General features: G+C 36.5%; 6 protein-coding genes across 6 annotated transcripts; all 6 read right to left on the bottom strand.

Moving 5' to 3' along the window:
* Positions 1-8,875: 8,875 nt before the first annotated feature.
* LOC113773788 (cytochrome P450 93A3-like) lies at positions 8,876-10,680 on the bottom strand. The gene is made up of 2 exons (XM_027318400.1): positions 9,769-10,680; positions 8,876-9,625 (listed from the first exon to the last, which is right to left on the bottom strand). Exons 1-2 carry the CDS (start codon positions 10,678-10,680, stop codon positions 8,972-8,974), a joined length of 1,566 nt encoding a protein of 521 aa, XP_027174201.1. The 3' UTR covers positions 8,876-8,971.
* Positions 10,681-29,024: 18,344 nt separating this feature from the next.
* On the bottom strand, positions 29,025-30,739 carry LOC113773787 (cytochrome P450 93A3-like). Its single transcript, XM_027318399.1, has 2 exons — positions 29,828-30,739; positions 29,025-29,675 (listed from the first exon to the last, which is right to left on the bottom strand). The coding sequence occupies exons 1-2, from the start codon at positions 30,737-30,739 to the stop codon at positions 29,025-29,027; spliced, it is 1,563 nt and encodes a 520-aa protein (XP_027174200.1).
* Positions 30,740-38,601: 7,862 nt separating this feature from the next.
* On the bottom strand, positions 38,602-41,926 carry LOC113775950 (protein POLYCHOME-like). The gene is made up of 3 exons (XM_027321010.1): positions 41,820-41,926; positions 40,984-41,447; positions 38,602-39,461 (listed from the first exon to the last, which is right to left on the bottom strand). The coding sequence occupies exons 2-3, from the start codon at positions 41,434-41,436 to the stop codon at positions 39,075-39,077; spliced, it is 840 nt and encodes a 279-aa protein (XP_027176811.1). The 5' UTR covers positions 41,437-41,447; positions 41,820-41,926; the 3' UTR covers positions 38,602-39,074.
* Positions 41,927-47,436: 5,510 nt separating this feature from the next.
* On the bottom strand, positions 47,437-50,502 carry LOC113776017 (ras-related protein RABA4d). The gene is made up of 2 exons (XM_027321082.1): positions 50,273-50,502; positions 47,437-48,072 (listed from the first exon to the last, which is right to left on the bottom strand). Exons 1-2 carry the CDS (start codon positions 50,500-50,502, stop codon positions 47,625-47,627), a joined length of 678 nt encoding a protein of 225 aa, XP_027176883.1. The 3' UTR covers positions 47,437-47,624.
* Positions 50,503-53,446: 2,944 nt separating this feature from the next.
* On the bottom strand, positions 53,447-56,285 carry LOC113775799 (transcription factor bHLH130). The gene is made up of 6 exons (XM_027320814.1): positions 55,522-56,285; positions 54,652-54,989; positions 54,400-54,567; positions 54,097-54,162; positions 53,945-54,013; positions 53,447-53,839 (listed from the first exon to the last, which is right to left on the bottom strand). Exons 1-6 carry the CDS (start codon positions 56,072-56,074, stop codon positions 53,768-53,770), a joined length of 1,266 nt encoding a protein of 421 aa, XP_027176615.1. The 5' UTR covers positions 56,075-56,285; the 3' UTR covers positions 53,447-53,767.
* Positions 56,286-67,069: 10,784 nt separating this feature from the next.
* On the bottom strand, positions 67,070-71,722 carry LOC113774864 (receptor protein kinase-like protein ZAR1). The gene is made up of 2 exons (XM_027319511.1): positions 70,182-71,722; positions 67,070-67,851 (listed from the first exon to the last, which is right to left on the bottom strand). The coding sequence occupies exons 1-2, from the start codon at positions 71,608-71,610 to the stop codon at positions 67,220-67,222; spliced, it is 2,061 nt and encodes a 686-aa protein (XP_027175312.1). The 5' UTR covers positions 71,611-71,722; the 3' UTR covers positions 67,070-67,219.
* Positions 71,723-72,089: the final 367 nt, after the last annotated feature.

Raw genomic sequence — 72,089 nt, 5'->3', positions numbered from 1 at the left:
GAGGGACTCTGTGGTGCCCACGTCGGCTTCAGGATGCTCGTAAAGAAAGCTTTGCTTCTCGGGTACTTTTGGCCCACCATGAGGGTGGATGCCCAGGTCAAGGTTCTTTGTTGTCCTTCTTGTCAACACCATGCCCCTGAGCACCACCAACCAACTAATCTTATGATTCCCATCACCTCACCATGGCCGTTCGAGCAGTGGGGGACGGACATAATCGGTCCATTCCCCAGAGCCCCAGGCAACTATGCCTACGTGGTGGTGGCAGTAGACTATTTCACTAAGTGGGTCGAGCAGAACCCCTGAGAAGCATCACCGGAATGGCTGTTCAAAAATTTTTCTGGAAAAACGTGGTCTGTCGCTTCGGACTACCTCGAGTTGTGATCTCGGATAATGGAAGGCAGTTCGCTGATAACCCTTTCAAGGCGTGGTGCGAGAACTTGGGGATTAAGCAACACTTCACCTCGGTGGGGCACCCCCAGGCGAATGGACAAGCCGAAAACTTCAACCGAACTCTCCTCCATGGCCTCAAGACCAGACTTCACCGGGCTGGATCATCGTGGATGGAAGAGCTCCCCAGCGTGCTGTGGTCCTATCGGACTACGCCGAGGTCGGCGACTCAAGAAACACCATTTTCCCTAACTTATGGGTCCGAGGCTGTCGTTCCATCCGAGTTCATCACGCCTAGTCCACGGATGGCTGCGTATGCTGCCGAAGTCAATGAAGAGAAGCGACGAGTTGACCTCGACCTCGCCGAGGAGAGGCGTGATATGGCCGCGGTCAAAGTGGCGATCTACAAAAATATCCTAGCTGGCTATTACAATGCTCGGGTCAAGAATTTAAGATTCAGTCCGGGAGACCTTGTGCTCCGGAAGAACTCGGTAAGCCGAGCTGAGCCTCAGGGAAAACTCAACCCAAAGTGGGAAGGACCATATCGTGTTGTTGAGTCCAGCCAAAACGGATATTGTAAACTAGCCTACCGAGATGGTTCGCGGGTGCCCCGAACTTGGCATGCTGGGAACCTTAAGTTGTATTACCCTTGAGGGGTACGTATTTTTATATCTTACTTCTTTAAGTTATTTCTCACTTATTCTCATTTTATCCTAAGTGAAAAATAAGGGGACAAAGCAGTAGTCAAAAAGAAAAACTGAACTCAATCAAAAAGAAGGCAAAAATATGCAAGACTAAAAAAGGCAACTTTATTAAAGTTCATGAAGCCGAGGTCATTCATAACCTCGACTCCCGATTACAAGAGCTAATGACCGAGGTTATCTACGACCTCGGCCCACCTATTGCAAAAATAGATGCTTATCCGGGGTTCTGGCCCCCCATGGTCTCGCCGCCTGCCTCGGCATCCTGTTGTCCTTCCTCTCCTCCACCAGCCTGACCCTCTTCGGCACTGTCATCATCCGGCTCGAACTCCTGGAGCCACTTATTGAACTCAGCATGGACTTCGGCCAGGTCCCTTCCAGCCTGGATGCCCTCACCCACGCGGTCGCATAATTCCTTGGCATTCTCGTTGTAGTGCGAGGCATTCTGAAGGGACTCCAGTTGCTCAGGGGAAAGGAAGGAGGCCGCGTCATTGATGGCCGAAATGTAGCCGAGCATGAAGCTCGGCCGAGTTAACTCGCCGAGATCACGGATGAAGGACTCTGACTTCCGGAACGCTTCCACGGTGGTGGCCCCGGCTGTGTCTATGGCCACCTTGGATGATTGTTCTTCCTGAGCTCTCTTCTCCCTCTCCTCATCAAGAGCAGTTATGAGGGAGTTATTCGAGACCTCGGCTTTCTTCTTCGCTGCCTCGGCCTTGTCACGTGCCAGCTCGGCGGCCTTTAGTTTCCCTTCCAGATCGGTGATTTTCTTCTGGAGCTCGGCTGGTGACTCGTAAGTTTCTATAAAGTCCCCGAAGCGCTGATGCATCTCTGCAAAGAACGCCGTGGTGAAGGCCCAGGAAACCGCGGTGCCCTGCATCAGCTCGGCTGGATTGAGTTTCCTGGTGTAAGTATTGTCCCGTGGCAGGACCGAATTCACCAGGAGCTCGTGTGCAACTCGGGGGTCCTTGCAGCGGTCATTGACGTTGACATCCCACTCCGGGCAAAATTGTGCCCCGGAGTACCTCTTGTCCTCCCCGGCTGCTAGAGAGGGCACGTGGTGGAGGTTGAACAACGAGTTCCCCGAGATGGAGTCGCCCTGGACCACGGTTGCACCTCGACCCCGGCCCCGAGGTTGAGAGGCTATGGTTACTGCATGGGATGGAACTCCCACTGGAATGGACGCTTTGGATCTTCCCGGCGTGCCCGAGGTATGCGACCCCTCTCCTATAATCACCACGGCTGGTTCGTGAGTGCCTGCCGCGGCAGTAGTCTTCTTGACCTGCCTGGAAGAGGACTCACCAGCGTCCTTGCGCTTTTTTGCTGGCCTCTTCGCTACCTCGACCTCTCCCGAGGTAATCAGGTCGGAAACCTTCACCACTGCAAAGAATGAAATAGAGTCAGTTAGAATTCAAGAAGAATAAACAAAGGAGGGGAATGGAAAATTACAATGTATTTTTAGCCTAGTAGAAATGAGGATGGTGTGATCCGAGCTGATCAAGGCTCGGCTGAGCTCGCCCTCCACGAGCACCCTTTCAGGGAAGTCCCAACAATTAATCTTCAGGTCCGACCCCGTCAACTTTCGGAAGTTGCGTTCTTCCAATTTGCCCGGGGAGGTTTCTTTAACCGAAGTGGAAGGTCTCCACCAGAATCCCCTGGGGAAGTCCTCAGCCGGGACGAAGAAGAAGTTCCTCTTCCACTCCTTTATTGAGCTCGGGGCATCATATACCAACTTTGGGACCTTGTTCCCAAAGTAGAACCACCCCTTCTCGCTCCCGCTGTTCTTAAGTGAGTAACAACGGCGGAAGAGATTGACGTTCGGCTCTATCTCCTGATGTCGGCAGAGTAGCTGGAAGCCGACGAGGATGCGAATTGCATTTGGGGTGAGTTGAGTAATCCTCACCCTCCAGTACCGCAGGCAGTCCCGAAGAAACCTTGTAGTTGGCACCCTGAGCCCGGCCTCCAGCTGCTCTACGTAGATGGCTACCCTACCCTTCGGAGGCAGAGCGGCGGACTGATGTGGGCGCGGCAGGTAGACACTGTAATCCCTCCTCCACGGGTACTTGCGGATCACCTCGGCTATGGAATCTTGGTCCATCGCACTGATGAAGGCCGGCATCTGACCATAGTTTAGCGTGGCCACGTGTGGAGGAGTGGATGGCTCTTGTACACCCACGTCGATTGGAACTTCATTCCCGAGGTCATCATTGTACAAGACCTCGGGCTCGACCTCAATCTCTTCGGCCTGTTCCTCCGGAGACTCGGCTCGGCGAGATGTCTCCGCACCTCCTCCCCGGGCTTGGTAAGAAGCTTCCGCACCTCCTTCCTCGGCGTCGGATGCGGTTTTCTCCTCGGAAGGGCCGGGCCTCTCCGCCTCGGTGAAGTCTGGCCTCACCGTCTCTTTGTGTGTGCGAGCTGTTCTAGCCATTAATACAGAAAGAAGAAGTGAACTTACTTAGAAGATGCGAAGTGAAGAAGTTGCTGAGGAAGATGTAGGTTGGAAAGATTGCCGAAGTGAAGAAGCAAATAGACAGAGCTCTGAGGTGATTTCAAATTTTGGTAAAGAATGGAACGGTGAAAAGAAACCCCTATTTATAGGCAGCAGGGGAGGGAACCGAAGAGACGCGATCTTTGGGATTCCCTAAGGCTCTCTCTCCCCTCATTAATGAAGGTGCTGTTCACCTGACAACCGATTGTATTGATCCGACGTTAAAGCTGCCAGCCTCCGTTTCACCTTCCCTCAGTCACATCTACACAGTCGTGACGTGTTCTTGCCATGTTCCGTGTTTCACACGCGCGTCAGCCTCGGGAAGCAATGACTTCGGGTAACCACGACCTCGCCCCTCCCAAGGCTGGGGGGCTTACTGAGGAGGGTATTTCCAGCTCGGCTAGAGCTGTTCCGACTGCTTCGGCCTCCCACCATCGGCCTCGACTTCGGCACAGTTATTGCCTCGGCCAAGGCTCTCACTCAGCAAGCCGAAGCCAAGGATAATGACCTCTGACACCTCTGACACCTCTGGCACTTCTGATAAAGCTGCTCTGACCTGCGCCGCCTGACACAACTATTTCGGCGCACCTTTCGGCAGAGTCCATTATGTCTCCTTGATACACTGGCCCTGCCGGATCTCTAGGGACCTGTGCAAGCAGTCCCTCTCTCCTATCCGACTCCTATAAATACTCAACACCTCCACTGAGGAGGGGGATGACCAAAATTCTGGTAAAGGCATATTAGTCTTCTCTACTCATTACTCTTTTATTCCCGAACTAACTTAAGCTTCGGAGTTACACCAGGGACTCTAGTCCCTCCTACAATTTAAGCAGGTGACCTCGTCTGAGATAACCACCCAGTATAAGAGGCCTTCTCCAGCTCGGGTGACTCACTCCAGCAGGACAAAAACGACCTCTTCACTTACTGCATTATTGAAGACTGGGTCTGAATTTAATTAATTAAAAAGTCAACTTTTAACCACCTATCGGATACAGTATTGGAAACTTGATCAATTTGTGAATTATTATATGAGTTTGATGAGGCCTGCAAATGTTAGTCGAGCACCCTTTTCCATGGATGTTCCCAATCTTTGGCCGATGACTGAGCATGAAAGACGACAATCACAATCAAGCATCTTTGTAGCAAAGACAGCCCAGATTCTTGATTACCACAAAAATCTGCATTATGGCCTAAAGAAGGATTTAGATACCTTCTTGTCTTCATCCCTTGGTACAGTAGAATTTTGTCTGGACCCTGATAAAAGAATTATACTGCACCACACTTGCTAGATTATTGTTAATCACATGATCCATAAACTATATGTTACTGGCATTTTTAATGGCTTGTTTTCAATTGCTGTGGATTTTACAAAAATTCATGTCTCCTGATAGAAAAGAAACTAAACATAAAGAATAATCAAAATTAGCTAAAGTTAGTATTTGGCTGATTTTGGTTTTCATTTTTTTTTTTTGGACTGAAAATTAAAACAAAATGACTTTTGTCTGTTTTTTTTAAAAAAAGATTGATTATCTAAAATCAGAATCTATAATTAGGTGAAATGATTGAACAAAAACAGGGTTCTTTTTATTTTGTTTTGGGCCAACAAATTCGGGATTTCCAAATGCGAATGCAGTTGGGCCTCAGCCATCCTAGATGGAGTGGAGTAAAAGCTCGTGAAGAATTCTAATAAAAAAGGATACTGGTAATATTGTTGGACCGTCCTAAAACAAAACAGAACCCAACCCAGAATAGATTTGGGCCAATCGCCTCGTTTTGGTGTTGGACGCACAGCATTAATCCTTGCCACCCATGTTTGGGACCTCACCAACTCTTATACTGAACATGGCGGCAGTGTTAGTATTCTTCCACAGTTGATTCACAAAATGTTTGATTTGCCTAAATAAAAATTGAAAAGGGCAAAAAAAATAGATCTGGAAAATGAATCTCTAAGAAAAAAAAAAGTCCAAATAATTGGTGTGAGAAATTTTCCACTCATGGTCAGTGATTGTAAAGTTCGAGATATCCTTTAGTAAAGAAGCAAGCTGTTTCATAACTTTCCCTTCTAATTCAAAGTCCAAAAGTCAATTAGGAATTACACCCCAAAAAAAAAAAAATTAGTCCCGAAATTAATTTTCAGCTTTAACATATTGAATAGAAAACTAACAATATTGATCTCCCTTTTAATTACTCGAAAAATATCATAAGGTTAGCAACAGTCTTTGACTTTTTTAAATCATCTTGGTCTCCCTTCAAGTTTCGTGGGACAAGTGTTCAGTGCAATTGTATTTTATGCGGTTCCATCCGGTCGTTGACAAAGTAAGAGGAGAATCTTGACACAAACTTTAGGCCGTCGCCACTTGTACCGTTTTCATTTGGTCAAATTAGATACCCTAGTCAGCTCTTTTTGTTTTTGTTTTTTTCCAATTCGGGTGGTTGTTAACTCACTTTCGAAACTTCCATTTTTTTCTTGTTAGCGGAAAGAAAAAGCTAAAGGAGCTCTTCTTCTGGCCATCCATGTAAGACTTTTAGGTCTATTGTCAAGGTAAACTGTCTATTATTTTCAAAGTTATTTTCTTTGCTCTCCACTTGTCCTTGAAAACATATATTTGAAAAAAATCATGTCTGTGTTTTGATAGCAAATTATTTACACAAATTTATCTGTTTAAATCATAGATATATTTTTTAAACATATTTTTATCTCGCATATATTACATCAAAAAAACGTTACAGTATTTTTTCAAAAAATCATCTCAAATAATCTCTTATCCAAGTACGCTCTGATATCACATCTTGTTAAGTGGCAAACTAGGAGTTATTTTTTTTCTTTTCTTTTTCCTTTTGCTATTTTCGGAAACCTTAAGAGGTGTTCATAAAACTTTTCTATGATGGCAAAAGATCTTTAGAAACTAAAAGTTTTAATAGAAATTTGGATTGTGAAAAATGTATTATTGACTATAAATAACAAAAAAAAAAAATTTGGATCGACCACATATGCGCCTTTTTAAGTTTCCACTCCTCCAAAACCCAAAGTTGATATTAGTCTTGAACAAAATTAACATTCTCTTTTCGACCATATTTGACTTTCCTTATATATTGCTGGCAGAAAATTTAAGCATATGTGTTGAACTAGAAAATAACCCAAACCACATTAACTATTCAAATAACCAACCCAAATTTTTACTCCCTCCGTCCCACTTTGATAGTTCTATTTTCCTTTTTCGTCTGTCCTAAATTGTAGTGTACTTTCCAATTGAAGAATGTAATTGTATTTTAATTTTCTTAAAATACCCTTATTCAATGTAAGTTGTCGTTACTATAAACCTACCACATTTAATGCATTTAAATTTCCCAAGCTTATTTATATCAGGAGGGAAACAAACTATGTCATCATTGGCTACAAACCATGAGTGAAAATTTTCAAAACCATCCATATTCCACAATTTTTCTAATGAAACTCCAACAAAAGAATATGATTTCAAGTTCCTATAAAGTTGTATTCTAATTAATGTGAGGGTATTTAAGAAAAATAGCTACCTAAATTGATTGTTCTAACAAAATTAACTATTTTTTCTTAAACTGTGTAAAAAAAAAAAATCAGGACTATCAAAGTGGGACGGATGAGTAAAAAAAAAATGGTGTAGAACAGAATACACAAACCCATGACCAATACCAAGTTGTGAAAATGATAGCCAAGAATAAACCCTATCCAGACAGAAACACAACAATCAAGTACTTAATTGCTCACAGAAGTCACGACCAGAGGCAAATACATACACAGACTATAGAGACCGGAACCCTTCACAATTAATGCCAACTAAGAATTAAACAGCACTCACAGATCAAAAGAAAATTCTAAACAGCACTGATAGTGATAAATGGCAGAATAACTACGCTTCATTAGACTCAAAAAATCAACTTTGATGTTCAACGATATTGATACACAATCAATGCCACACAAGATGTACAAAAAGCGACTGAGTTGGCGACGTCCTAACCTTTTGTAATTGTAGCACTAATTATTTGTTTTTCCCTCTATAGAAGAAATTTCATTTCTAAGAGAGTGAAGTTGACGAATAATTGAGCTTGAGCTTTATCTTCTTTCATAGACGGAATGTATTTTTTGGGTTTTGATTTGTTTTTGCTATAAGATTTCAATAACATGATAGACGTTATAACTCTTAAAATTACAAACATGTATGAAATTCGTTCAATCGTTATTTCTCTCATTTGAGATTTTAAATACTTATAAAAGCGTCTAAAATTAAAAAAAAAATAAAGAGATAGAATAATGATATATTTTAAAAAATCAATAACTAAACATGGTCTGCAGTTTTAAGAGTTACAAAGTCTGTCACATTTTTTTTTTTTTTGGCTATAATTTGAAAATTACCTTTGAAACGATACATCAAATGAAAATGAAGAAGACAAACTACCCATTAAACATAACTTTAGAGGCTATCATATCTGAAATTATTCGCAATTGGCTGCCAAAGTTTCCCTGATCATACTAAGGAGACTTGACTCTCACACTGCTGTACAAAATTGAAAGCAAAAATGTTTGGAGACCATTTCTTGTAGATGAAAAATTTCTCGACTGCATTAAAAGTTCCTTTGAAGCACATACGTTTAAATGATGCAGCAAAAAGGAAGAAGCACCTACATTAAAAGAGGCAGAAACTCCTGAAGATGACATCTCGACACAAGTCTCACGTCTTCTCCAATGTCATTATACATTTGCCTTGACTCATATTAAGTTAACATGGCGATCGATGTCAAGTATTAACGTGAAACGTTTAAGATTTTTTTCCCCCTCTTGCATCGACCATATTGATTTGCCTTCCTTACTGAAAGTGTTTGGATTGCTACTTTTAAGAGATTTTGTAAAAAAATTAATATAACGATTTAATGTACGTAGAATAAAAAGTGACTAAAAACATATGTTTACAGAAAATGAAAGAATTTTTTCGTAAAAGATGGCAATCCAAATAAAATATCAAAGCTAGTACGAGAATAACACTTCATGGAGTTGGTGCCCACTCTGGACAAAGCATTTTTGTCAACATTTCCATCAATGCTAAAAAGAGGGTATGGAAATTCCATTAAATTGTCGGGTAACCACGACAAGAATTTTTGCCAATGTTAAGGTTTTACTAAAGGATTAACCTTTTCTACACTGTCAGTACTAACGGGGTTGGATAAATACCATATCATTTGAATTTAAATTTAAACGTCAAATTTTGTATATATCGTATGCATAGAGACATTCAAGTAAACAAACAAAATGTCATAATAACACACAATTCTTTATTTATAAAAAGAGAAATTTAAGCATTACGGGAATTAGTAACATGAACAGCTTCTAGCTGCAATAAAAAACAAGATTCTAATTCTCTAGTTATTTGGCCTCGTTAACAACTATTTCCAAAGGATTAAGATGCGGAGTAACATAGCACATGAGTGGATGAGCCAAGCCAGCAGATAACCCTGGCCCTTCTTCAATGTTTATCTTTTCTCCTCCCTGCACTCTAAAATCAAAGCACTGAACAAGCAGGGCAACTGCTGAATGAACCACTGCTAAGGCAAGTGATGCACCAGGGCACCCTCTTCTTCCACTCCCAAATGGAAAAATATTGAAATTTTGTCCCTTAATATCCATCTGGTAATCATCATAAGCGTCTCGAGATCCCACCATGAACCTTTCCGGTAGAAATTCGAGCGGATTGTCCCATGAACTCGGGTCCTTCATAATAGCAAAGACATTGAATGCTATCCTCTCATTAGCCAAGATATCATAGCCGTTGATTTTGCAATCTTCACCACATCTACGAAATATCAAGGGTGCAGGAGCATGTAGCCTTAGGCTTTCTTTAACAACTGCTTGCAGGTAAGGAAGCTTTGGAACATCAGATTCTTGGAATAGTCTTTTTGATCCCACAACAGTAGTGATTTCATCTCTAAGCTGCTGGCACACCTTTGGATGATTTATGAGCTCTGCTAGCGTCCAAGTCAGTGCCACACTCACTGTTTCAGTGCCTGCCATGAAAAGTTCCTGTCCATTTTTTCGATGAAGCTAGATCTAAATTAATCTCATACTATAAACTTAAGCAATAAAAATTTGACAATTATTTTATGCTCCAACTCATTGACAAACAAAGGTATATATGTATACTGCAGAAGGAGAGAAAGACTTACCATAAGAAATGATTTGATGTCAGTTCTACTCAGCTTGACTTCAGCAGTTTTATCCCTGTGAATCTCCAAGAGAATATCCATCATGTCCTTCCTTTCCTTACTAGAGGAGTTCAACTCGTTCTCATGTTCCACCATTATCTTCTCCACCAATGAATCAAACTTCGAGATCAAGGCCTTCACCCTCTTCCCATATCCAAACAAATCAAATTTGCCTATAGGACCAAATAATTCTCCCAAAGCAAACTTGGGCGCAAGCTCAAGAATCTCCTTCACAAACTCCCACAGGAGCTTACTTTCATCAAGAGCAGGCGTGCATCTGGTGCTCATGGCCATCCTGCTAACCACATTATTAGTCATGGTCATAAGTTCCACTCCCAAATTACAAGCCTTCCCTTCTTCTGAAAAACTGACAAGAATCTCCAACAACTTCATCATCTCTTGCCTCCTGATGTCAACAAACCGGTTGACCTGTGGCACGGAAAGAAGCTCAGTCATGCAAAGTTTCTTCATGAAACGCCAATAGGGGCCGTATTCCGCGTTAACAAATTCAGAGCCAGCATAGATATTAAAATCTGCGGCCCCAAATTGTGGCCTGGACACAAAATTCATCTCATTATTCTTCAAGAACTCTTTGGCAACGGCAGCGTTGGAGACAACAACAACTGTGGATGAAACAATACGGAGCCGAATGAGCGGCCCGTATTGGTTGGCTAAGGTTTGGAAACTCTTGGATGCTATGGAGCCAAGCAGGTGAAGATGGCCGATGATGGGCAGTGATGGAGGGCTTGGAGGGTGTCGAACTGGTTTAGAACCATTTTTTCGTTTCTTTAGAACATAACGGAAGAAGGTGGTGGCAGCGAACCAGATGAAGAACAAAAGGCCATAGAAAAGAGCATTTGAGAAATTGGCCATGGTTGACTGCTGTAAATTGTTCAATTTCTGTTACGTATTTATAGACAAACTATAAGGCCTAAAGAACTTTTGAGCGAAATCCACATGTACAAAATGGTTAACCCAAATCATTAATGGCAATAACGGAGCCAGAATTTTTTTTCCTAGGAGGGCCAAGATTTTTCCTAACAAAATTATTTTAATATGCTACATTCAAAGTAATTTCCATCTATTTAAATATATGACATCTAAAAATATCAAATATTAACTTTAATTATAAAGGTATATTTATTCCATAAATATATAGCATAGTCATAACGAAAATTAAAACAAAAAATAACCTTTAATTAAATATCTTATAATATCACAAACCATCCAAGTTACACATTATGAAAAGGTGCTCCAATATGTTGCCTATGCAAAATATATATATAACTATGCAATATAAATATAACTATTTTTAATTAAAAAAGATAAAAGTTATGTTAACATACTGAAATTTCAACCTTTTTTCTTAAAAGTAAATTGAACTTTACGTTCTTTTTAGATGTAAATTTATCTGTGATTGAATCAGTGCTCAATTTTTCAACAACTTTCTTTTCTATGTATGCAATTAGACAATCATTCAAGAAATTATCTTCCATCTTGTTTCGGAACTTTGTCTTGATTATCTTCATAATTGAAAATGCCCATTCTGTAGTTATAGTTGATACAAGAAGAGTGAGAATGAGTCTAATCAATTGGACTAAGTTGTATGTATGTATGTGAGCCAATAAAGTAATTACTTTTGTTTTACCCCCATTGATAATTATGAATTGGGTCTTTTATTATAATATATCAAATTGGGTCAATTTACTATGGATTATTGATTATATGTTTACTTTTTGAAAGTTAAATAACTAGCACAATAAAAATAAATAACTTTTCTTTGAAGAAAAAATTAATTCAAAAGTGGCTAATTCATATATACATATAAACTCTAATAATATAAACTAAAATTGTGAAAAATTAGGAGGGCTAACTTCATTTTACGTGCATATTTACACACTATGAATTAAAATTTTCAAAACTTAGGGAGAGAGGGGAGCCATGGCCCCCCTTAGTCCACCCCCTTGGCTCCGACATCAGATGTGGCATTTAATCCCACACAACACTTTAACTTCTTGCACTCACTTCCACTTAAGGACTTTGTATCCTTGTAAAGTCCACCATAATCAGATTCTAGAGGTGGCTCGTATAAGGACGTAAAGCTTGTCACAATCCAAATTGTCCACTTGATCATACTCGAAGTTTAGAAGTTGCTTATATGAGCCATAGAGGTGATCCAATCCAATGTGACATTTGATCTTATAGGTTCTACATGTGAGTCTTATCGAACGTGGTAATATAAGTCAACCTTGCACAACATTTAGCTCGTTGCAATCCCTTAGCGGTGGCCCTGTCGAAAGAGCTAAGAATGTGGCACTTAGCCTCTTGCACTCCCTTGTTCTAATTGTACAATGAAGGTAATTAATTATGATATATAATAAAATGAAAACCAAAATTGAATTATTGTCCACCTTTGGACTATTGAATCCCCCGAGAGTTCTCTGTGGAATACGCAATTTTATGCATTCCACCGCGCAGACAACATTGATTTCTGGTCTTTAGTTATCATCGAGGATGATATTACCCGATTCAGATTCTCCATGTTCAGCAATTGATGATGCAAGGGTGAAAAGGCTCTTGTTGAATTGTCAAGCATTGCGGCTTGACTTGTGTGGCAAACATTTCCATCCCACATCGATGGCAGCCAAGGAAAGCCTTCCGTTGTTTTCCTATAAATAGGGAAGCGTATGAAGGTTTAAGGTGCACCACTCAAGAGAGTTATATGGGCTATTAGCTTCTTGAGTCATCTAGCCCATTTAGTCAAATATTTTAGGCTCTCTTGATTTGAGTTTAGGAATATTTTCTAAACTCTTTTGTAAGTGCCTATTGGCCTAGGAACCACTTTCCTACGGTCTTTTGTATTTCTTCTTCATAGTAGAAATATTGCTCCTCTCTCGCCCGTGGAAGTAGGTCAATTTGACCGAACCACGTAAATCTTCTGTGTCTTTTATTTGCTTTGTTATCCGTCTTTATATGGTCGGTTTTACCGCCTAATTATTATATGGCTGGTATCTACCGCCTATCTATTATATGGTCGGTTATACCGCCTAATTTGTGCTAACTTGAGTTTGTCTATTTCCTGGCCCGGTCCTAACAAACTGGTATCAGAGCTGGTTGTTATATTTTGCAAGACAGGTTCATCTGGTGGGGCCCGTTCATCTGGTGGGGTCCGTCCATCCTGTGGGGCCCACTCATCCTGTGGGGTCCGTTTATCCGTGGGGCCCGCTCACCTTGTGGGGTCCTTTCATCCCGTGGGGCCCGCTTATCTCGTGGGGTCCGCTCACCCTGTGGGGCCCGCTCACGAGACTTGCATATTTGTTTGGCCAGTTTTTTGAGACAAACTTCACGTTACAGATTTTGTGGCAACAATGACGATAACAAAGACGGTTGTCGAGAAATTCGACAGGAATGTCAACTTCGGAATGTGGCAGCTCAAGATGGAGGCCATTCTTGTTCAAGACGGAGTTGATCTAGCGATTCACGGAATCGAGAACAAACCAGAAGATGTAAAGGATGCGGATTTCGCTGATATGGATAAGAAGGCCAGATCCAGTATAATCTTAAATCTCTCCGATGAGGTATTGCGTGAGGTAGCAACGGAGACTTCAGCCAAGGTTATGTGGGATAAATTGAAAGCCTTGTATATGAAGAAGACAGTCGAGAATCGGCTATATTTGAAGCAGAGTTTGTACATGCTTCGGATGTCTGAAGGTACATCTATACTCTCCCATCTTGATAAATTTGATTCCATTATTATGGATTTGGGGAATATAGATTCAAAAATTGATGATGAAGATCAAGCCCTATTACTTTTGTGTTCCCTTCCCCAATCTTTTAAGCATTTCCGCGATACTATGATTTATGGAAAGGAAACAATTTCGTATCGGGAAATTAAATCTGCATTAAAATCTAAAGAGCAGATAGATAGGGACATTACTGGGGAAACTAGTGGGAGTCAAGCCGATGGCTTGTTTGTTCGGGGTAGATCTGAAAAGAGAAACACAGAAAATAGAAGTAGATCCAAATCCAGACATAAAAATGTGGTGTGCAATTATTGTAAAAAGAAGGGCCATGTTATCTCTGATTGCTTTAAATTGAAAAATAAAGAAAAGCAAAAAGGGAAATTTGTTGAGAAAAATACTGAATCCGCTGAAGCTAGTATAGCAGCTGATGAGAATGATGGAACCATTTTCTGTGCAACGGAAAATATTTTTAGGTCTAACAATGAGTGGATTTTAGATTCGGGTTGTTCATATCATATGTGTCCCAATAGGGACTGGTTTTCAACATATGAATCAACTGAAGGTGGAGTTGTCTTAATGGGCAACAACGCTGTTTGTAAAGTTGTTGGCAAAGGCACAATCCGGATTAAAATGTACGATGGTATTGTGAGGACGCTCACAGATGTTAGACATGTTCCAGATTTGAAGAAAAATCTCATCTCTTTAGGCACTCTTGAGTCTATTGGGTGCAGGTATTCAGGTGGAGATGGAGTTCTCAAAATCAGTCGAGGAGCCCTTGTTGTTATGAAGGCACACAGATCTGGTACTTTATATATTTTGCAGGGATCTACTGTTACAGGTGCTGCTGCTGTTTCTACATCAACTTTGTCTGATTCTGATTTTACCAAATTATGGCACATGAGATTGGGGCACATGAGCGAGAAGGGCTTATCTATTTTATGCAAACGAGGTCTTCTTGGTAGTCAAAGTATTGGAAAGATGGGACTCTGTGAACATTGCATTTTTGGAAAGCAGAAGAGAGTTAGCTTCCAGTTGCCGGCAGTTCACAGGACAAAAGGAACTTTGGACTACATTCATTCAGACCTCTGGGGGCCTTCTCGTGCTTCTTCTAAAGGTGGTGCCAGGTACATGTTGACTTTCATTGATGATTATTCAAGGAAAGTTTGGGTCTATTTTCTTAAGCATAAAAATGATGTTTTCCTAACTTTCAAGCAATGGAAAGTTTTGATTGAGAAACAAACAGGAAAGCATATTAAGCGGTTGAGAACAGATAATGGCATGAAATTTTGTGGAGGTGAATTTAATGAATTCTGCAAGAATGAAGGAATTGTTCGGCATCACACTGTCAGGATGACGCCTCAACAAAATGGTGTGGCCGAACGTATGAACAGAACTCTTTTGGAGAGAGCAAGGTGTATGATCTCTAATGCAGGGTTGACAAACGACTTTTGGGCAGAGGCGATCAATATGGCCTGTTATATTGTCAACCGTTCTACTTCTGCATCTCTTGATTTCAAAACTCCTGAGGAAGTTTGGTCAGGTACTCCTGCTGATTACTCTAATTTAAAAGTTTTTGGGTGTCCAGCATACATGCACGTGAATGATGGAAAATTGGAGCCTAGGGCTAAAAGGTGCATTTTTCTTGGATATGCTTCTGGAGTGAAAGGATACAGATTATGGTGTCCTGATCCCAAATCCCCAAAATTTGTAATCAGTAGAGATGTTACTTTTGATGAATTGTCTATGTTATCTTCTAAGAAGGAGTCTTCTAGTCCTTGTACTACTGATAGTACACAGAAGCAGGTGGAGCTTGATATTGGCAGTTCTGGTCTTTTTCAGACCAAATCTTCTATTCAACAAATGCCAGTAGATGCACCTGAGTCTACTGTGGAAGATAGTTCAGAAGAAGAGGAATATTCCATTGCCAGAGATAGACAAAGGAGAGACATTCGACCACCACAAAAATATGCAAATTTAGTTGCATATGCTTTGTCTATTGCAGAAGAAACTGATGCAGTTGGTGAGCCTTCCACCTATTCAGAAGCAGTTTCTTGTGATGATTCTGCAAAGTGGTTGATTGCGATGAATGAAGAAATTGAATCTCTTCATCGTAATGAAACTTGGGTTCTTGTAAAGCCGCCGTCAGCTAAGAAAATTGTCGGTTGCAAGTGGGTCTTCAAGAAAAAGGAAGGTATTCCAGGGGTTGAAGATGCAAGGTATAAAGCACGATTAGTTGCAAAGGGCTATAGTCAGGTACAAGGTGTTGATTTTAATGATATATTCTCACCTGTTGTTAAACATAGCTCTATTCGTGTTTTGCTTGCTTTAGTAGCCATGTATAATTTGGAGTTAGAGCAGCTTGATGTTAAGACAGCTTTCTTACATGGCGAACTTGAAGAACAAATTTATATAAAGCAACCCCAGGGTTTTGAAATTGAAGGTAAGGAAGACCATGTTTACTTATTGAAGAAATCCTTATATGGATTGAAGCAGTCTCCAAGACAATGGTATAAAAGGTTTGATTCCTTTATGATGGGTCATGGTTATTTGAGGAGCATGTATGATAGTTGTGTTTACTTTCGGAAGTTAAATGATGATTCTTTCATTTATTTGCTGCTTTATGTTGATGACATGCTCATTGCTGCCAAGAATTTGTCAGAAATTCACACTTTGAAACTGCAGTTAAATAGTGAATTTGAAATGAAAGATTTGGGAGCAGCTAAGAAAATTCTTGGCATGGATATCAAGCGAGATCGAGGAGTAGGGAAGTTGTTCTTGACCCAGAAAAATTACCTTGAGAAAGTTTTGGAGCGTTTTGGCATGAAAGATGCTAAACCAGTATCTACTCCTCTTGCTAGCCATTTTCGGCTATCTGCTGCTCAATCACCAAAATCAGATGAAGAGGAAGATTATATGGCACGGGTTCCTTATTCCAGTGCAGTCGGCAGTATTATGTATGCAATGGTTTGTACTCGTCCAGATATTGCACAAGCAGTCAGTGTTGTTAGCAGATATATGTCTTGCCCTGGTAAAGCACATTGGCAGGCTGTGAAGTGGATTCTCAGATACTTGCGAGGTACTTCAAATGCATGTTTGGAGTTTGGAAGAAATAATAACACTTTGGTTGGTTTTGTAGACTCAGACTACGCTGGGGATCTTGACAGGAGAAGATCACTTTCAGGCTATGTATTTTGCATTGGCGGTTGTGCTGTTAGTTGGAAAGCTACTCTACAACCTGTCGTAGCTTTGTCTACTACAGAAGCAGAATATATGGCTGTGACCGAGGCAATCAAAGAAGTCTTGTGGTTGAAGAGTTTATTTAGCGAGCTAAGTCTATATCAAGGTGTTACTGATATTCACTGTGATAGTCAAAGTGCCATACACTTGACTAAAGATCAGATGTATCATGAGAGGACGAAACATATTGATGTGAAATATCACTTCATTCGGGATATCGTTGCTGAGGGAAAAGTCCTTATTCAGAAAATCAATACTAAGGACAATCCAGCCGATATGTTTACGAAACCTCTTCCAGTTTACAAGTTCAAGCAGTGCTTGGATTTGGTTGGTGTTCATTGTTGGTGATTTAAGCCCATTGGGGCTTATGTGGAGAAGGTGGAGCAGTTTTACTATTGTCGATGGTGGGATTCCAAATTTTGCCAAGGTGGAGATTTGTTGAATTGTCAAGCATTGCGGCTTGACTTGTGTGGCAAACATTTCCATCCCACATCGATGGCAGCCAAGGAAAGCCTTCCGTTGTTTTCCTATAAATAGGGAAGCGTATGAAAGTTTAAGGTGCACCACTCAAGAGAGTTATATGGGCTATTAGCTTCTTGAGTCATCTAACTCATTTAGTCAAATATTTTAGGCTCTCTTGATTTGAGTTTAGGAATATTTTCTAAACTCTTTTGTAAGTGCCTATTGGCCTAGGAACCACTTTCCTACGGTCTTTTGTATTTCTTCTTCATAGTAGAAATATTGCTCCTCTCTCGCCCGTGGACGTAGGTCAATTTGACCGAACCACGTAAATCTTCTGTGTCTTTTATTTGCTTTGTTATCCGTCTTTATATGGTCGGTTTTACCGCCTAATTATTATATGGCTGGTATCTACCGCCTATCTATTATATGGTCGGTTATACCGCCTAATTTGTGCTAACTTGAGTTTGTCTATTTCCTGGCCCGGTCCTAACAGCTCTTAACTGAGAAATGAACGCACGAGATACATTACTCAATTGAAGAGTGAAACTAAGTTATATAAAAAAAAATTCAAGATAATTTTTCTTCATATCCCACAATCCAAGCAGAAGAGGCTCCAAATTGTGGATTGTGGAGTGTGGACACCCCGCTCTTGTTGATGGAATTATCCAAAAGTTCAAAATTGTTTGTGTCAATTTTCTCCAAAGATCAAACATTTCGTACGAGTTTGACTTTAAAAAAAACACTTTGTACAATTGAATACTTGAGTAAGCATCTCATCTCTGGTGCCATGAGGCCCATAACATGCTGTTCTCGTCCCCAGATAGCTTTGCTTCCACACTTCATATCCTTTTCAATTTAATAAAGAAGAATTGATACTGAAAATGTTCTTTAGAAAGAGGGTTTAGATTGCATTTTGAGCGTAAAAGCTATTGTAGAGAAAATTTTGTTCGAAATATACATACCATCTCATGCAGTGTTATTGTTCAGCAATTGTTTGATAAGTCAAAGTAAACTTACTTTGTCTTGGTCAGACAGAGAAGTTGTTCCATGCATCTTACGTTCAAATAAGTATCAGATAAATAGATAGTGATGCTAGGCAGTGTTTTGAAAACCGGACCGGACCGGCCGGTTCGACCGGTTGAACCGCGAACCGGCCATGGCTCCGGTCCGGTTCAATGCCAGGTTTGACTTTGTCAAGAAACCGGTCAAAAACCGGTCGGACCGCGAAACCGCTGAACCGGATTTGAACCGGTTATTTCCGGTTTTTGAGTTTTCCTTTTTTTTTTTTTTGCAAAATGTAGTTATCAAGATTCGAACTCAAGACCTTTGTAATAGAAGACCAATGTAGTAACCGTTGCACTATCACATCTTATTAGTTTTTTTTGATAACTTATTTATATAAAACAAACACTCATATTTCTTTTGTTCCATTTTTTTTTACAAAATATCATCCTTTCATGACTCTTTCTTTTTAATCTTCAACACACACACACACACACACTCTCTCTCTATCATCTTTTCTTTTGCCACTCATTTTTTTAATCAAACCTCTTTATTTTTAATTTATTGATGTTTTCTTCCATATTTTAATTTTGTTTTTGTCCATTAAATTTAAAAAAGTTAAAAAAGAATTATTTTTCTTTAACCCAATTTATTTAATACCACAACCACTCACTTTTATCTCATTTTTTGTTTCTTATCAAATTTGCATTTCTATTTTCAATTCTCTTGATTTTCTTCGAACTCCAAACTTCCTTTTTTAAATTGTAAATTTAAATTCCAAAATGTAAATTAAAATTTAAGTTCACAATGTCTAAATTCTCATAGACGTGAATTTTGTATAATTTCAAATATTGTGATATTTTTGGATTATATTTAAGATTTTTTTGGTAGATATAATTGAAATTGAGATGAAATTTATTTGTTTTAACTTATAATTTAAAAAATTTATTTTTAAAAATCCAAGTTATTCAAAAATAGTAAACTTTTCATCATATAAAGTATTAAATTATCCATTACATGTCTTATTTTGTGCACATATATATTTATATAAATTATTTTTTAAAAAATTCATTGAACCGAGGTTGAACCGGTCCGACCGGTTGAACCTCGACCCTTTCACTTCACCGGTTCGATTAACGGTCCGGTTTTTAAAACATTGATGCTAGGCTACTAGTTCGATCAGTCAACACTCAAAATGGCTGCCAGTCTTGGGTTTCGTCAAGAAAATGTCAGAAAAAAAATGGCTGCCAGTCAACTACATTATTGGTTGGACTTGGTTACATTAAGTAGTTGAAGAACCAATTATTTTAGATTCTCTGCTTGGCTGAACACCATTATGAAGGGTAATCTCACACAATTCTCCTATAGGTTGGTAAAACTCGTTTTGAGAGGAAAATTCTGTCATAACTAAGTACAATTCGGTGAGGGAGCAAACAAATGTTTGGTAGCGTTCAGAGCCAAACTTGTATAAACGGTATGGAGATTGACAATGCCTCTCGATGAAAATTTCAGCCAATTTAGCACTTCATATACTTATAAGATGGCCCAGAAAAGACCAGTATCATTTTGTGGGACTATTTGGCAAACAAGTTTCCGGTCAAGTTTATCTGTTACAAGTTTTTTAACAATTTTAATTACAGTAATCTCAAAAAACTTCTAAAAGTTTTTAAACTATAAATTTCAAAATATTCAAAAATTTACACACTTCAAAAATTTTTTATACAACTTCTACATTAAGCTACAGTAAAGATAAGTTTTTTGCCAAGTTTGTCTACTACAAGTTTTTTAAAAACTTTAGCTACAGTAACCTCAAAAAACTTTTCAAAGTTTTTAAATTATACACTTCAAAATATTAAAAAAAAAACACACTTCAAAAACGTTTTTAAAAACTTCTACAGTAAGTTACAACAAAGTTTTAGACAAATTTCTAAAAAACTCACCTGCCAAACGGGGTAAAAGTTTTAGACAAACAATTAAAAAACTCATTTGTCAAACCGGGCATGTATTCTGTTGCGCAGTGAAAACCTTACTGAGTAAATATTTCCTTCACATAAACAACACTATATGTTGTCCAACAGTATTTCATTTCTATCTTTTGATATGTGGAAAAAAGTAAATATGAAATAATTTACTTACCTGGCAAATTCACAAAATCAACTTAGAAGAGGTTAAGGCTACATTAGAAGTACAAAAATTATGTTGAATTCTGTGCTTTTGATATTTATTTCTTGTCTCACTGGTTAATTACTTCTAGAGCAACAGGATTTACGTTTCAAAAGAACATAATTGTAATGAACTAATTGAATAAACTTGATCTTAGTTTTCCCATGGAAGCATTCGGAACCAGTTTTGTCTCCGGTTTCACTGTACGTGATTTTTTTTTTCACTGTTTTAAATATTGAAAGGTAGGATGTTCAACTTCTCACTAAACCTACTTTAGAATTTGAGATGCCATCCGTTTTTATATAATTTAGCTAAGATCCATTGGAATTTTCTTACACCAAAAGGAAGTCCTTGAAAATTACTGTATAGATCTTACAAAGTTTGACAAATTAGCAATAGGCAGCACAGGGGTAGACTTGATTCAGTTAGTTAAAATAATTAATCGAACAAGTAGCACGGAAACTATCTTTCAGTACAAGAGATCATTGAAAATAAAGATTAACTAAAAAATAAAGTTCATGTCATACTTAGCAATAAAAGCTCTGAGCTTTAATTATTCTTTATTTGTGAGCATGTCACATTCTCAAATGCTGCTAGAAGTGTATACCAATAGCAACTTTGTTGGAGGAATACTACAATGAGCATTTTTTGTCGAACACATTATTAATTGTTACCTTAATCTTTACCACCAACCAACTTTTGGTCAAAATCAACCAAGTTAAAGTAACCCAAAATCTAGATTACTTTAGCCATTCAATCACGAGGGAAAAATTCTCAACAACTCTTTTTTTTTTTTTTTTGAATTCTCAACAACTCTAGTCACTACTAGAGGAAAATGGCTGTGCCTTGCACAGCTTAGGCCCTCCAAGAAGTTTAGCTAAAAAGTTGTAATTCTTTTGGTACATAATGAATAGACATATAGAAGCAAAAAAAGAGCTAGAAATTTATTGAAGTTTGTTATGATGAAATATTCCATCTATGAAGTGAGTTCCTAATTATTATGATATAAATAATAAGAGATTTTTGAACCCTTGTTGCATGTAAATAATGACAACTAACCAGGTGAAAAAGTAAACATATTATTTTTGTGAATTTTTTGCAAGTATGATTATGCATAAACATTAAGATTAATATGTATTATGGTACCTTCCTAATAGGTTCTCTTGATTCTATTTGGTATTTTGGATCCAAGAATTATTGCCTATTTGGTGGGATAATTTCCATAAAATATCACATTATCAAACCAAACAACCCAAATGGGTTTAATATTCTGGGCTCAAAAGAAAGTGGAGGTCATACAATTTACATAGAGTGGATTTTAGTTTAAAAAGATGGAAAATCATTAAGGTAGCCATCAATACGGCAATGAAAGTGAAAAAAATTAAAAAAAAAACACAATAAACTTTCTAAAAGGGGAGGTGCGTCATAAAGATAGGCTATTACATTACTTACTTGCACTATCTCTTTATTGTATAGGTAGATAGATAGATTGAATAACTATTTGGGAGTTCTTTGTCTGTCATGGGGCCAAATAAGTCACTTAGTCCAACAAATTATTGAGCTAACGGGGATAACATGGAACTGGAAAACTCATAAGAGAACCTTTTCAACGTAACCACAATACGATTAGTAATTAATAGCGAGCTACGGTAATTTATTAGAAACCAACACATAAAATTCAAGATGACATTTGCTGCTATTTTCCTTTTTTTTTTTTTTAAGAATCAAACTATGTGGTTATGGGATTTTACATTTTTCTTTCTAGATGTACTAGTCCGATGAATAAGAAAAGAAAAAGGGAAAATAGAGAACCCATGCATTGTTTAATAGGTTTGGGGCGAGCTAATCTCTGAATTGGATTGGTTGTAAAATCGTACAACTTATGACAGTTGTCTACTTAAATTCGTTTTCACTTTTGTCAATAGTCACTATGGTTAGTAGAAAAATTACAAGCTTTTACGTAGTAGAAAACACCGTTAGAGGACAATAAAGAAAGGATTGGACATGAAAGTAGCTCAACACCTAATATGTGGTCACCAGATCGGTGGGGAGGGGGACAGGGGAGGAGCGACAGAGGGGATGGCGGGGGAAATGGGGGGAGGAGGAGGAGGAGGAGAGAGAGAGAGATAGGAGAATGAAAGCAGAGGAAAAAAAAAAGGAGCTGTCGACAATGGTGTCAGCCGCTAATGACTGAAGTAGTGGCAATAGCAAGGAGGAAGAAGAAGAGAGGGGGAAAAAAGAAAAGAAAATGATAGAAAAAAAGGAAAAATATTAAAAATATTCAATTTTTTCACAAAATTTTTTTTATAATTTTCACAGTAAATTATAATAAAGTTTTATATAAATATCAAAAAAACACTCACTATCCAAACGGCTTTGATTTGCTTTGATGCATTTAAGTTCACATGGCGATGCCTAGTAGTAACATGAAACGTTTAAGATTTTTCCACTCAAGCCACTCTTTGATTTGTTTCCTTACCATCTAAAATTACGATTTGAAACTTAAACCAGACAATGACTTTTGACCAACCGCAGGGATCAAACGTCAATGGGTTCGATAGAAATTGGCCCGGCCCAAGAATTGGATGACATCATCATGATATCATAAATGCATATATTAATTTTATTTAAGCGAATAACCTAGAAAAATGACTATAAATATAGTGGTAATTCATTTTCACCATCATACTCCTTACCCATCAAGTTCATAAAAAGATAACTTAATTGTAAACTCAACAAATGATAAATTAATATGACCTACTTAATAAGAATTTTAAATAAAGCAAAAAAATAATCAAGTTTTTAAATTAATTGGTTAATGCTTTTAAGATTCAAATGCACATTGTAAATTTTTTCAAGGGGATGAACAAATTAAGACTCATTTGTAAAAATATAAGGGTCACAGTTACACATAGAAGTTTGGAAGTGTATTTACGATTATTTAAAACATTAGGGAGTTAAATCCAACTATTCAAAAAGTTTCAAACTTGAAAAGCAACATCCTGTTATCCTTCGTCTTCTCAGCGTTCATCTCCCCATTCGTCATCAGCAACTTCAGGCAACGATTCCCGGCTTCCAGCCTTCCTTAACATTGTTATCCATTTTTTTTTGAAGATTTCGTTTTTCAATTCCCTGTCTTCGTACGGGTAAGACCCTTCTCCTCTTTCTTTATTTTCATTCTGACAAGAAACGGTAATCTTATTCATTGGAAAAACTATTTTGCTCTGGTACAACCGAAAGTTTATATAAAGAATAAGCAGCAGACTCCTAGTCTAAGTAGCAGTAGACTCCTAGACTAATTCTTCTAGACATACTGGAGTATTATTGTACAACTAGTTTCATATATGAACACAAAGACTAATTCTATCTTCAGTGTATAGTTAACAAGATAAGAGATACGGATGAAGTCTGCTAACAGCCCCCCTCAAGCTGGAGTGTGGAGGAACGAAACACCAAGCTTGCACAACAAGCGTTGAAAAGAAGTAAAACCAAGCGCTTTGGTGAACAAGTCAACAGGTTGATCCTCTGAACGAATGAAATGGGTACAAAGCTCATTGGACTGAATCCGTTCACGAACAAAGTGACAATCCAACTCAATATGTTTGGTACGCTCGTGGAAGACAGGATTGACAGCAATATGAAGTGCAGCTTGGTTGTCACAAAACAGATGCATCGGCTGCGAATGAGGAATGGTGAGATCAAATAATAAACCTCGTAACCATAACAATTCACTGGTGGTACCGGCCATGGCTCGATATTCGGCTTCAGCAGAAGAGCGGCTCATAGTTGGTTGTTTCTTAGTAAGCCAGGAGATAGGCGCATTCCCAAGAGAAATGTAATAACCCGTGATAGAGTGTCGCGTCTTAGGACAAGCACCCCAATCAGCATCACAATAACCGGTGAGTTGCAAATTAGTCTGAGAAGGAAAAAATAATCCCTGGCCTGGAGAATTCTTAATGTATCGAACAACCTTCATTGCTGCATCATGATGATCTAATGTAGGGAAATGCATGTACTGACTCAAAATATTAACAGTATACAGAATATCTGGTCATGTGATAGTGAGGTACAAAAGTCGACCCACAAGACGACGATAAGACGAGGGATCAGCCAAGGGCGTACTGGTTGAACGCCCCAATTGGTGTTGTTGAGACATTGGAATCGGACTAGGTTTTGCATCACTGAGACCAGTATCTGTTAAAATATCCAGAGCATACTTCCGCTGACTCAAAAAAATTCCTTCAGGATTCTTGGAAACTTCAAGACTGAGGAAGAATTTAAGGGGGCCAAGATCTTTCAGATGGAACTATCCATGCAAGAATTGTTTAAATTTTTGGCATTGAAAAGAATCACTTCCTGTAATTATCATATCATCGAGATACACCAAAACTGCAAGAAAACTGGTATTAGTCTTCAGGATAAATAAAGTAATATCTGCTTGAGACTGAATAAACCATATTGTTTGAAAGCAAGAGTTAATTTAGAAAACCACTCCCTGGAAGCCTGTTTAAGACCATAAAGAGATTTACGAAATCGACAAACTCTCTTGTCACCAGATGGTAAATATCCAGGGGGAGGGATCATGTATATTTTCTCATGTAAATCACCATGGAGAAAGGCATTATTCACATCAAGTTGATGTAATTCCCAATTTTTAGCCACAGCAACAGCCATTAAATACCGCACTGTAGTTAGCTTTGCTACAGGAGAATGTTTCAGTGTAATCCAGTCCCTCCTCTTGGGTATATCCTTTGGCCACTAACCGAGCTTTATAACACCCCACAGTACCATCTGACTTATATTTAATTTTATACACCCATTTACAACCAATGGCTTTCTTTCCTATTGGCAAGAGTGCAAGATCCCATGTATGATTTGCAGCTAAGGCATCAAGTTCAATTTGCATGGCAGACCTCCACTTTACATCTTGACTAGCCGCAGAGTAAGTAGAAGGCTCAATCTCGGTTAATAAGGCTGCAAGAAACGCTTGATAGGATGTAGAAAAGCGATGGTTGGAGAGATAAGAATTAAGAGGATAGGGAGTACCTGATGCTCTGGAAGTGAAAACTGAATTGGAGTGGCAGGAACTATTAGGATAATCACAGACACAGTCTTTTAGGTAAGCAGGTGGTCTTCGAATCTGCTGTTCTTGGCATGGTAGAGAAGTCTGAATCTCTTCAACACGATTATCCGTAGCAGAAAGCTCATGATTGGGACTTGAGGAAAGAGTGGCATCAAAATTATGCACTTCAGGACCAGAATTAGAAAGAGAATCAACACATTGATCATCATTATCAAGAACAGGTGAGGGAGTGTTAGGTGTTAAGGTGGAAGACAGCGTCGAAGATGATGTACTAGAAGGAATTTTGAAAGGAAAAAATGTTTCATGAAAGTGTACATCACGGGAAAAATAGAATCTTTTTGTCTCTAAATCATAAACTTTGAAACCCTTTTTGTTTTGAGGGTAGCCTACAAACACACAGGGCCTAGACCTGGGTTGAAACTTGTCCAAAAGTTGTAAAGGATTAACAGCATAACACAAACAACCAAATACTCTAAAATGATTATACGTTGGTGGCTTGCCAAAAAGCACTTCAAAAGGGGTTTTACCTCCAAGTGCTGATATGGGGAGTCGATTGAGAATATATGTAGCAGTTAAAACACATTCTTCCCAAAATTTAATAGGCAAGTTGCTCTGAAACCGAAGAGCACGAGCCACATTAAGGATGTCTCTATGTTTTCTTTCGACAACCCCATTTTGTTGAGGTGTACCAGTACAAGAGGTTTGATTAACAATCCCTTTATTTCTAAAGAATAATGCCATGGCCCCTTCTGTAAGTTCTAGTACATTATCGCTTCTGACTTGTTTAATTTGAAACCCAAATTGAGTTTGAATCAAAGAATAAAAATTTTGAAAAACATGATAAGCTTCATTCTTGTGTTTTAATAAATATGTCCAGACTGTTCTAGTACAGTCATCCACAAGAGTTAAGAAAAAAATGAGCCCCAGAACTTGAAGGTGTTTGATAGGGTCCCCATATATCAATATGAATCAAATGAAAAGGAGTCACAGATTTATGAATGCTTGGAGAAAAAACTTGTCTAGAAGCCTTTGCCAAAGAGCATACAGTACATTCTTGGCAAATTTTATCAGAACGAATATGAGAAAAGTTGGGTATTCACGCTAACCGGTCGTGTGAAGGATGTCCTAACGTTTGATGCCAGAGAACAGCGGATCCTGCAGCCGTATTAGTTTTGCCATGACGTGACTCATCATAGTCTGTGGTGAAGTAGTAAAGACCATCTCGTTCCTTACCTACCCCAATCAGTTTCCTCGAGCGTAGGTCCTGGACAACACAAAAATCAGGAAAAAATAGGGCAACACAATTGTGTTCTTTAGTGAGACGACTGACAGAAATAAGATTACAATGAAAACTTGGAGCTTGCAAAATATTATACAAAGTAAAAAGGGAGTTCAAATGATGACTACCATATTCGCAGAGTTGTTTCACAATGCCATCAGGTAGGAATATATTAGTGGATTTTTTTGATTTAACTAGGTCAAACAAGAAAGTTTTATCACCTATAAAGTGATGAGTAGCACTTGTGTCTAGTAACCAAGTGCAGCAAGAGGATGATGAATTTGGAGTTAAAGGATGGGTTACGTTACCGACAAAATTAACCGAGCCAGCATTTTTGTCACTATTCAACAATGACAAAAGTTGCTCATACTGTGCGGCTGTCAAACCATTAACTGAAGTAGTGGAATTTGAAGAATTTGTTGTATCATCCGAGCACACATTTGCAGCGGTGGGATTTTTCCTTGAAGACTGCCAATTATTCAGATACCCTATAAGCTGCCAACACCTATCCATTGTATGGTCAGCCTTATTACAATGATCACATCGTAATTTGGGTTGTTTCGAAGATTGATTTCCATTCTGACGTGGTTGGCCTTGTTGTTGCCGAACACGAAGTATTTCAGAATTGTATTGAGATGGTTGCCGTCTAACTGAACTAGATCGTGGCTGCTGCTGCTGAACATAGAAAGCTCCTGCCCCATCAGAATCGTGTGGACAAAGAAGACTCAGTTGCTTCTCTTCCATCTTAACCATGTTAAATATACGATTAAGTGAAGGGAGAGGCTCAGTTGCCAATATTTGAGATCGAATGGTTTTAAATTTTTCATCCAATCCCATCAAAAATTGGTGTGAGCGCTCTTTGTCCCTTTCAGCAAGCCATTCTTTTAGTCCCCCACATGAGCAATTTGGAGGGTTTGAATAGGCACTCAACTCATCCCATAAGGCCTTAAGTTTGGAGTAAAAAGTGGTCACCGAAGCTGTTCCTTGAGTAGACAAAGCAATGTCCTTTTCTTATTTCATAGATTCTGGGTTCATTGCTTTGACCAAAACGTTCTTCCAAATCCACCCAAAGTTCTCTTGCCGAGTCATGATAAGTGATTGAATCATGCAGATCCAGACTAATTGAATTGATAAGCCACGAAAGAACAATCCCATCACATTTACTCCAAAACAATGCTTCACGGCTTCCAACTTTCGGTTGCGGCAATTCTCCATTCACAAATGGGATTTTATTTTTACTTCTCAAAGAGTTCAAAATATTTCGTTTCCACCGTTGGTAATTATCACCGTCAAGCAACATTGGAACTAACGAAGCATTGGTGTAATCGGCAGAAGTCAAAAAATATGGGGAGCTTGGATCACGGAACAAATCACCAGTCGAGGAATATCCTAGATTCTGTGATTCGTTTTGCTCCGCCATTGTTCCAAGAACGTAACAAGAAACCAACACAAAAGAGAATCAAAATATGAAGAGTAGAGCAAGGAGGATCATTGCTCTAATATCATGACAAGAAACGGTAATCTTATTCATTGGAAAAACTATTTTGCTCTGGTACAACCGAAAGTTTATATAAAGAATAAGCAGCAGACTCCTAGTCTAAGTAGCAGCAGACTCCTAGTCTAAGTAGCAGCAGACTCCTAGACTAATTCTTCTAGACGTACTGGAGTATTATTGTACAACTAGTTTCATATATGAACACAAAGACTAATTCTATCTTCAGTGTATAGTTAACAAGATAAGAGCTACGGATGAAGTCCGCTAACACATTCTCTTTTTTTCATTTCCTTTTACCTTTAATTTTAGATTATAGATTTTTGGAAGATGACAATCATAAATTTTTAAATCTACTTTTTCTTTCTTTTCTTGCTATTTTGTTAAAACTTTTCCTTTGTGATTTCAAACAAAAAATGAAGCATCAGTAACTAAAACAAATTGTGAAAGAAAGAAATGGAATAAAACCCAGTTTTCGACTCACGATTGAATCGGTTAAACCAACCGGTCTGATTCGAGTTTAAAAATACAAATACTTCAAACAATTATCAATGCTATAGATACGAGAAAGAAACTTTACGCAGTAGGCGCCCACCAAGACAAGAATTTTTGCGAACGTACAAGTTTTAGTAAAAGCTATCAATTTTGAGAGGAACATCCAGGCAAACAAACAAAAAATTCACAACACCACCAAATATTCTTTATTTATAAACAAAGAAATCTAAGTATTACGGGAATTAATAACATAGACAGCTTCTAGCTGCAATTAACAACTAATTCCAAAGGATTAAGATGTGGAGTAGCATAGCACATAAGTGGATGAGCCAAGCCAGCAGATAAACCAGACCCCTCTTCCATTTTTATCTTTTCTCCTCCCTGCACTGTAAAATCAAAGCACTGAACAAGCAGGGCAACTGCTGAATGAACCACTGCTAAGGAAAGTGATGCACCAGGGCACCCTCTTCTTCCACTCCCAAATGGAAAAATATTGAAATTTTGTCCCTTAATATCCATCTGGTAATCATCATAAGCGCCTTTAGATCCCACCATGAACCTTTCTGGTTGAAATTCGAGCGGATTGTCCCATGAACTTGGGTCCCTCATAATAGCAAAGACATTGAATGCTACCCTCTCATTAGCCAAGATATCATAGCCGTTGATCTTGCAATCTTCACCACATCGACGAAATATCAAGGGTGCAGGAGCATGTAGTCTTAGGCTTTCTTTAACAACTGCTTGCAGGTAAAGAAGCTTTGGAACATCAGATTCTTGGACTAGTCTTTTTGATCCCACAACGGTATTGATTTCATCTCTAAGCTGCTGGAACACCTTTGGATGATTTATGAGCTCTGCTAGCGTCCAAGTCAGTGCCACACTTACTGTTTCAGTGCCTGCCATGAAAAGTTCCTGTCCATTTTTTCGATGAAGCTAGATCTAAATTAATCTCATACTATAAACTTAAGCAAGAGAAAATCAAGAAAAATTTGACAATTATTTTATGCTCCAATTCTATAACAAAAAAAGGTGTATATGTACACTGTAGAAGGAGAGAGACTTACCATAAGAAAGGATTTTATGTCAGTTCTACTCAGCTTGACTTCAGCCTTTTTATCCCTGTGAATCTCCAGGAGAATATCCATCATGTCCTTCCTTTCCTTATTAGAGGAGTTCAACTCGTTCTCATGTTCCACCATTATCTTCTCCACCAATGAATCAAACTTCGAGATCAAGGCCTTGACCCTCTTCCCATATCCAAACAAATCAAGTTTGCCTATAGGACCAAATAATTCTCCCAAAGCAAATTTGGGCGAAAGCTGAAGAATCTCCTTGACAAACTCCCATAGGCGCCTACCTTCATCCAGAGCAGGCGTGCATCTGGTGCTCATAGCCATCCTGGTAATCACATTATTAGTCGTGGTCATAAGTTCCACTCCCAAATTACAAGCCTTCCTTTCTTCTGAAAAGCCAACAAGAATCTTCAACAACTTCATCATCTCTTGCCTCCTGATGTCAACAAACCGGTTGACTTGTGTCACGGAAAGAAGCTCAGTCATGCAAAGTTTCTTCATGAAACGCCAGTAGGGGCCGTATTCCGCGTTAACAAATTCAGAGCCAGCATAGATATTAAAATCTGCAGCCCCGAATTGTGGCCTGGACACAAAATTCATCTCATTATTTTTCAAGAACTCTTTAGCAATGGCAGCGTTGGAGACAACAACAACTGAGGATGAAACGACACGGAGCCGAATGAGCGGCCCGTATTGATTGGCTAAGGTTTGGTAACTCTTGGATGCTACGGAGCCAAGCAGGTGAAGATGGCCTATGATGGGCAGTGATGGAGGGCTTGGAGGGTGTCGAATTTGTTTAGAACCATTTTTTCGTTGCTTTAGAACATAACGGAAGAAGGTGGTGGTAGCGAACCAAATGAAGAACAAAAGGCCGTAGAAAAGAACGTCTGAGGAGTTGGCCATGGTTGATTGCTGATGGCTTTCCTGCCTAAAATTGGTTCAATTTCTCTAATGTATTTATAGAGAAACCTCGCGTCTGGAAAAGTCGAGGTATCTTGAACCATACTTTGGTTTGGTGTTTCACGGCTGCTGTAGATGTTACTCCTATTTACAGTTTTACACTAAAACGTGACACTCAGTACTGTGTTGGTGGATCAAGGATTTTCATCTGTTTTGACGTTAGCAAAATATGGAGAATACACGATTGATTGTCAAAATTAGTAACTCTAATTGATTGGGTCCATATATTATGTCTGTTGGCGGATCATTTTGCATATATCCTTTAAATGGTTGACTATTAATACTTCAAAATTACCACTTATGCGCAAAAATTGGAACACTCTAATAGAAAAAATTACCCATGGAAAGAACGATATAGGTCCCCACACTTTGTTGTGTGCACTTAGGGCTGTAAACGAATCAAATCATTTGCGAGTCGATTCGGTCAAAATTGGACTCGAAATCAATCAATATCTTGACGTCGAGCCAACCAAGTCAAGCTAGCAAACTTGAATTGAACATAGAAAAGTTTAGCATGTTAACTCGTGAACCAATTCGATTATATATATATATACACACACACATTTATTTATTTATTTACTTCTATTTTATAGTAAAATTACATATATATGTATATATATCTAATATTTTATTATTTATTAAGGAAAAATGAATATTTTGTCTACTTTGTAAAAATTAAATTATTTTTTTATTTTTTTAAGCTCGAGTCTGCTCAAATTCAAGTTCGACTAGACTCGAATTTGAGGTCGATCGAGATCGATTTCAAGTTTGATAAAATTGTGTTGAGACCAAATTCAACTTAACTCAACTCGTTTGCATCAGATTGTAAAAAACCAAAGGTGTCCTTGGGTGTCCAACGCCGTGCATGGTCATGTTTAGTTCTCGCATTCACACACTTTCTTAACTTAATTTCACTTTTTAATTAAACTAACACTTGTGGAGTAGCACTCAAGAAGAGCTCCTGTAGCTATATATAATCACTGTTCAGCTTTCGTTTTGATAGGTTGCTATGCTAGCTCTCCTCAGATTCTTCAAGTAGACTAACTATGTTTTTGTCAATTGAAAAAAAAATTGTATTTGTTTTATGTTTGTTGGTAGATTTTTATTCTTTTTTTTTTTGTTACTCTTTTTGTTCTTTGGTTATTATTAAATACAGTCCTTTTTTTACTTCCTTATTTAGAGTAAATTTTAACTATCAAATACCTATCTTATACACATTTGTATTAATTGTATCTTATTTTATTTCTTTTAATCAACTCATAGCTTTTCTTTTTTATTTTAATTCTCTCCAAGCACATTCTCTATTTCTATTATTGGATTGATCGTTCATTATTGTTACAAAAAATTTAGACTAACTATCTTTTTTTCCTGTCTTTTTATATTTCTTTATTTAAAATAAACTACAATCAATCTATTAATTCCCTACTTTAGATACGTTTACGTTGATGATACCTTTCTTGATTTTTTATCAATCAATGCATAGTTTTCAATTTTTTAGTTTCTCTAAATATCTTTGCTTTATTTCTATTACTTGACTTGATTATTTATTTGTGATTCTAAAGTTTTGACAATTTCATTTTTAGAATTACATAATTTTAGCATATTACTCATACAAATTCATTTAAATTTTATAAATAGTTATTCTTTTCCTAAAAATTCCAATAATTATTATGCTCTCTCTGTCAGAATCCAATTTATTTCCAACTTATAGGCTAATGTAATGTAGTATCTACTTATATATGGTTTGTAAAACTTTTCTATTGGTTCTTCTTCATAATTTTTTTACATAAATTAAAAGATTGCCTCCCAAATTACTTCTCTTTTTTTTTAGGGAAAATAATAACTTTCATGAATATAGCAAGGAATAGTCACAAGCAGAAGCAACGTGCACTATACATAACCAAATTAAACTAAACAAAAAAGGAACCAAAAAACACTATACAAGCGCTCAATCAAAATTGAAGATGTGTTGATCAAAATCCCAAGCTATGCTAAGCTCCCACGTGGCCCATGACTTTGGTACCGTCCTCCAAGATAAGGCAAGCAACCTCGCGGTCTGGATTGCTTGATGCATAATAGAATCAGCAGTAGCAGCTTTATGTTGGAAAATTCTCTGATGTAACATACAAATTGTATCTCCAGATTCAAGAAGTATATCCCGTTTGAATTGCTATCTTCTAGAAATTTTATTAAAAAAATATATATTGTACTGATTTTATGTATGTGAAATATGAAATTGAGTGAAAAATGTAATCACGGATAAGAAGGTCACCAGACTGGATTTTCTCTGATGTGTTAAGAAAGCCACCAGACTGGAAAAAACCTGTCTACCAATCAAGTTCCTGCTTGCGTCCATACACGTCACTGTAGATCAAACAACACTCCACATATAAGGTGAAAAAGCACATTTGTAATTTTTTTAAACAGTGTAATTTTTATTTTTTCACCAGACTGAAAAATCACATTTGTCAGATCAACTGTCCTTGAATAGTGTAATTTTTTTTAAACAGTTTATAATTCTATGTGAATTACCGGTAATACTTCACAACATGCAATTATTATGCATAGGATTCACATAAATACTAACATGCATAGGATTCTCTAGCAATTGACTATACAAGGATGAAAGGATTCTTGACTGAGAAAATGAATGCACGAGATGTATTAATTGAAGATTGAAACTAATACTATAACAAATTTTTTCAAGATAAATTTTCTTCATATCCCACAATCCTTGCAAAAGGGGCTCCGTTTTGCTCCAACTGTGAATTGTGGAGTGTCGACACCTCGCTCTTGTTTATAGGCTTATCCAAAAGGTCAAAATTGCTTATTTCGATTTTCTCCAAAGACCAAACGCTTTGTACGAGTTTGACTTTGAAAAAAACACTATGGACAATTGAATACTTGAAAAAAAAAATTATGGACAATTATTTCGATGCGAGTACTGTATCGACTTGTGATTTTAGGAACATGTCCTAATTTATAGGGGTAATCGGGATCGAATTCATTCAAGCTTTGCGGTATAAAAAAAAATTACTTGAGTAAAGTAAGCATCTCATCTCTAGTGCCTTGAGGCCCGTAACATGGTGTTCTCGTCCATACGTGGCTTTGCGCAAAAGCTTCTGTAGAGAAAAATTTTCCAAAATCTATACTCATGTAGTATTATTGTTCAAATATTGTTTGATTTGTGTAGTATTTTATATTAAAAGAAGACCAATTTTTCCATTTTAAAAAAGGAGTCAAAATCAACTTATTTTGTTTTATTTTTTCTTTCGACAACGATAACAATTGTATAAAATATTATATTCTAATCTACAAGAGAGGAGGAGCCTAAGAGGCTTGTGTGTTAGAAATTAGTAGCTATGCAGACCTAATTAAATCAAAAAAGTGCTATGACACCACATTTAAATTTTTTTTGCTGCAGGTGAGATTTTAACATCCATCTACCGTCCAAGAAGGGACTTAAAGTCCCTGTTGGTGGCCACTGAGCTTACTTATTTTGTTTTAGTCTTTTTTTTTTTTTGCCAAATCCAACTAAACCAAAAGAGTGCTATAACACTATTTTTAGATTTTTTTTTTTGTTACAGGTGAGATTTTAACCCTCACCTACAACCCAAAGAGTGAGTTAAGCCCCTCCCCCGTGGCCAAGCTCAGTGGTTACTTATTTTGTTTTAGTCAAACAGAGAGAAGTTGTTCAATGCATCTTACGTACAAATCAGTGTCAGACAAAATAGCCAGTGATGCTGCTGGGCCACTAGTTCCAGCAGTCAACGGTCAAAATAGCTGCCAGTCAACAACATTTGGATTAGGGATAATTTCAAAAACCTCGCCTGAGGTTTTTAACCATTTAACTGGCCTCCCCTTAGATTTTAAAAATTATATTAACCTTCCTTAAGGTTTATTATCTTATAACATCTAGTTCCAATCAACTACTACATTGTTCAATTAATCTAATACCAACCCAAACATTAATAAAAAAAACATTGGGATTTGCTATTTGTTATCAGGATTTAAATTACATATGGCATCAAAAATAGTATATCATTTTATATATTTCACTTAATGCAAGATCCAGACTACTCTTTTCATTTATTAACCCAATGTCAAACATGATCAATAATAAATAATCAAAAAATCTACAAACAAAATATTACAAGGAGCGAACTTTATACCAGAAAAATCTCAATAACTAACTTTATTATATTGACAAGAATATTTATGATGTTAAAGTTTGTTCTCTGTAATATTTTAGTTGCAAACTTTTTCATTATTTGCAATTGATCATGTTTGATAATGAGTATGAAACTGAAAAAATTAATTTAGATCTTGTATTAAATGAAAAATACAAAATGATATACTATTTTTAAATGTTATATATGATTTGATCCCTAATAGTACTATTTTTGGTGCTATATTGAAACCTTGAAGGAAACCAGTGAAATAGTCAGAAACCTTAGGAGAGGTTTCTGAAATTATCCCTTTGGATTAACATAATATCTCCAAAAAAAAAATTATATTTCCTGTCAATACATTTTTCAATCACGTTTTTATCTTACAGACATCAAATCGTTACAATACTTTTTTTGTATATAATATATATATAAAAACTCGAAAAAGTAACAATCCAAAAGGTTGAAGAACCAAAAACTTGTAAGTGGATTTTTTATTTTTTTTTTTTAGCATTGTTTGATTTACATCACTGTACTAATGGTAGATTAAAGATGCACTAAAAATTACAAATCTGTAATCTATCAAATGCAATAGATTTGAAAAAATGTCAATGTATTTGAAAAATATAAGAAATTTCACAACTGTCTTTTAATAGATAAATCACTATAACTCCCTTATGTGCAAGTTTCAATCGCTAGATCTGCTAATCAGTGATACTAACTTCAATAATGATGATGACATTTGTCGAAATAGATTCAAATCCCAAAAATTTTCAAATTTAATAACCAAATTTGAAATAAATTTAGATCTAACAATAAAATAAGGAAAAAAAAAACACAAAATATCTATAGGAATCCCTAAAAGAATAGAAAATTCTCAATTGGAATTTGTAGGAGAAACAGGTTACTTTCACTAACAAAAATTAGGAGAGACTTTATTAGAAAAATAAAACAAATGAATGCTACTAGAAGTATAATGTATACCAACACCAACTAGAGCTATATACCAATGCCAACTTTTCTGGAGGAATGCTACAAGTGTACAATAACACTAGATTAATGTTACTTTGGTCTTCATCATCAATCAACTTTGGGTCAAAATCAGCCAAGTTAAAATAACCCAAAATCTAGATTACTTTTTGCCATTCAACCACGGGGAAAAGGCAAAAACTTGGATAAGCTTGATCTTGTAGATTATATGATTTAAATTTTATTACACTATCAATTCTTGAATCATTGAGATGGTGTTGCAAAATGGAGGACACATCCTCTCAAGTGTTTGCGGAAGGAAAATTATCTCGACAACGCTATCGTTTTGGGAGTTCTTTGTCTATCTTGGGGCCAAATAAGTCACTTCGTCCAAAAAAATATCGTTGAATGCTGAAAAACCTGACAATTATGCTCCAATCTTGCAAATTGCGTTGGAATTTGGATAGCGAGTTAGTGACCTCGTTAAATCTTGGGCGTAAAAGTCGTCGAAATATTTCCTACGTCCACATATTTGTCGAGAAACTTCAGACATAACCACTGAATTTTGACCCCGTTCCCATCAAATATCTTTGGTTTGTAGGTCGGAAATTTGAACCTCACCTACCTATGACTTTATATACACAATCTTTTTAGGGTGCTTGACATTAGATGACAGAGTCTTTTTAGAGTGCTTGACATTAGATGTAAAAGTTCTTGAATAAGAGCTCATTTGGATTGTTATTTTTAAAATTTTTGTCGAAAAATATATTGTAGAACTTGATATATGTAAGATAAAAAAATAATTAATGTGTTTACGAAAAATATAAAAAACATTTTGGATAAAAACTACAAAAAAATTAATTTGCAAAAAAAAAAAAATTACTTGCATAACAAACACATTTTTCTACTAACTTTTTGTCTCACATACATCATCTCATAAACAAATATTACAATAATATTTTCAAATAATCTCCTATCCAGGCACACCCACATTATTGTTTACATGAAGGAAATGATTTACTCTTCGAGATTTTCACTGCCCAATAGAATACAAAATGATGCTGGTCTTTGTGTGTCGAGGTATAGATTTGTTTGGACTGTGATTTATTTGCTAATTTTTATTTGTTTGCATTATCAATGCATTTTTCAACCATATTTTTTATTTGGCATATATTATATCAAAAAAGTGTTACAATATTCTTTTCTCCAAAAAATTATTCTAAATAATCTACTATCCGAATACATTACTGATTTGGATAGCTAAATTTTTTTAAAATGATATTTCATTCGCATTATAAACATATTTTTCTATCCAATTTTTCATATTCTCAATTATTTTTTAATCTCACATGTATCACATTACAAAAAATATTATAATAATTATGTTAAATAATATTTCAAATAAACTCTATCCAAACAAATTCAAATTCGGGCATTCTTTATCTGTCATGGGGCCAAATAAGTAATAGCATTTCCAACAAAATATCGCTGAAAGTTGAAAATTATCCTCCGATTCTGTCACATTGAGTTGGGTAGTGAGTTAGTGACCGCTTAATTCTTGGGTGTAAAAGTCGTCGAAACATTTCCTACGTTAATATTAATGCATTTGTCTGACAAATATGACTATCTGAAAACCGTCAAGAACCCCTTTTATCGTTGAAATTTCAAAAGATAGAAGCTTCTTCTAGGTTTCTGCTAGAGGTGTCAAAATAGGTGACTTGAACGGAATTGATTTGGTTAAAATGGGTAATGAATATAAATGAGTCAATCCATTTATACCCATCTAATTAGATGAGCATAAATGGATAAATCAAAAAATGAATTGGGTAAGCTAATAGTAATAACCCATTTATAATCCATTTATTTTAACTTTTTATAAACTCATTTAATTTCATTTTTGCAAACTAAATTATCAATTTATACCACCCTTTGCACCCATCATTAATTTTAAATATTTATTTATAATGATCAATAAGTCTAATTACCAATTCTATGTCACAAAATTACATATTATTTACTAATGTTGCTAGGCGATCATAGTAAATTCAAGATGTCAGTGCTAAAGGGATAATTTCAAAAACCTCTCCCGAGATTTCTTATAATATCACTCAACTTCCTTAAAGTTTTTAAAATCTCACTTATCTTCCTTGGATTGACATTTTTTGTAACATTTTAACTCCTTTGGAGGAAATACAAGAAAGATAAAAACTTTTGTTCTAATGCTACACTTATATTATCCTACCGCTGAAATTTATAACAACAATAAAAAAATAAAATAAGGTTAAATTTTTTATAAGGTGTAAATTTCTTGACTGTTTATTTTAAACAATTGACTAAATTGGCTGGTCTGTTTTAATCGACAAAATAATAGCAAATCTTCGAATCCCAGAAGTAAAGATGACAAGAATATTCAGTACAAATTTGAGCCCTACTGGTTATGTTCAAGATTGAAGGTTTGTGAAAGTCTTTGAAATTGGAAGCAATAGCTATTAGAAAACTGAAGTGGCCGAAAGCACATCGATACCCGGGCCGAGCACGCAATATTCACTTAGTATTACCTTTGTTCTTTCTTTGTTTTAGCCCAAAACTGATTGACAAAAAAAAGAATACATATGAACTGGCCCAGCCTTAGCAACACAAATCAATCTCTTGCCCACTACTGAATTGTACATTTTATCAGCCTTAGCACGTTTTATCATTTCGAAGGAGGTTTTTACATGGGAAGCAACACTGCATGGCTATTATCTACATCAGATTAAAATGCTGCAATTATTCCTGCACGAAACAGGAAACAGATAATGCTGTGCTCTGGCACTGCATCAAGAAATTCAACAAATGAAACTACTATGACATGCCTACCAAGCCTAAACTCAGGGCATTCAGCTAAAGGTTAACACCCAAGTCATATATGCAAGAAAAAAGAAAAAAAAAGCAACAAATAGAACTGGTTGTCCGAGCTAAAATCAATTTGAGAACTCGATCATCAAGTGATGATCATGGACCAACAAGAGAAGACCATGGATCATCAAGAGATGATCGGCCATGCCACACAGGTCAGTTGTTCATTCTCCTTTCCTCCAAATCCTTGACTCTGTATCCTCAACCTTGATTGAGCTTGAATGCAAAACATATGGTCCTAGTTAACGCATTGACATCAAAGTCTTAACTTTCTTTTCCCTCTCTGCCTTCTTTGCAATGGGAGTCCTTTTCAATTTGTGCAGTTCCTCCATTACCACTTTCTCAACTGTATCAATGGAGTTCAACAGCTTCTTTTCTGGAGTGAGAAAAGCTGTCTCTCCAGCATTCTGGTTGGTGATATCAAGCAATATCTTCGGCACTTTACCAACAGATACTGGACAGGCTCTACTTCTTATTGTTGGATATGGAGTGATCATAGAAATATCGTGCTCGAGTTGAGCACCTGATGTAGACACAGTAGGATCATGAACAGTTTGTTCCTGGGGGATCGGACTCTCAAGTTGATGGCCTTCACCTTCCCTCAAGCTAGCTCTTCTTCTTTCAATAGCCTGTAAAGAGGATCTTTACGAATTCAGCTCCATCCAATACAGTACCTTTTAATGGAGAACCCCAGCTATTTCCAAATTGAACCACAAAAGGAAAAGAACCAAGTATTGATTTTTATACCCTTTCATCTAACTCAGAACTTGAAGAAGGCAAGCCTAAATGATCACTTTCTAACTTAATTACTTGGTTGCCAAAAAGCACCTCAAAGTGAAAAACCAAGATGCAACTGGCATACAAGAGTTTCAGTAGTTGTAGCCGACATTCTAACAGACAACATGAATACATACATTAGCTGAGCACTTGGCAACAGGTCTGGACATGTTCAAGAGAACTTCAAGTTAGTTTAAGGTATTCAATCAGCATTTGGAAGGATGGAACTCATCTCCTACCCTTTCAGATACCACCACAGATATACACTGCTAATGAGTTAAGCACATCAGGTGACTGGTAGCAGTTATTATTTAAAGAAACAGTAGAATCAATGGCATTTGCACGAGAATGAAGTCCAACATATGTAAAAGTTTAGGTTATCAATTCACATGAAAAATCTTTAATCAGAGCAATTTCAGGAGCATAAAAAAACAAACCAGGGTACATAAATTGTAGGCAATGAGTATCGTCATGGAAAGTTGGCTAAATTAATGGAAATGCCAATGCAAATGAAAATTAGTTGGTTGACCAAGATAAGATTGAACCAGCAGATGCAGAACTACTTAAAACTGAGATAAGTTCATTTAAATAGTTTGGTATGCTAAAAAACTCGTTTGAGAGAAGTTAGTTTTCAGTAAAAGGACCAAAAGCCTATTGCTACAAAAAGGTCAGCAAAAGAGATGCATTTGATGTGATGTTATAAATTCAATAAGCTCATTATATTCCATAGAAGATCTTACAGTCATACACCGGGGGTTTTACACCAAAAAAGATAATCTTACACTTATAACCATATTCAGTCATCTAGTGGCATAGACGGTTATATAGTGCTACAAACAACTTAGTAAACCAAGTGTGATTTAACAAGATGGATATGAATCATAGGAAACATAGAATGCCATTATATATCAGCCACTTCATCCAAGATTTTACCAAAACCCCCTAATAGATCAAAACTGCACAAGAGATAACAATAGTTGACTCTTCAGAAACCTTTTAAAATGGACCATTTTCTACATTTTGCACAATCAAATAAACCAAAATACGCCTAATATATCTTGTTCAAGATTTTTCTATATCTTCCTTTTCAGTTTGTGACTGAGAAATTGGGCGACCGAAGCCTACAACGAAATAAACCAAATGCCAATTCCTAGGAGTAAAAGATACAGAAATAAGTAAAAACACATTTTTATCTCATATACGAGATAATTAATTTCCTAATAGAACAAGTTCATAAAATACAATGTTTTATCGTAAATCCTTACTAAATCATCAAGGCTAGACAAACAATAAAAAATATAACAGCAATTTATATTCATTACAATTAATAGCAAGAATTCTCTCTCATATCAAGAAAAGTTAAAGACGAATTACCCTCACAATAGCAGTGACATCCTGAAGGGGAGTTCTGGGGTACCAATTGGGCAAAACACTACCACCACGACCCCTGCCTCGACCTCTAACCCGGCCTCGGCTACCTCTGACCGTAGGAGACATGTTCTGCCTGCCAATAACTCTTACTGGAGACATCTGCAAATGCCTGCCACGCCAAATTCTTGGTGTTCCCAGACTACCCCTCTCAAATCCACCTCCAACAGAACCATCGGCCACTCCCATTCCTCCTCCACGAGTTCCCGTCATAGCCATTGCCCCCCATCGGAACGGAGTCGTGGGACCCACATCCATTGCCTCATCAGCTAAAACACTGATTCCTCCGCTACTTAAATTGCCATTTCCGCTTCCACCTGAGATTATTGACTGTCGTCGACGAGTGTAAATGGCCGCCAAGTCCTCTGCCCTAGATATTCTGTCTCTGGCCTCCGGCATTGTACCAAAACCTTTCAATCAAGAAAACAAATTAAGTAAATAAAAACAGACGAACCCAAGATGAAACAATAAAATGAATGTTCTTTTATTTTCCAGAAACGAACTCCCGAAAACCTGTAGTTTCCGGCGACTCATTGATCAAATCTTGACCAAAAATGAATATTCTCAACGACCCAGATGAGAAATTAGGCAGAAAGGAACAAATTCTTGGAGAACCCAGATGAAAAAACTTCATTTTCGGATAACCCAAGTAAAAAACAGTCATTTTCCGGCTACACAAACATCACATTTCAGGAATAAAGACGATTAAATGGAAAAATAACCACATTTTACATACATAAAATGAATTGCTTATTAAAAATAAAGTCGAAAAATGGAGCTACCTTCAGGAATCTTGTGGATTTTAGGGAAGTTCTGATGAAGATTCACAATGGTTATGATGATGATGATGATGATGATGATGATGAATGTGAGTGGCTTTGCTCTGTGGGGCTGTTTTCTTTTTCTTGGGTTAATGAAGAGAGAAAGCTTTGAGATAGGGCAAATTGGCAAATTTTTCAAATGAAAATTTGGGCGGTACTTTATACTGGTAACTGATTTAGTCTCTGGAAAATTTTTGAGAAAATTATGGCGAAATTGAAAATGAAAATTTGAGGGTGAACACGTGGGCTCGGGAAAAGTGAAATTTTCAAATTTCAAATTTTTGGTCATGGGAGGGAGGGTTGACCTCATTCTTTTTACGGTTTTGCTTGATGGATTTAACTGCCTAAAAAAAGTTAGGGATAATATCAGAAACCTCCCCTGAGGTTTCTTGAAATATCACTAAGCTCCCCCTACATTTTGGAAATCTCTCTTACCACCCTTTGAATTGACATTTTCTTAACAATGTCAGCCCCTCTAAGCAAAAGTAACAATAGAAAATGCATTTTGGAGGAGGGAGAGTATTTTAGTTCCCTTCATACCCTTAGGTTGACTGATACAGTGACATAAGAAAGTTGCAGTAGGTGGAAAATGTGAATTCGAGAGTATTTTTCTGGCATGAGCACTGTTGCATGACCATTGGACATACAATGGCTACGTTGAGTGCTTCTAGTTTATCCTTTAAAATGTGAAACTACTGCTTGAAATAGCTGCGCAGATGGAGAGGTAACTGGGCAAAAAAATGGCTAATTCATCCTTTAATTAGGACACTCACACAATTAAACTAATTAAACTCATGCTTTAGGGTTTATGAAATGGATGCATTTAATTAAGTCACTAATTAAATTACTTGCGAGTATTACTTTCACATAATTAATTTATGTTAAATACAAAACCTACCAGTTTCGCTTTCGTAAAAATTTGAGTGTAATACTTTTTGAATTTTACTTACAACCATTTGTATATTTAATATAAATTAAATGATTCAGAGTAAAATGCTTATAAATAGTTATTACTTTGTTCGTGTAATAGAGGAAACCCATAAAGAGCTGATATGTTATGGGCAATTTCTTTTTTTTTTTTTTCACCTTCACATATTTAATTTATGTTAAATACAAAACCTACTAGTTTTCCTTTCGTAAAAATAGTAGTATATCACTTTTTAAATTTTACTTACAAACATTTATGTATTTAACATAAATTATATGATTTCGAGTAAAATTCCTATAAATAACTAGTACTTTATTCATATAATAGAAGAAACCCGTAAAGAGCTAGTAAAAAGTGGGTAATATCTTTTTTTACTTTCACATATTTAATTTATATTAAATACAAAACGTTCTAGTTTCCCTTTTGTAATAATATTAGTGTAACACTTTCTGAATTTCACTTATAAACATTTATGTATTTAATATAAATTAAATGATTCAAAGTAAAATACTCATAAATAGCTAGTACTTTATTCATATAATGGAAGAAACTCGTAAAGAACTGGTATGTTATGGATAATTTTTTTTTTTACTTTCAAATACTTCATTTATATTTAAGGGAGGTTACTGCTATTTCTGTAAAAATATTTGTGTAATGGCTTTTGAATTTTATTTGCAAATATTTATGTATTTAACATAAATTAAATGATTCAGAATAAAATGCCCATAAAAACCTGGTACTTGGTTCATGTAATAGAGAAAAATCATAAAGAGTTGGTACTTTATGGGATATTTATTTTTTAAAAAATATTTAATTTATGTTAATTAGATAACCTACTAGTTTTTTTTTTGTAAGAAATTACTGTAACACTTTTTGAATTTTACTTAAAAACGTTTATATATTTATTATAAATTGAATGTTTGAGAGCAAAATGTCGACAAAAAGCTTTAAGAGTAAAATATTTAATTGTTTTAATTTCTTTACTTTAAATTTTTTTCCCTTTTATAAGGTAACAGTAGAAACAAGGGTATTGTTGGCAACTGATGAAGTCAACTAGTGACTTCTGACCCCACAATCACTTGAGGGGTGGTAAGAGAGATTTTCAAAATGTGGGGGGAGCTTAGTGATATTTCAAGAAACCTCAGGGGAGGTTTCTGATATTATCCCAAAAAGTTAGTACTTAGTAGCGCAATTAAACCTTTTCCAGAATTTTAAGCCCATAACAGCCTGAAAAGCTGTTGTGCTACTTGTTATTGGGCTTTCATGTTTTCTTTGCCTCTTCGGTTCTCAAGAATGGCAATTGGATATTGTTACATGATCCATTCAAATACAAATCCGAATCAGGTTGATGATGATTGATGAGAGCTAAAACGGTTTGTTCTAATGACATTGTATAGAATTTTTGTTAATTTTGGTTACACAGTTTTTTCTTGGAAGTGTCTTATGGGGGTTTCTTAGTGTCTAGTTAACAATTCTAACCAACTCTGATTAGGGTGAGTTGGTCACCAGGTGAAACATAAGGTACATGTCTAGTTGCAAGTTAGGAGTTTAAACTTCTGTACTTGCACCAATATTCAAAAGGTGTACAGTAATGCATCCCTTTGATTTAGAATTGGACCCTTCTTTAATATAGGTTAGGGTAGAAGTAGGGCTGCAAACAATAATCATTGATTTAGTTTTATTGAACTCGAACTCGAGCTGAAGCTCGACGAGCTGATAATTTAAAGAGCTCGAGCTCGAAAAAATAAAAAATAATCATTTCATTTTTAAAAAAATAAATAAAATAATATTTTTTTCTTAATAAATAGTAAAATATTAAGGATATATATGTAATTTTACTATTAAAATAAATAAATAAATAAATATATATATATATATATATACTTGAGCTTAATATTTTGAGCTCGAGCTCGAGCGGTTCGGTTCGTTTGCAACCCTAGGTAGGAGATGCCAATCGACAAAAAAAAAAAAGGGGAAAAGAAGTTAACTGATGAAAATTTTTTGCCTCTGCCAAACCAATAATATTTTAGCCCTCCCAAGTGCTAACATTTACATACTATTGAAAGACAAAGAAATCAAAGAAAATTGTCCCATATTGTTAACAGAAACACTATATTTCTTCACATTTCTGTGCATCTTGAGCAATTGTATCATTTTAAGTCTCTTCCAATTTACTAAATAATTAAATACTATGTTAAAATACTTTTGTAAAATTGGGTGAAAACGTTTCATCATCCTTGTTACTCAAACATAAATCCCCTTCCTGAACGCCTTCTATTTACTAATATAAAGGAGTAGCCTTTTTCATCTTTAAAGAAACACTATAAAACCTCAAAAGACACCATGTAATATTTTTTTACTATACCAAAAAAAAAAATTTAGATGAATTCGACTCTGCACACGTATCTTGCAGTAATCCATTTAAACCTATATATAGCTGATCTGCTTATGGATGACATTGGTTGTATTTACTCTTTTACGTGTGGCAATTACTATCCACCAATAATGCAGGTGTTTCCACCCTTTCGTCCCAGTACAAAATATGCAATTAAGGCTTGTACCCTTGGTTCCCTAGATTGTACTCTATGCTTCACAATGCAAAAGCCCTCTATTGCTCCAAACCTACCACGTGGGAGAAAATAGATCTTTATTTGAAAATATTCTTTTTTTGACTGAATAATAGTATGCGAAATGGTAAATTTTTTAAAATGCTTCATTTGTAATCGAGAGGTCACACGAAATTGGGAAATCACTATTGATGCTCCTCTCTTTAAAGAAAAAAAGGTAATTTTTTGTGCATAATTATTCTTTTCCTTTTTTTGGGTTCCTCTATTTTATAAAAGTCTGAATTTCCTTGTTAAAGTTTCTTCAATACCGGGGTTGATAATAATATCTAAAATTTATAGTGGATCCACCTCCCTATTTTGCATGCTTAGGACACAATTTTAGAAAAATCTTTTTTTTTTAGTAATATTTGGATTGACACATTGCTTTACGTAGTGAATCAAGGAAAATATTATCATGTACGACACATACGAGTTACGACTAGATACAATTGCTTCCTTGAGGTTTTTGAAGGTTTTTTTCAATAAAAAAATTTTGGATGACTCCGCCCAAAACCTTCCATGATCTTGCGCCCAAGTTCTTGCACAAGAGCATCAATAGCTTCAGAGTACTCGTGCATTATTTCCCTTCAACAAATCAAGAAAGTTAGTCCATCAAATACAACATACTTCAAAATTAATTGCAACCTCACATACATCGTATGTTTATATATTATTATCGTTCTACATCATATTTTAAAAAGTGTGACAGTATTATTTTTCTAAAATGCTTCAAAAGAGTACTAAAGATCGCAATCCAAACAAAATGGTAAGTTTATGCGTCAATCCAAGAGTTTCTTAGGTCAAGTCCATTTTACATGCCAATTCCAGAGTTTCTTAGGTTAACCTCTGTACATTTTCAAGTGTCTTCCGTATAAAACTCGTAAATTCCTCTACTAGAGTCTCTTGAGGTTTTAATCATAGACTTGAAATTAATGATTTCTGCCAACTAAAGGTGGATATGGATTACCTTTGATGAGGAGAAGCATCAAGTTTATCACAGAATCGATCCACGGCCTCAGGTGTGAGCATGTCATACACTCCAAGGGCTTCATAGAATGAATTGATAGTGTTCCTAGGAATGTACCCCATCAAACGTTGAGGATAAACATTCCTTTTCTTGATTTCAAGAGGAAGATCGAAAAGGGAAAGCGATACTGCCTTCATATCAGACATCAAAGTTGAGGGAATCCCATGATCAAAGATTCTGAAGCATCCCCACCTCTATAATGCTTTTACAACTTTGTCAAGCTGCCCTGATATTCCTTGCATATCAAGAACCGGAATACAAGAATTAACCATGTTGTTTCATCTCTACAAAGATCTCGATTCTGTTATGTTTGCTGCTATTGAAGTCTCCTTTCCCTTTATATAACAGGAATTCGTCGCATTTCAGTTGTACTTATTTGCCACCAACAGTGAAAGTTATGGTTAATTTAAGCTACTAGAATCAAATATGGAACTGCATTCTTTTTGTCCTTGTGCCTCATTATGTTGTGAGGGTCTCCAGTTCCGTAGTTGACCTTTAAAGGGAATCTGGGCTCTAGCCCCGGTTTAAGAGAAAAATTGAAAAATAATACCAAGAAAAAAGCATCAAGTTGAATCATGAATGGTTGCACATTGGTCTGACGTTAGATATTGCATTAGACCAGTTGCTTAATGAAGGTTAATTTGGATTTATGCCAATTGAGATGTGTTCATATCAGCTGTAATGGTGTAACCTGTCAACTGCAAGGGTCCAAATTATATGAAACATTTGTAATACAAGCTTACAAATCATGCAAGAGAAGCTATTTTTACTCTCACAATAACAGAAAATACTCTCTAATTGGGCAAACTTCAGTAGAATTAGGTGTCAAAATTTATCTTAATGTGTTCCTCTTGTTCATCACCATATGTTGGGAGTTGAAAATCACAAGAGCTGATGCCCCGGAATGCTTGCAGATGAAAATAAATTACTTACGGCATAACACTATACTGTCTAGAGTCCATGGCACAGTCCTGGAAAAATGTGATCTTGATTGGTTGTTATTGATGCCTTCCCTAGGCAGTTAATTACTGTATACATAGAATTAGGCAGATCCAATTACTGCTACACTTTTCATCCTATGTGTTACTAAAATATCATTTTTACACCTTGACTTTCCAGTCAAAACAAGCTTTGCTACCTAAACAACTAAATCTGAAGCGGCAAGTGAAGAAAAGATAAAAGTTCAGCATTTCTAAGTATAACAATCATGAGGACCTGCAACAGCCGGCTTTTCTACCACCAGGATCTGAATCTTGGCCAGGAACAATGATCCTTGTTCCTTTCAAAGATGCTGACTTTTCATATTCAGAACCATCAGCTGCATTTAGTGTTTTCTTGCTTATGATGCGGTATATTTGGGTTAGGACTGTCATGAATGCACTTTCGACGTTTGTGGATTCAAGTGCTGATGTCTCCATAAAGCATAAGTTCTCTCTTTCAGCAAACTCTTGAGCATCCTCAGTTGGTACAGCTCTAAGAGACCCCAAATCGCATTTGTTACCAATAAGCATTATAACAATATTTTTATCAGCATGGCCTCTGAGTTCCTCAAGCCATCTAGCCATGTGGTCAAATGATTGCCGTTTTGTCATGTCATAAACTAACATTGCACCTACTGCTCCACGATAGTAGGCACTTGTCACCGCTCGGTACCTGAAGGAGAAGAATGCAGGATAACAACAGGTTAGATGCCCAGAAAACCATTTAACTGCATTTTTTAAACAATATAAAACAAATCTTGGCTGAACAATGAGTCACTGGGAACATGTAAAAAATGACAGTCAAAGGTGTTCTTTTGGTCCAATCCTTAGTTCATTTACCTACAGCTAGGACCTTAAAAAAAATACTGTTAATGAGGTAAAATCACTTCTTAACTTTCTCTGAGAGACACAAACTATAAGTCAATATCCCATAGACTCCCCCTTATCATTGGTAAATCGCATATCAGCTTGTCAATGAAGGGTAAACTGGGCATGAAAGTAGACTTTTAACAAATAATATGGTATGGACATCCTTGTACAACTAATAACTTGAGATGCTTTTGAGTCCTTTAGAAAATTCTCATCTTATTGATGCATTAATATGTGCAAAGATGGAAAGTATGCTATCGTAAATTGTGATAGAAGTTTGCTTCGTCGGAACATAGGATTCAATAACTTCCATCCAGCCCCAACCCCTAGGGTAGAATGAAATCATTTCAGAGAAGTTCACTTTCTGAAGTTTCAGCCGACTATGCACCTGTTACATTTGAAGAGGATCCTCACATTGAGCATCGTGCAGAAAAGTTCTGGCATAAGTTCAACCACAAATGTAAATGATAATGAGAACTAATCTTGACAAATCCATGCATATAAGGCAGAGTTTCAAGGTAAAATGAACCTTGTAATGCCCATACTTTAACTGATACAGTATTACACGGTTCCCTCGCACTGAGCAGACCAACATAGGAACATTATGTTCACTCGTTACTCAGAACAGAGGTACTTTCTATTGTCTTTAGTTTCAGGATCAGAGTACTAATTCATCATATAAAGCCAAGCAGAAGGGAAAAGGTTTGTAAGTTCAAAAAATTTATAGAGGCTCTTAGGAATCAAGGTCATTTGTTTCAACAGAAGCTGGAGATGATTGTATAGCATTTTATAGGATAATCCCCCAACACAAGTTTATGAACAAATTATCTGTCTTAAAGTTGTCTTCTTATTTACACGTTTAGAATGTCAATCAGTCAACTGCTTTAAAAGCCGGCAAGACCTTCAAAGAGTAGTAGCATGATGACCATAAGCATGATAGAAGATTTTAAAGCTTCAGATTTTACACATCAGAGATTATGGTTGCAGCACCTCAGACAACCATGCCAAATCCTTACCAATGTAGCATGAGCATTTTCTCTTCAAAATCTTGGTGAAATAAATTAATACTAGATCACAACTTGATGCTCCATATCCAATAAGAATTTCCAAATCCAAAAGTTGTTAGTCACCTAAACTCAGCGCTTTTCATGATGATAATGTTCTTGAATGTGGTTGATTTCTCGACTTAAGAAAATCATTTATAATGATAGAAAGCCATTTGCAAGACACCAAGCTCTAAGCTGGAGCTTCTACTGACATTTTTAAAGGCTGTAACAATTCAGGGAAATGGACAACATTTTTATTAGTAATCTTTCATCATGTAATCCTAGTCTTGATCATAAGAAAACAAAATAACCCAATCCAACATCCTTAAGTGGATCACAGACAATAAAGGAAAAAGACAACCACAAGCCTATACAACATGCTGTTAGGCACACTAAATAATGTATAGGGTAAAACATGCTTCAAGCACTAACCAAGCAGAAACATAAACTCACATGTTACAAGCACAAATAGTCTTCAAGAACCAGGCTGCTAAATTTTGCTTAAAATGAAATCAACTGCTTCATACACATTAATTGGTAACTACCAAAATAAACTGCTTCATATCCGTAATAAAAAAGTGGAAAAACAAAGATATGTCAAATCGTTTGATTTGCAGGGAGAGAAGCAGCATCAAGCTAACTCAAAGGACCTCCATTGGTTCCCTTTAAGCTTACTCCTAATTGCCATGATCAACATTTCACTCTATAGACCGAAGCTTAAACAGACTAATATAATACTAATCAAAACCAATCATCTACATCTATTTACTAGCCCTTTTTAACAAGATCTGCTTGCAACCTATATATCATTATCGGTTGATCGGTAAGTAGACAACAATTGACTCCACATTTCATGAATAACTAAGCTACAGCAGGTGATTATGTTAAAGTAAAAGAAAATATTAATAAGATGCATGTTTGCCAAATAAAGATGAAAAGCCAAGATGTAAAACACACCTTTCTTGGCCAGCAGTGTCCCAAATCTGTGCCTTGACGGTCTTTTGATCGACAATCAGAGTCTTTGTTTGAAATTCAACACCAATAGTTGCCTTTGAATCCAAACTAAATTCATTTCTTGCAAAACGAGCTAGCAATTGAGATTTCCCTACTGCAGAATCTCCAATCAATACAATCTTGAAAACATAATCAATCTTTTGATTAAAATCTCCATACAAGTTCGACATCATTAGGAATTCCTAATCCAAATCTTGGCAGCCTCTCCTCTTCAAGCACAACCCTTCAATGTCGTACAGATTTTACACAGAAATCACTATTACATGAACCAAAATTCGTCAGAAAAAGGAAAAGTGGCATTCATTAGATCGTTATAAAAAAACAAATTTTATGACCCAAATGCTGATTTCTCGTGCACCCATACATTAGAGAAAAAGGCAATAACCATTTCTGATTAGAGACATTATGTAACGTGGGTTGATCAAGGGAACCAACAGATTTTGGCTAATAGTATAAGCTCATCGAGTTGTCCGGATTAAAGAAAAAGAGGAAGAAATTTTCGACATGGGATTGTTCGAAGGTAGTTTTCTGGGAGCTGGACGAATGAGAAAACTTAGGAAGGACAACGGTTAGTGTGGGACCCAATCAACAGTTTCGTTGGAGCATTAGAAAAGAAGAAATTTTCTCATTATTGCACGTGTAGCTCTGGGGAACTTCTTTTGGTACATTATTCACAGAGCTGTGGTGCTGTGGGGTGATCGATCCATTTCGAGCCTGAAGGCGTGGTTCAGCAGCAAAGTTTTCTTGATCTCTTGATAAAGGCGCTGTTGGAAGCTGTCAGGCGATCACGCCTTCCGTTCACGTCAATATGTGATTTTATACCTGATTCCCTTCCTCGCAATTATTTCAACTGCCTTACAGGCTAAAGGCTAAGGCTATATATTCACCGGATCAAGCATTTAAAGGCTTTTTATACTCCCTCCCTCAAGTTTTGGCTTTTCGATTTTGTGTTTAGTTTTTTCAACATAGTAAACTCAGTCTCCCACTGTTGTTAAAAGCGTGAACCTAAAAGTGAAGGGGAAAAATATAGAGGGATTAAGAAGCGTAGACTCTGAAGCAGCTATAAGAAGCGAAAATTGTTATATGTAGTTCATTTTTTAAAAGAAATAAAGAAAATTTAGAAATCCGTTTAGAAGTAAGATCGGGAATCTTTCTAATTTCTAATTGAACTTTTGTCCACTTCCATCGAGTTATATAATTCATACAACATTTGGTGTAGCATAATCGTGAAGTTTATCAAATTATACAAGAGCAAATTATCTGAATGGCCACCAATTTTTTTGGAATTATCAAGTTTTCATCATTGAATTATTAAAAGTCTAGTTTTGACCACTGAACTATCTAAATTTTAGATTTTAGGCGATTCCATTGAATTTAATCGGTAAATTTGACAAATCTGAGTGCTTGCACGATTCACGAGACAAAAGAAAAAAGACATAGTTAACAATAGGTATGTAATCGAATCGAGTTGAGCTCGAGTATTGCTATACTCGAGCTCGACTCGACCTATAAATAACTTGGTTCGAGCTCGACTCGAGCTCGATCGAGTCGAAAAATCTCAAACTCAAGCTTGACTCGAGGAAATCTTTAAAAGCTCGAGACTCGACTCGATAACGAGCCTTATCGAGTCAAGTAATCAAGCTTTTTGACTCGATACCTCACTTGTAAATTCAGTATAAATTATACCCATAACGGTAATTTTATAATTATAATACATATATATTATTTAAATTATATGGCTCGACGAGCTACTCATCGAGCCACGAACTACAAAATTCTGACTCGAACTTGACTCGAATATGTACTCGAGTAGCTCGAGACTCGGCTCGAACTCGGTTTGACCGAGTTCAAGCCAAGCCATTGACCAAGCTACTCGCGAGTAGCTCGGCTCGCTTACATCCCTAGTTAACAACTAAAATTGACGAAATGATCCGAAATCTAAATTTTAGATTGTCCAGTGGCCAAAATCAGACTTTTAATAGTTCAATGGCCAAAACTCAATGATTCCAAAAGTTCAATAGCCATCCGGATAATTTGCTTTTTATACAATTAATTTACAATTTATATTTTATCAACTCACACAACTAATTCGGTGGCCAAAAGTTGTATATTTTATCAACTCACACAACTGAACTTTAGATAGTTTAATAGTCAAAATCAGACTTTTAATAGTTCAGTGGCCAAAACTCGACGATTTTCAAAAGTTCAATGACCATCTGGATAATTTGCTTTTTGTACAATTAATTTACAATTTATATTTGATCAACTCACACAACTAATTCATGATTACATCAAAGTTGTATAAGTTTATGCCAAAAATTATTTTAAAAAATTTGAGCCAAATTAGACAGAATCAATTGATGAAGCCGATCCTTATAAGTAAATAAGTAATGCAATAGAAGTGCCAAAAGCTTGTACCAACAGGTTCCCTTTGCACAAGTTCATGAAAGAGTACCATCGTTGTCCCGAGTAGAAAGACAGTACATTTAAAAAGAAGGGACATTGATACAAGAATACGTAATTACTATATTCAATACTCATTTAAAAGCTTCCAATCGAATTATGGCACTTGACATTAAATTTTATACATTTTGTCCCTAAGTTTTCACTAAAGTAAATGATCTAAACATCCACATAAAAATTTAACTCATAATCATTTTCTCAAATTTTTAACAAAAAAAAAAAAATCTCAAACATGATGGCACTAACAAGGAAATATTTTCTCAACGTACTAAATTTTTTAAGGCAATTAAAGAAATCAATATTTTGGTTAAAGTGTAAATATCTATTTTTCAAGAATTAGGCAAGAAATTTATGTATGATAATTACATTTTTAATTGACTTTCAAATATCTTTCTATGGGTGACGATGACAACTTAAATAAGCAGAAGCAGAATAGGGAAGTAGATAAGGTTCCCATTATAGGAGGAACTGACACAAAATTCACCAGAAAGGATGTTGGAGCGTAACGAATCATGTGGGCTTTGGATTCCAGAGATATTTATTTGAACATTGCAGCAATCAAGCAACAAGAAATCTAACATTTATATCTTGGTTGGCCTAAACATAGACAAAAGAAGAAGAATCTAACCTCCAACATAGGAATAATACTGGTGCTTAATCATAGTAAGAATCTTCACATAGATTTGTTAATGAGAAACAAGATTATTACATTGAACAAGGATTGTAACTTTCACATGCCCTGTACAATTGATTTATACTTTTCTTTTTTTTTTCTCTTACCCAACTTTGCTGTAGGGAACCTTGGTTATACTAGTCTACAATATATCAGAATCTTAGAATTGAAAAATACTAGAAAATCACAGTAGTATCTGATACTCCTATCCTTGGTGCTTCAAAAGCAATTGAAAATTATTAGTTGATTGAACTGCTTCTCCATCTAGTCCCTTTGTAGTGTTTTTTACTGTACAGAAGCAATCAAACCATTTGATCTGGAACTGGCTTCTGCATGGCTGAGCATTTGCAATTTGCCCGAATATCGCTGAGTGTCTGCAGATAGATAAGATGGATGTCTCTAAAGTGTAGCATTGATGAATAGGAATGTTTGGTTTAGTACAGTATATTAGCATAATACTAGGTTCTATCCCTTGATACCTTGTACTGTTTTTGGAGATCTTTAATGTAGTCGACAGCCAAATCTAACATGTCAGCTGTGTTGGTTTGCTGCCAACAAGATATACCACAACTTTTATTTCTGCAACCAAATAGTGCTTGAAGACTATTGGATGAGGCGTACAAAATCTTACCTTGTCCATGTTTGGAACAAGATCCTGCAATTTCCTCATCCTTTCACTGATCCGGGTTCTTCTTACCTGAAAAAACAGTAGTATTTTTTTTAATTCATGCTTTAATCACATTATCCGATCAAAGGTATGTTAAACTTCTTGTGTGGTCTTGTGGGTTGTGGCACACGTACTAAAGAATAACTGAAAAGAACCCAAAAAAAAAAAGAACTTTTGTTGCAGGATTAGGTTCAAGACAGTCCAAAAAAACAGTTTTTGAAAGTGAAGTTAAGATCAAAACCGAAATCAAATATGAGAACAAATTACCCTCTCTGCTATACTTCGTGGATGAGTAGCACAACCTCGTTTGGCACGGATTTTGCAAGGAACTGTGTCCTGGAATTGCATTAACTTGTCCATAGCAGCAAGTTCAGCTGTATTTGGTAAACTTAAGTGGTGGGACAAAATATTGAGCCGATTTCTAGGCTCTCCACCCTGGTTGCAGGCAAAAGTTCTAATACAAATCAAAACTATCGATGAAATATCACAATCAATGCACAACACAACAGAAATTGTTACCTGACTATCAGAAAATAAGTTCTGATCATAGTCAATTTCTCTCTTAAGGCCGGTTAAGTTCTCAGCGAATTTTGGTGAATTGTTCCAAGATCCAAAACGGAAGCCAGAGCCATACAATTGAGTATCCCCATTGGTATTTCCTAGTTTGTCATCATTAGAGCCGTCAGCACCACCAGTCTCGTTCTCAACTTCTGATATTCTAGACAACATCCCTAACGTCGTCGGACTCCCGGATGAGAAGCTCATCGGTCCCTTGAACCTATTTGAAGATGGACTTAAATCTCCACTAGCTCCATTTGTCAGTCTATAATTTCCAACACCTCTCATTGTGGCATAGCCTGCATATTGCTGATAAAATTATAGTAGCTTGCTTTAGGAGTACAAAAATTCATTAAGAAGCAGCAAGACGAAAACAGTAGCACTGAGATCACACAGTAGTAATTTTCATGAGGTGAAGCTCAATATGCCACCTTCCCCTTCAACTTCATTTTATTCAACCTGGTTTCCCCTCATCATTTATTTGATAACTAATCAGGAAACTGAGTGATAGATATTGATCAATCTTTCACCAATATTTTGATGAGCATTAACTTGAGATTTTGGTGTCAAGGTGCAATCTTTAGGTGCAAACAATAGTAAGGGGGCTTGATAAATTTCATGAAAATTCCTTGAAGAAGAGGAAAAAGCCAAAGAAAAAGGGAAAACATCATCCAAACTAAACACTGAAACACGGACAACTAGAAAGGCCTGCTGGAATTGCCAATAAATCCCACAGAAAAGGCCTCATGAACTTATTTCACATCCATACACTTTTTGTTAAACAAATCATTTATGTCAGATAAATCCAAGAATTCAACATATAAGCATTACCAGATTGAGCAGTGAGGTGTGAGAACAATTCAGCAGGTGAACTATTTTGCCTAGTAAGAGTAGGACTCATTTTGGGCTGCCTTTGATGATCCATTGCCATTGAACCTGGAACTCTATACACTCCATTTACAGAGCCCAGTTGAGCAAGTGTTCCTCTTGATGCCCGCGGATACTGAGGTGGTAATTGTGATTTCAGAGTGTAACCATTAGTACTACTACTATGAGAGACTTGATTGCTCTGTGCTTCACAAGAACTATTGAATCTTGAGGTCAACCCTCGATTTTCAACACTGCTTTTCACAATCTTATCATCAGCACTTAAGCTCTCCAACAGAGAACTTGGAGCAGACCTAAATCTTAGTAGCCCAGAACTATTTTGATTAGCACTAGTATATTGGTTGTTGAACTCAAGACTATTATAGTTTGTACTACTAGCAGAGACAGAGTCCATGAATAACTCTCTGCTCTGTGCAAATAAGGCTTCTTTAGCATTCCAGCTTGAGTGAAATATAGAGCTGTCGTCAGAAGATAATGCTTGGGAATCGCCATACATTCCTTTAGCGTTTCTTCAAGAAAATTCTGGGGTCTTTTTCTTGAAATCTGCTTCGTTGTTAAGCAGTTTTTCAAGTTCAGTCTTGTAGTAGAAGCAACTGAGGATATATTGGTTCTTTTTCCTTATCACTTGTATGTGCAGAAGAGGCTTAGATACATAGATCTTTGGCCACTTTTGTGGGGCTTTTTGGCCTCAAAGGGGAAAAGAGAGGAGAGCGTGTAGGCCTGTTAGGATGATAATGGTGGCGAACGAGGGAAGGTGTGCTAATTAAGCGGGATCTTTGAGGGCCCTTTGTTATTAAGTAGAGAATGGAAAATAGGGAGTGACTCAATTTTGAAGTGATAATGACACCAGCTGCAGGTACATGTGTCCTCACTCTGTTCTATTGAGGCAATGAACCAAGTGAAGCATCCCTGCCAAAAAGGCAAAAGGGATAATTTCAAGAAACTCCCCCAAGGTTTTTAGTAATTTCATGCCCTCATGAAATCGTGAAATTCATTTTACTTTTTCATCAAAATCTTTAAAAATTTGGAACATAGACATCATAAGCCCATTTCAATTCTCATTTCTACCGTTTTAAATCTTTCATATTCTCATATCCCAAATCAGTACCACTATCTCCATGACCATCACCACAATTAGCCCCTCCATAACCATCTTTTCCTATTCATCTCCAAATGCTTCAACTAAAGCCAAAATTAATTTGTAATGTTAAAATTGTGTTTAGAACATAATTAGTTATTCTATGAGTGAATCTTGTTTCTATTTTCATTAAAGTCTAATTGTGTAAAATGCATTTATACGCACAAGATTGGGAGTATATTGTTTAATTGTATGAAAAATATTGACGTGGTAAGGTTATTATGATTATAGGGTTGAGGGAGGCAAGTGTAATATTGAAAATCTCATAAATTTTAGATAAAATTGTCAAAAGCTTCAAGGGAGGTTACTCAAAGTATCCGAGAGGAAAATGATGCAAATTGCCTCTAGCATATTGCATTTGTGTGTTTATAGTCCTTCACTTCTAAAATGATAGAAATTCGTCCCTTGCATATATAAATAGTCCCGACCACTGGGCCATTGGCTCAGTGGCCACCACCTAGTTGGTGGGGGTGGGAGGCAAGGGATCAAACCTAGCCTCCCACCAAAAATGCTACATTTAAGTGGCTTGTTTCCAAAAAAAAAAAATTCAGGCGGGTGTGTTGTGCATCCGTTTGGTCCGGTGGTGGTTCAGTCCCCTCCGAGTTATCCCTGGGCCTCCTTAGATCCGCCTCCTTCCCCTTAGTGTAGGATAGATTAAGTTTATTGTCTTCGAAAAAAAAAAAAAACATATATAAATAGTACCATTTTGACACCTATATCCATTTCAAGTGACTTTTTAACAGGTAAAAGGCCACGTGTCACAATGAAATGGATATATTCATGTACCTCTTACTCATTTATGAGATGATCACGTATGGCAAAAATTATTCTGAGATTTGATTCACATAAGAATGGACATATTGTTGTTGTGAGAGTGCGTGTAAAAGAATATCAAACTTATACCTTTTTTTTTTGGGTAAATGAGAGGATTTTAATCTAAAATATCTTAATTACAATCCCTCCCATCTTACCATCCAATCCAATCCTCCCCTATCAAATTTATACTAAGAACCTTTTTGTAGAACAACATTTAGATGTAAATCCTTTTCGATCTTCCATTCTCATGCATAGGGTGGGGAAAAAAAACCCCATATTCCTACTTAACTGAAGGTGGAATTGATCGGCCCTTTGTGTTAAATTTTTTTCTTCTAATTTTCTTTTTGAAAACTTTGAAAAGGAAAATGTATACACACATACACACACACTAATTCTACTTTTTCTTCTACGATATTCTTGTTTTCTTCTTTATTTAATATTAGTCTCAAATTTAACATTAGTGTCAAAGTTACCTTTTTCTCTAGAAGATCACATTGACAAAATCTTGAAAAATTATGGAGGTAGGTTGGAACAATTAGAAACTTTCTAATGGTGAAAGTTAACAAATCTAGTCTTTGAAGGGTTTGTTTATGCATAGAGTACCAAATTGACAAACTTATCATTAGATGGCTCATGGACAAACAAAAATTTTCATAGAGGGACATAACCTAAATAATTAACAGGAGCGGAGACAAAGTCAAGAAGAGATTGCATTATCCTCGTTATTCCCGTGGTACCTTATCTCCAGATTCCAAGTCCATCATGCATACGCCATACTTTTACAATAGTTTTTTTCTGACAATTACTAGTAATTTAGCATTAATTCTTCCACTTTGCAGTCCAAAAAGACAGTTCAATGGAAGGCGCGCAACTCAAGCTTTCACTAATTGGTGTACTTGTATTTTGTCGTACGTGGATTAGAAAGTGTGTTTATTCTGGGCTAATGCCCCCAACAAATTAAGAATGAGGAGAATCTTGCACCTCTAAATTAATCCTGGGAGAATGTCTGATTCTGATATTCAGATTCGTTTTTTCTTCACATACATGTGGAATCTTACAAAGTGCGATACTTATGGCGTATGCCCTCGAAATCCTCTTTCAAATTTATAGCTTTCTTGTCATAAAGAATAAAAATATTGTTGGAGGGGAATGAACAAATGGTTTTAGATAGACCGTAAAAGAGGAAACAAGAAATAAACGAACAAGTAGTTCTTGATCAAGGAATGGGATCGATTCATGTAGGAATTTGTGCTTAGATTCCCATATACATAGTTGACTTGTTAGGACATTTTCGAAGATGAAATCAAGAAGGATAAAGGCTAACTAAGGTAGTCAGGGACCATATCATCAAATAATATGTCAGTGTTCCAATTGGTAGACAAATTCCAGAAGAGAATTGGATCAGGAGGATGAGAAGAAAAACAAGCGAATAAGGAGAGTACTTGAGTATAGAATCTATATTGATTGAGTGATTCCCCGGTGGATAAGCACAAATATTAGGCGAATAAGATAATTGTTCGACTAGAAACATGTGGTATCCAAATCGACTTGCAACTTCATTATGCACAAGTTGGGAAGTATTTGCTTGCAACTTCTTAAGCATTTGTTAATATTCAAATTAAGAATATCACAATTCAACCTTCCATTTCTTAGTTGAACTAGGGCCTATTTGGCACCCTAGTTTTTTACCAAGTTTTTTAGCTACTAGTTTTTTAACAACTTTTGCTACAGGAACCCCAAAAAACTTTTCAAAATTTTTATCTACACACTTCAAAAATCTATACACAAAAAATTTCCCAAAAACTTTTCTTCCTCCCCCACCCAACCCACCACACCAGCCACTACCTCTCCCGGCGCCGGTCACCTATTCCGGCGCCAGTAACCTCAAAAAAAATTTTTGAGTCTCTCACCCTCACCCCATCTCCTCCCCTCCCCTTTTCCTCTCTCCCTTCCCCGCCACCCTCCCCCTCCTATTAGGTGCGATCTGGTCGCGCGACCAGATCGCAAAGGGGGAGGGGGAGAGGGCTGCGATCTGGTCGCGGTCTGGTCCCAGATCGCAGAGCAGAGAGGGGGAGGGTGGCGGAGGAAGGAGAGGGGAAGAGGGGAGGGGAGAGAAGGAGAGAAAAAGCAAAAAAAAAAAAAATAATGCACAGTTGCCGGCCTTCCTCGGGTGTCGGAGTGCGAGGGAGAAGGGAGAGGAGAGGGAGACGGAAGAGGGGAGGAAAGGGGGAGAGTGGGCAGAGGGGGTGGCGGGGGAGGGAGAGAGAGGGGTAGCGGGCCTAGGGAGGTGGCGGGCAGAGGAGAGAGGAAAGGAATGGTGGAAAAGTTTGGAGGTGGTGGGGGAGAGGGGAGGAAAGGGTTGGCGGGGAGGGACAGGGAGGAGGGAGAGGAGAAAAGCAAAAAAAAAAGAAAAGAAGAACAGAGGTGGTGCTGGCGAAGGTGCTGGAGGTGGGAGGCAGAGGAGAGGTAATGGGGAAGGGGGAGGGGGAAGGAAGAAGAAGAAGAAGAGGAGAGGAAAGAAAAGAAAAAGGAAAGAAAGAAAAAGAAAGAGAAAGAGAAAGAGAAAAAAAAAAATTTACACCTCACAAAAACATCTACAAAATTTTTTTCAAAAACTTCTACATTACACTACAGTAAAGTTTTAAACAAATTTCTAAAAAACTCAGGTTTCAAACAGCCCCTATATATGGTACACATAATTCTCACCAAAAAAAAAAAAAAAAGAGAGCCGCGTTATTCAGATTTAATACGTGTCTATTAACTTACAGATTATTTGTCGAATTTTTTAAAATAAAAAGATGATTAAAAGAAGGGTCGATTGATCTCTTTTGCGGGAAACTCGCAATCCAAACAATGGCACATCTCCCCAGCATCCTAGTGTTTTTACCCCCCTTTGGATCTTTACAAAGTCGATATCATGCAGACATGCAGCACTAGCATTATAGAAGCATGAGGAACATGGCTGCGCCATCAGTCAAACGCATGATGATTAGGAGATGAAGCCGGGCGTGCACGGACATGGCTGCACCCGTCGATTGGGGTAACTTGCAAAAAGTTGCAAAAGGCCAAAAAGATCTCTTTCAAAGATGTAGAGAGTAGGAGGGCCTCAGCCTGTCAACACTTCAATTACAATACTCGTACATTATTAACCTTGAAATATTCTATTTGGGAATGTGATTTCAACATGTGGAAAATAATCGTCCTAGCGATTTATTTTTACGTAATTATTGAATCTTTAACTTGTATTAATTCAATCGATAAAGACGGATCATTTTTTTTAAAAAAAATTATAATTTTAAATTCCCAATTAGGTGAATTATGCTTGTGGATGGTGATCGAAGTCAAAATTAATCGAACTTTTAATTATTAAAATATTTTCTTGGTTGAGTCTTCAATTCTAGTGTGGAGTGGTCCCTGCAAAACAATCTTGCAGAATTAAGTCGGAGTGAATTACAAATACAGATAATATTAATAGTCCATTCGTCAGCATGGCAAAAGGAAAATAATAGTACGGGCTGGTAGTGAAAGATACTAGACAGAGGCATTCACATTACTCTAGCGATGTTAGTACTACATCCCTAATTAAAAGTGGTGCAGTGTTCGTGTGGTGGGAAACAAGTACACGTCAGGCAACATTTGGTTCAATGCCCTTGTTCTAACTTGTCTCTAACCAAGCTTGTCAATTGTCTAGTTTCTTCCTCACTCTTTCTCTCTTTCTTTTTTTTCCTTTCTGCATTTTTCGTTTTCTGATCTTATGCCGCATAATCATTCATTTGGAGATCGACATGCATAACGGATAGGACTGTCAATAAGATCGGGCCAGTCAAGCCCGATCCATTCGACTCGATAAAAATTTTGATGAGCCTAATAATATTAATGAGTCGGGCTGAGCTTGGATTTCAAAACTAGGCTCACATTCACATTAAATATGAGTCGAGTTTGGGCTTTACTAGGTTCAAATCCAATATAGGCATGGTCCTATACATATATATAATATTAATATAATATAATATAGGTAATATTTATAATATTTATATTTTGGTAATATAATTATATATAGGTATTATATATAATATTTATGTTTTGGTATTATATTATATACAATTAATCAATTCTATATCCAATTATATAATATTTTCGTTGAGTAAATTTTTTGTTGAGTAAATTTTTTCTTATTCGTTGAGTAAATTTTTGTGTTGGCATAATATTGATTGATTTCTTTTTGTGTTGGCATGTTTGGATTCAAGTCACAAGGCTATGAAGAAGTTTCAATATTTGAAAATATATTGGCTTATGATCACATATGTTATTACTATTTTCTATGTACTTTGAACGAATTAGATATAAATATTATTGAAAAAATTCTTGATTTATATACTTTTTAAGAACTATTACTCGTTTATAATTAGTTTTAATATTGTAATCTTGTGAATGTTAAATTAGTTTTACAACTTAATAGTTTTAACAACTATATTAAGAAGATTGAATCATAAGTGAGTTTAGATTAATCTCGAATAAGGCTCACCACTTGAATATTATGTGAGTTGAGTATGAATTTCACATTTATTAATTTGAATCTCATATCACAAAATCCGAAAGTATTATAAATTAAATAAGTTGAATTTGAACTTATGAAATCCCAATTTATTAGGCCCGATTGAGAGGCCTAATAACGGAAAAGGTCAAAAAGTAATGACCTTCTATTTGAAGCTAAGAACCAACTCCCCGTAAATTGGCCACCAAGCAAAGTATGAAATGCTGACTTAACTACGGATCAGCGATTCAAATCTCTGTACCTAATGAAAATTTAAAAGGTGGGCTGTAATATACTAGAAGGGATATGTGAAGGTATATCCAACGTACATGTGGATATGTGAAGCTAAGAAGACTTGGAAGAGTAGAGTATTAGGCTCCGCACTGAATTTCCTGCAACCACTTTGTTTTATTTCGGTGTGTCCGTAAGAAAGATGGGAATTGGGGACCAGAAAACCAATAGAACTACTTTTAAAAAGCTTTTTTAATACTCCCTAATATTTGCTAGTGTATTTTTTCTTTTTGTGGTCCTTTTAAGACTTGAACAATTGTCATTTCTTTTGTCTTCTTGCCTCTTGGGTATCTGTACATTTATAGCAACAAACTACTACCTAGATTTACTCCTCCTTTAATGTGATTGTTCCCCTTGTTCCATTCCCGCGGGACTTGAAAATTTTTTTAAGGCTTCAATTGACAAAGGGGATTGTTTTTTAGGCTAAAATAGAGATCAGAGTAGGCCAATGATATACATATTATATTTAGTTTAGGTTGGTGTTATATTCTGCAAGATTTTATTTGCACTTCCTTTTTTATTATTTTTCACTCCCACCATTTATTTTAAGTATCATATAATATCATTATCATTACTATATAAAAAGTATAAATCTTGGTATTAGGGACTGAAAGTGTAAGCACTTTTTTATTTTAGTTTTTGTTATTTCTAAATTAACTTTATGTCTTTTAATTAGAATTATTGCATTTTAATGTGGCACTAATTAAAAGAAATAAAACACTCCAATTGATTACATCTTAATAGTATTGGTAATTATAATTAAAAATTGCTCTTTAAAAACTATTTACTTGCCCTTCGACTCCATCTCCAATTATTATACATATCAAAATTTCTCAATTGAAGCATGAAAAATTTCTCAATAGTAAGTAGTTCAGATTGTAAAAAAAAAAAAATTAATTTCAAAAAATAGATACTCTCTAGAAAATGGAGAAATATACAAGGAGAAAAGAACTCTTATTCATATGTATATCTTCATACAAATATCACGAATATTTACAATTATGCACTTTTTACCAATATGAAGAATTTTTTCATGTTGCACCCGATGGAATTTCAATATACAAAAAATGATGACATCTTTATAACTGAAATAGCAGTATTAAATTGGAAAAAAGAAATCTGAAAAAGTACCATACAAACCACTATTATCATTAATAGTAACAGATCAAAATAAAAAAATTTGAAAAATTTGAAAACTATTATAAAATGACATAAAGTAAATAGCAAATGAATTAAAAAGGTAGAATGCAATTCAAATACTACCAAAGACAACATCCAAATTATTGATATCTAGGGAAAGACAAAAATTGTTATTGACAATAATATAGTAATGCTTCATTTGCATTGGTTTGAGCAAATCAAATCCATCCATCAAGTCAGAAGCAGTCTTCAATGATAAAATAAGAATTATAATAATAGTACATTTAAAATGAAATGAAGAATGATAAAATGAAAATGATATCCAAATTGTTTTTAGTGATGTCCAAAATACCCTTATTCTTCTAATGATTACATATATTTATTGTATTGTAATATTAGTGAATAATGGAAACGGTTATGAAATGAAAAGATTTAAAATTAAGTACATTTCATTTATGGTGACAATTGTAATTAGATAGATTTAGTGCATTCCAATAATTGATAATAATAATAGTGGTTATGGATCAAAAGTTGAAAATTAAAAAATAAAATACTGCAATATACAAAAAATTAATATTAAATTGTTAATTAGCCACAATTCTCATTCCAATTCCATGATAAAAAAAAACTGATACTAAAACCAAAAATATTGTAGACTTTTTGCTTTTGCTTTGCATTGGATATTTTGCTAATAATATGAATAAAAGAAAAGGAAAATAGAAAAATTCCAACTATCTCTATCTATAAAATTTTAATTGTCAGAATGTGCAAGCCAAAAAAATTTACCTGGTGGATCATTTATACTCCATTATTGACAAAAATAGAATTAACATAATACGAAGAATTCAAATTACACGTATGTTTATTTTTCTAACTTAATTATATTCTTCGTTTATAAAAAATTGTGATGATTGTGGTTTAAATATAATAGAATCATGAATATACAATAATTTTGGTAAAACATGATATTATCAATATTTGATATATTAGAATTCAAACTATAAATCAAAAAGTGTTTGCTTCATGATTCCAAATTCAATCTTAAGGGACATGTCAACTACATTGGAATGTTTTCTATCTCTTTTCATTTAATAAAATTTTTAAAAGTAACTAGCTTAAAAAAATAAATAACATAAAAATACTATATTATGATGTTGATAATCAAAAATTTCATAAAAAATTTTTAGTATTTGAAGAATAATATATTTGAAGATATTACAATCACATGCAAAACAGGTGAACTGTTACTAGTAATAAATAAAAACTATATGATTAAAATGACAATGGAAGTATGATCAACAAAAATGAAAGTGCGAATAACATTTTTCTATATTTTCATGCCATAGTTTATTTTCCATTCTTAATAAAACATTATGCTTCAATCTGTTAGGGTGTTGGACGTGAAGCAACAAAGAGGAGAAGACAAACAATAATCTTGCCATCTTTGGACAATAACACATTATGGCGTATTTCAAGAACTGAGTTATGACCATTTAAAGTTTGTTATACATTTTAGACTTCTTTTCACCCAGCTCATCTTTGGACAATCCTACAATACTCAATTAAGTTTGGACAGTTTGTTCTACATTGGTGCATAGATTTGCATTTACCATTGACCATTTAAAGTTGTTATGCATTTTAGACTTCTTCTCACCGCAGCTGATCACCTCTAAACAATCTTGCAGCGTCTAACAAGTTTCGACCGCTTGTTTCACATCGGTGTTTAGATTTGCATTCTTAATTAAAATGATTATAATCGGCCATAGAGGGTAAAATGAAAAAAAAAATCAGCCAAATTTCTAGTATAATTAAGCGTGTTTTAGTCAGGATGGGGATATATAAATAAATGGGGCAACCCATTTGGATTGCTATTGTTTAGTATTTTATTAGAAAAATGTACAGTATCAATTTAATATATTTAAAATAAAAAGATATATTTTCACGAAAGGCGTAAACAATCCAAAAAAGTTTGGGACCTAGGTATCTGAATAAGTTGTGTAAATAGATGCATATTCCTAAGTAGGGATGTAATCGAGCCAAGTCAAACTCGAGTATTACTATACTCGAGCTCGACTCGACTCATATACACCTAGGCTCGAGCTCGACTCGAGCTCGACCGAGTACAAAAAATCGATACTCGAAACTTGACTCAAGGAACTCGCTTTAAGCTCGAAACTTGACTCGATAAGGCTCGACCTTTAATCAAGCCTTATCAAGTCGAGTCTAATCAAGTTTTTTGACACACTTTCGTCTTTTCTTCCCTTTTTTAGACATTTTTTCTTTTTAAGTTTTTTTTAAAATTATGTTATTACTTTTTTGCCATTATGAAATTTTATTATAAAGAAGAGTTTATTGTAAATTTCGTAAAACTTATACCCATAATGGTCATTTTATAATTATAATACATATATATTATTTAAATACCCCTGACTCGATGAGTAGCTCTACAAGTCTCGAGCCTCAAAATATTGGCTCAAAACTCAACTCGAATGACAATCGAGTAGCTCGAGACTCGGCTCGAACTCGGTCAACTCGAGTTCAAGTCAAGCCGTTGACCGAACTACTCGCGAGCTACTCGATTATGACTCGGCTCGCATACATCCCTATTCCTAAGTACACCCTAAGACTGTCCAACGCTAACCTAGACAAACCTGTCAGCTTTAGCTTAATGCCAGATCACCGAGCAATACTTCATACCAATTAACCACCAAGAAAATACTACTTAAAACCCCTGTATCCTGATCAAGGATAATCAGCAGGGAATTGATTTCTAGCTAATGGTCATCCAGAGGGGAGTTCGGCGGAGCCCCCTGGATATACCTTTAGATCAAAACTTATTTTGGTGGAATTGTCAGTATGAGTAGGGAAAGAACATTTTTAATTGCCTGTAGAATAGTAGTGGCATTTGGATTTGGTAGACCCATTCTTAGCAGTAAACTGGTACCTTTACTTTCCGGCAGGGACTATTATATCGATCATATGAATTTGACTACTACTTGAAAAGGGATTTTAGCATTTGCCGCACCAAGTTGTACGACTCAATCCGATGGTATTCAATCTGGTGGCTAGAAAAAGATAAATATGCGAAGCCACGGACCCCATAACAATGGAATTTGACAAATCAGGATTGGGGTGTCACCTAGTCTGGCCTCATGATCTGGTAACCTATCAAGAAACAGCTACCACTCTCCAGTTTCCTACCTATCAGAATTCAAGAGCAAAAAATGTGTGTGTAACTTCCAAGTGTTTCTAATCTAATTGTGTTTGTGTGTGTGAGTTTATTCCGTTTCGAAAAAAATGAGCAAACATATATGTTTGGCAAGGGTTTCGAAAAAAATGAGCAAACATATATGTTTGGCAAGGGTGTGCTCGGGGGAGGGGATAGGAGGTGTCCGGACTTCCGTCCCACATCGCTTGTGTGTAGGTTCTTCAACCTGGACTTCAGTTCCACGGAGATCTTGTCCTGTCACCAATTGGCTGGACGTGGGTTCTCTGTGAGATCCGCTTAGGTTTAACGGGCGTAATTTCCGAGTGTTTCTAATCTAATTGTGTGTGTGTGCGAGTTTATTCCGTTTCGGGAAAAAGAATTCAAGAGCAAAAACTTCCAAGAGGCACAGTTATATTCACAAGGAATTAAAACTATTCTACATCCTAGGAGATATTGCAACAATACACTAGCTACAAAGTTGAGATGACAGCAAAAATCTGTCCCTTTTTTGACTTTATGACAACTTGATCCGATCAAGACTATCGGAAACCATTCTCATCCTGGGCCGAAGTTCAGGATCTAGTTCTGTGCAATTGAGCGCAACATGAAAAGCTGCAAGTACTTGCTTTTTCGCATGAACCTCATGGAGAAGAGCAGGGTCTATAATCTCAGACAAGGGCCGTTCCTCGCGGAACACCTTCCTGACATTGCTCTCGAGCCCCTTGTCATCGTCATCCAGCCCACCATGTGGCAATTGACCAGTTAGAATCTCCAGAAGCAAAATTCCAAAGGAGTAGACATCGCATTTCTGTGTGAACTTGCTGCCTAGTACTCGAGCTTCAGGTGCTGTGTACATGACGGATGAGGGAGCTGAACTTGTTGGGCTCACCGTGATTTGGCTGGAGCTCTGCCTTCTGGAAGCAGCATTCAAGGATTTTGTCGTGCCCGATAACAGACGAGTCAGACCAAAACCAGAGAGATAAGGCTGCAGATCTTCGTCTAAAAGGACTTTTGAGGATTTTATGTTCCCGTGAACATATTTTCGAGGACTGCATTCATGAATGTACATTAGTCCCCTGGCTGCACCATGAGCAATTCTTAATCTTGCTGCCCATGACAATGGTGGCAGCAAATTGGCAGGCCCTCCTGAAATATCAAAAGCACAAAGAATTAAGTTTACTAGTTGCTGGTGCCACTCAACCAGAATAGTTACATGAAACAGTGAGGAAAAAAGGACAACCACTCATACCCTGAATGCGATTAGAGAAATGAAAGCAATGAGAGATGTCCTCACAATATGAAGATCTGCTCAATTAGCTTATATCATGTACAGATGCTTCAATTATTTGCACACTTTAATAGTTAGTTCCAAGTTGTAGACATTTCTGCTAAGAACGCAGTGAAATATAAAACAAGGGGCAACACAAAAACTTGGCAAAAGACCAGTGAGAAGGCATATATATGGAGGATTCTAAGAAGATAAAACTTTTGTTTACCCAGAAAACATTTTTGAAAAACAAACTCATGTCGCTAACTTGTGTTAAAATTTCAAGCAGCTAACCACTGTTGAGTGAAGAAAGCTATAAACATCAAGTTCCAGAAATAGAAAGTGAAAATGTGTAAAATTTCATCAATTTACATACGTCACTACATCAGATTTTGAGTTCACGTCCATCAACTCTTTGTGATGCCAGACGCATTAAAATTATGGTTGCTTTTTGTGAATATAAGACAGACTGTGAAGGCTTGAAAATTGAGGAGAGAAATCAAACAATTAAAGAAGTAGGGTGGTAGAAGAAAAGAGATTGCTAAAGTGTTACTAATAAAACGCAACCCTTATGCGTGCAAAAAATAAAAGAGCAGATCACCTACATCATGACTGTAACAGATCAAATGGTACAAAAATGTGTCACAAAATAACTTAGCTCTTATTTAAATTACAATCCAAATGATTGAAACAGGCAAGACTTCAACTTTCATTTGCTGGCAACTTAGAAGGTCCTTTTTAAGAGCACCTGAAAGTTTTCTCCCCTGTTAAATGCAATTTAGTGAATCAAGTAGCTTTGAAGGCCTCAGCTTCAAATTGGTTGGAGAAAATCATTTATTAAAATTGCACGAATGCTTTCCGTAATCAAACTATTCAGCATACTAACCGCATGGTGAAAAGAAAACTGGAAAAATTTCAAGATGGATCAGAAGTTAGTGCTCAAAAGATTGGTGTCATGTATGCTGCTGCCTTTCTTTGATGGCAAAAGAAGGTGTTGGTACTAGGAATGAGTGGTGTACTCCTCGTGTGTACATTGAAAGGAGAGTCGCAAAGCTGTTGGATCCCAGAGGTAGGTTGTCATGACTTAATACGCTAAAGAATCTTAATATGGGAAGAAAACTATGTCAGAGAGAGCTTAGAATTCGCACATACCACAATCCAAAAGCTACTAGTTTTTCCGGTATGTCCCTTGTAGTATTTCAATCATCTTCACTATGACCTTGTCCGAAAGGTAATTTTTTCTAAAGACGGTAGATCATATCTTATTTTGCATGCATGATCGCAATAGAATGTTTCTTGACACAATTTATAAAAATAAATCAGAGTTGACTTAACATATAATGCCTCAACAATGGCGTACTTGCATTTAGGACATATGAAACTGTTTAGAACTTGAAGAGTAATCATTCTATAAAACACCAGTAAAACAGTGGGATACTAGGATGACCATCACTCGTGTGTTCACCAAATGCGTGATGCCATGTCAATAACGCCACAAAATGAGATGACGATACAAACTCATGGTTATACAAATCAGCAGTGTCTGGTAACATAATTAGTATCCTCAAGTTTTAAGCTACATTCTTCATTTTTGTTTGACATACAAAATACACAAGCATGATTTCATGATTTTGCAAAACACATAAGCAAATTTTCTGAAATCAGCTAACACCTGAGTATAACCATGTCTAACATTTCTAACCAAATCTCCTAAGCAAATTAGCTCCCCCTTCAGTCTTCACCAACAGTCACTTATGACTTATCTCTCCTACCAATTTTTGGTGTACTGTACCACTCTTGTCAGCAATTCTGTGTATCCAATCAATGTGACGTGCGAGCTCACTGTTAATCAAATCCTCAACCATTGTTCCACATTCCAAGCTCAACACATCTAATTATCTGATTAACTAATTGATAGAAGATAGACTAGTTTGTGCCATGTACACATCCTAACATCGGTTTATTTAACTTTTCTTTAGCCACTAAGCAGGGATTTGCACAATACACTAAGCAGGGATTTTGTAGTGAACCTTGGCTTTATGGTGGATACAAATTTTTACAAGATAGACAATACATGGTAGGTAATGTGCAGAACTGCCAAACAAGTTAGTCAGTTAAAATAGCAACATAATCACCAAAAGTCAGCAATCACGTAGCATTACATAGAGGATTCCAAAAATTTGAAAACGAATTAAAAATCTAAGTTTACCATGAAGGGCATTGTGCAAGCTTCCATTGCAGATGTAATCAGAAACCAGCAATTTTTCATCACTAGCATAATAGTAAGCCCTCAACCTCACAATGTTGGGATGTTGAACCCTCCCTATAGCTTCCATCTCAGCTTCAAATTCCTTGAACTTCAATATACCATCTCCATCACTCAGCCTCCTCACAGCAACAACAGTAGAACCACCCACACCAGCTCTCCTCCCACCACTCCCCCCTCCGACCACCTTATATACGATACCACTTCTGCTCTTCCCCACCACATAAGCAGATGCCCTTAACAAATCCTCTAATTCCAACCCAAGCCCTTCATCTAATTCCACAAATTTACCCTTTCGCCCCTCCTCACTACCACCTGCAAAACCAATATCCCTCTCCATCTCCTTCTCTTTCTCGAACTTTTCTCCTCCCGTTTTACCCTCCGCAAGATTCAACCTTTTCCTGAACACCCACATTGATACAAACACCACCCCAATCACCACTGAAACTCCAGAAATTAAGGGAATCACCATCGACCCACTTTTCGTTTTCCCTTTCGCCACTACCCCATCTGATAAAAGACTCGGTTTTTCCGGGTTCGGCAAAATTCTTGGATTTTCAGCAGCTTCAGGCTGAGTACTGCATGGAATCTCCAGTGGAAACCCACAAAGGGAAGGATTCCCAGAAAAAGCAGTGGGGCCCTGGTTTAACAATGAGCCCACCTGAGGTATCTTTCCAGTCAGATTATTCTCCCGGAGGTCCAAGCTCAGAATCACCGGAAACCGGCCAAAACTCGCCGGAATCTCGCCGGAAAATCTGTTGCATGAGAAATTTAAAGTCCCTGAAAGCTTAGTCAAGCTGCTTAAGGCCTCAGGGAGGGACCCATTGAGCTGATTTGAGGAAAGATCAAGATGAGTGAGGTTCTTGAGGGAAATGATCTGGTGTGGCAGGGGTCCAGAGAGGTTGTTATGGGAGAGGTCAATCGAGCTCAGTGAGGTAGCATTGAAGAGGTGAAGAGGGATAATTTTGGAGAAGTTGTTGAAGGAAAGAGTGATGGAAGAAAGTGACGAAAGTGCACCAAGCTCAGAGGGAATGTAGCCGGTGAGGCCTTTGTTGGAGAGGGAAATGGAGGCGACATTTTGGTGGGTCTGATCACAGGTGATCCCAGCCCACCTGCATGGGGTGGAGTCTGATTCTTTCCAGGTGGAAAGAACATGTTTTGGATCTGTGGTTATGGCTGCTTTGAGAGCTAAGAGTGAAATACCATCTGAATTGAGTGAAGAAGTTAAAGAAATGGAAAATGTGAAGAAATAAACCAGCTTAAAGCCAATTACCAGCAGACTTCTACTAATTAGCTTCATGGTTTGGAGTCTACGGAATAATAATGGCAAAGTTTCAATCTTCACTTTCAAACAAGTATGCATGCATGGCATCTGCAAACACGAGTTGCAGAAGAAGTTTGTTTGTGAGGAAGAGGACTGGTGTTTTGAGTTTGATTTGAACTGTACTGGGGTTGTTTTTCCCAAGGAGGAGCTATGAATGGTGGACTAAATATAAAGTGGCTATACAAGTTTGAATTTTTTTTAATGGCTAATGTCGGTTTGGTAGGATTCTTAGGGAGTTGTTTGATGGATTATTTTATGGATGTAATTATTCTGGTTGACAGATCTCTATTTTTTTTTTTTTCTGGATTTGAGATAACCAATGAGGATTACATTGGGATGGAGAATGGCAAAGGAGTAGTATGAGAGTATCTTTGATTTATTTGATTCATTGTTTGAACGTGGTTTGAACTTCAAATTACCAAAGGAAGCTGGGTGCAATTTGAATTGCGTATTTTTTGAAATTTTTTTTAGAAGACGTGTATCCTCATGATTTTGATATATATATATATATATAAAATAAAAAGATC

The sequence above is a fragment of the Coffea eugenioides genome, chromosome 6 (genome assembly GCF_003713205.1).
Source record: "Coffea eugenioides isolate CCC68of chromosome 6, Ceug_1.0, whole genome shotgun sequence".
NCBI classification, from domain to species: domain Eukaryota; kingdom Viridiplantae; phylum Streptophyta; class Magnoliopsida; order Gentianales; family Rubiaceae; genus Coffea; species Coffea eugenioides.
The sequence above is the reverse complement of the archived record's forward strand: the minus strand, read 5'-3'. Positions and strand labels throughout refer to the sequence as shown.

Bases quoted from the DNA above. Each gene is read 5' to 3' on its own strand.
- LOC113775950 (XM_027321010.1), bottom strand. From the start codon at position 41,436: ATGCCGGAGGCCAGAGACAGAATATCTAGGGCAGAGGACTTGGCGGCC. The intron at 39,462-40,983 runs GTAATTCGTCTT...TCCTCTTTACAG, and splicing joins ATGTCACTGCTATTGTGAGG to GCTATTGAAAGAAGAAGAGC.
- LOC113774864 (XM_027319511.1), bottom strand. From the start codon at position 71,610: ATGCCATGCATGCATACTTGTTTGAAAGTGAAGATTGAAACTTTGCCA. The intron at 67,852-70,181 runs GTAAACTTAGAT...TTGATATTTCAG, and splicing joins CTTGCACAATGCCCTTCATG to GAGGGCCTGCCAATTTGCTG.
- LOC113775799 (XM_027320814.1), bottom strand. From the start codon at position 56,074: ATGTATGGCGATTCCCAAGCATTATCTTCTGACGACAGCTCTATATTT. The intron at 54,568-54,651 runs GTAACAATTTCT...GCCTGCAACCAG, and splicing joins ACTTATTTTCTGATAGTCAG to GGTGGAGAGCCTAGAAATCG. The intron at 54,163-54,399 runs GTAATTTGTTCT...CTGTTTTTTCAG, and splicing joins CACGAAGTATAGCAGAGAGG to GTAAGAAGAACCCGGATCAG.
- LOC113773788 (XM_027318400.1), bottom strand. From the start codon at position 10,680: ATGGCCAATTTCTCAAATGCTCTTTTCTATGGCCTTTTGTTCTTCATC. The intron at 9,626-9,768 runs GTAAGTCTTTCT...AAAAATGGACAG, and splicing joins ACATCAAATCATTTCTTATG to GAACTTTTCATGGCAGGCAC.
- LOC113773787 (XM_027318399.1), bottom strand. From the start codon at position 30,739: ATGGCCAACTCCTCAGACGTTCTTTTCTACGGCCTTTTGTTCTTCATT. The intron at 29,676-29,827 runs GTAAGTCTCTCT...AAAAATGGACAG, and splicing joins ACATAAAATCCTTTCTTATG to GAACTTTTCATGGCAGGCAC.
- LOC113776017 (XM_027321082.1), bottom strand. From the start codon at position 50,502: ATGATGTCGAACTTGTATGGAGATTTTAATCAAAAGATTGATTATGTT. The intron at 48,073-50,272 runs GTGTGTTTTACA...CTTCTCCTTCAG, and splicing joins GACACTGCTGGCCAAGAAAG to GTACCGAGCGGTGACAAGTG.